Source organism: Pristis pectinata, chromosome 2, assembly GCF_009764475.1.
Source record: "Pristis pectinata isolate sPriPec2 chromosome 2, sPriPec2.1.pri, whole genome shotgun sequence".
Lineage (NCBI taxonomy): Eukaryota > Metazoa > Chordata > Chondrichthyes > Rhinopristiformes > Pristidae > Pristis > Pristis pectinata.
In genome coordinates, this window is record NC_067406.1 from 83,092,496 (window position 1) to 83,164,584 (window position 72,089).

General features: G+C 39.7%; 2 protein-coding genes and 1 long non-coding RNA gene across 3 annotated transcripts; 2 read left to right on the forward strand and 1 right to left on the reverse strand.

Annotated features, from left to right (window-relative positions):
• Positions 1-1,965: 1,965 nt before the first annotated feature.
• LOC127567539 (uncharacterized) lies at positions 1,966-7,522 on the forward strand. The gene is made up of 5 exons (XR_007955901.1): positions 1,966-2,102; positions 2,228-2,252; positions 2,445-2,463; positions 6,294-6,390; positions 7,493-7,522. It is a non-coding gene; the product is annotated as an uncharacterized LOC127567539 (long non-coding RNA).
• A 201-nt stretch (positions 7,523-7,723) lies between these two features.
• On the forward strand, positions 7,724-14,603 carry LOC127584013 (cytokine-dependent hematopoietic cell linker). Its single transcript, XM_052040523.1, has 4 exons — positions 7,724-7,805; positions 9,288-9,365; positions 9,663-9,818; positions 14,475-14,603. Exons 2-4 carry the CDS (start codon positions 9,354-9,356, stop codon positions 14,601-14,603), a joined length of 297 nt encoding a protein of 98 aa, XP_051896483.1. The 5' UTR covers positions 7,724-7,805; positions 9,288-9,353.
• Positions 14,604-21,148: 6,545 nt separating this feature from the next.
• Positions 21,149-33,912, reverse strand: LOC127585857 (uncharacterized). The gene is made up of 3 exons (XM_052043562.1): positions 33,829-33,912; positions 29,778-29,849; positions 21,149-27,903 (listed from the first exon to the last, which is right to left on the reverse strand). The coding sequence occupies exon 3, from the start codon at positions 27,587-27,589 to the stop codon at positions 22,064-22,066; it is 5,526 nt and encodes a 1,841-aa protein (XP_051899522.1). The 5' UTR covers positions 27,590-27,903; positions 29,778-29,849; positions 33,829-33,912; the 3' UTR covers positions 21,149-22,063.
• Positions 33,913-72,089: the final 38,177 nt, after the last annotated feature.

Consider the following 72,089-nt stretch of genomic DNA (forward strand, 5'->3'; position numbering starts at 1 on the left):
AAAGCTTCATGGCTTGTGACACAGACATAACCTCTCAACCCTCTCAAGACATTAGAGACCTCATAGCTAAGTAAGACGAACAAGTATTGAAAGTAGAACACTTGGTGAAATACTTATACCCACATATTAATTTGACAAGATAATTAGATAAGTAAATTATTTCAGCCGGAAGGTTGCAAATTGGTGACAAAGCTGCCCACTGGATCAACATGCAATTCACCACCCTAAACATTCATTCCTTCTATCACTGGAACACATGCACCATGTATAAAATCCATTGCAGTTACTAACTCCTACACTCACCACCTATACTACCAATCAGGAAAAAAGAAGTAGGCACTTCCAAACACCACCACCTTCAAGTTCGCCTTTGAGTTGCACACCCTCCTGACTTAGAAGCAAATCATGATTCCTGCATCGTTACTGGGTCCAAATCCTGGACTCTCCTGCACTGGGGAAGTGGCTTCATCACACAGACTGCAATGGTCCAAGAAGGTGGCATATCACTACTTTCTCAAGCGCGATTAGGGACGAACAATAAATACAGTCCTTATGGCAACGTCCTCATCTTGAAAAATGAATAAATAAAGAAAAATACTGACCTGGGTTCTTTCCTGTGGGGCATCCAGAAATAGGGTAGAAATTCCAAAGTATCTTGCCTGTTAGTCGGGCAAAGCATGTCAGTTCAGCCACAAAACACTCTGCAAGCATATGTCTTGGTTTTCAGGGCTCACTAAATTACCTTCACGGCAAGGCTGTCCAGTGTGGAGAGCTAGGTCATCAGAAAGTTGGAAGGAGAGGCTGAATGATAAAGGATCACAACTGATTTGTGGAGTCGAGAGAATCACTCCAATTCATTCCAATTTCATAAATACCGCATTTCTGGAAGCTTTAAAACATTAAATGGGGTTTGTCAGGGCACATAGGACAACTGGTGTACTCTAGTCTTGAGTGGCTTCCAATAGTTTAGAGTCTCAATGACTTTAAACTGTTGGAACCAACTCGGAACTAGAGTACACTAGTTGTACTTTGTTCCCTGACTAAGCCAAGCAAAGGAAATAATGCCTGGTGAAATGGAAATGTTCAGGCAGTTGTCAGAGTCACCTTAAATAACAGTGGTCAAATTTACCTTGCAATTTGGGCATATTCTCTGCCCTACTGAATAGGTAATAATTGTGTCCAGCCCAACAATGTTGAACTTAATGATATTGGGATGTTCAAAGGTAGGGTTATTCCAATGAGAACAAAGTGCCAGATTAGCAGAAATTTCTTTACATAGTCAGTTGTTGGAGAGCAGAATGCTTTGCCACTTCGCATGATTGATGCTATTATAATTTTGAAGATAAAAATGCTATTTTATTGATAATATGAAAATAAATAAGGCTAGAGAGTGAAAGTGCAGGCAGAGGGATTAGGTATGTTACGCTAGCAAAAGGCACAGGCTCGATAATTTTGATGACATGCTTCTTTCTAAATGTTTTAATGGACTGTGCAATTAGACTAATTTTCATATTTTACTTATAGGAAAGGCTTTTGAGCAGAATCACTGAAGTTACTTTAGAAATGACTCTTTGAAGAACAATGAAATTTTGCAACTTGAACAGATAGCTATGTTAAATGAGGCAATCCACTTGCCATAAGGACTATATGTGAAGGGATGACTGGATAACCACTGTCATACTGAACAAAACTGGATATTTACAAACAACATTGGGGAGAAGGAAGGGATGTGGGAGGAGTGATGGAGATAACTGATGCAGGTTGAGAATTCCACCTTATGCGATCTTTCTTTTCAACTCTTTTTAAATGTCTCCATTAATGTCTTCATTTTTGTCGGTGTGTTCTAGAGGGTGTGAAATAAAAAAAGGAAACAGTTAAAGTGCTGTTCAGTTTACACATCACCAGGGGCTAGATATTATTATGATCCATCCATCACGGTTAGTGATTTGTTTTCTTCTCTCTCTAAGGCCTCCTAGGACTGCACCCAAAGAATTCAAACAACATCCTCCTGTAGCAAGCAACTCATATGTTTCCTCAGGATCTGACAACGCCCTGCACTCCATAAACATGCCATCAGTAACACAGTCTGAAAATGACAGGGGGTAGGTTTACTCAAATATCCTGCCAAAACCTGGTTTAATGATGTGAAATCAAATGCTCTGGTGGCAACACAGGAAAATCAATTGTTGGTCATTTCAGGTAATTTTTGTTTTTTCGTCCCTTTCAGGTTATGGAAGAATAATCAAAATAAGGTCTGTATATTTTGCACTGAGATATTACACTTCCTCAAACTTTTGCAAAGCAATTTTACCACTGAAACTTATCTGTGCTTTCTTTGCTTTCATGCAAGAATTGCATTAGCAGCATTTTTTTATGTTTGCACTTAAATAAATACAATAATTTTAAGATACATATAGATAAACAATTTTCCTTTTTCCCAACAGGCTATCATTCCAAGGAATGGTAGGTACATTAGGAAGAAAAATAACAGAATGGTACTTTGGAAGATGAATGGGATATACAAAGAGAATATTGTAAATATGTGTACATCTTTCTATAATGACAAATAAATGTAAACAATATACAAATGGAGACCAATCATCTCAGCTCAGGATACTGCTGTAGGAGTTCCTCACGGTATTGTTCTAAACACAACCACTTTCACCTGCTTCCTTCCATCATAAGGTCAGAAGTGGAATGTTCACCAAAGATTGCACAGTTAATTTCCATTTGCAACTCCTCAGCAAATAAAGCAGTCTATACTTGAATGCAGCAAGACCTTAACAACATTCTACTTAGGCTGATAAGGGGCAAGTAACATTTATGTTGTTCATGTGCCAGAAAGTGACCACTCTCCAACAAGAAGGTGTCTCAGTTTGACATCTGATGGGATTACCGGGTCCCCACCATCAACATTCTGGAGGTCACCATTGACTAGAAACTCAGTGAGACTCTGGGTTTCCTGTGATAAGGACTCACCTTCTGACATCTTAATGCCTTTCCACTGTCTGCAGGACACAATTCAGGATTGTGATGAATGAGTACATTTCCAACAACCCTCTAGAAGCTTGACACCATCCTAGATAAAACAATCCAATTAATTGCCACACCATCCACCATTCCAAACTTTTATTTTCTCTTCCACCATGCTGCAGTGTAAACCATCTACTCCCTAAGTTACTCTGACAGCACTTCCCAAACCTACAACCTCTACCGCTTCGCAGGACAAGGGCAACAGATGCATGGGAACTCGACTGCCTACATGTTTTCTTTCAAGTCACGCATCACCCTGGTTTGGAAATATATTGATATTCCATCACTATCTCCGGATTCAAATCCTGAATTTCCCACCAGGAACACTGTGGGATTATCTTTATCAGAGAAATTACAACTCTTCATGAAGGCAGCTCACCAACAACATTGTGAAGGAAAATTAGGGATAAGCAATTAATGCTGGCCTTGTCAGCCACACATTGTGAATTAATAATAAATATGTGGTTATTGAGAGTAGAATTTTTAAGGTTTTTTTAGCTTATGACCCAAGTTAAATTATAACAATTACACTGATACCAAAGAATACTTGATGAAAAGTTCAGTTAAGATGTACATTTCCTTCAAACCACAGCTGATATTTGTCTACTCCTGTAACCAGAGGGGTTGTGAGAGAGAGCTGGGGAGCAGTGATTATATGATTCAGTCTCACAGGAATATACTAGAATCTCAGTCCATGGTTTTCTGAGGATTTATTTTAAACAAATGGACATGCAAGATTGCAGAACGAACAACTCCAAAGCACAGTGATTTGTTTTACAATGTGAATATATCAACAGATATTAACTTGCATCTTATTTATAGGCCTCCAGCAGATGGCATTTTGACAGAATCAGTGCATGATTCATAAAAGAAAATTATATGATGATTTTGTCTGTGGTCGTCAAATGATTGGCAGTTCAGCAGCAACAAAGTTTTTCCCATAACTTAAGTAGAATTGCTGGAAACATTCAACAGATCAGGCAGCATCTATGGAGAGGGAAACAGAGTTAACGTTTCAAGTCAAAAACCCTTCAACAGACTGGAAGGAGAGAAAATGAGTTACAGTATCAAGCTGTCAGGAGGCTTGGGGAGGGATGGATAGGACAAAGGGGATATCGCTTATAGGGTGAGGCCAGGGTTGCTCTGAGGATAAGCTGTAATCAAGATCATCTGGTCATTGAGTTAATGAGGGCAGTTAGGGAGGCAGAACATGGTTCTTTGTTGATAATGGCTATGAGATGAGGGCAGTTGGAGAGTGGGAACACCAACAAAGGTATGAAAGTGTTATGAAGTGCAGGGCTGCAGGACATACCTGGCAGGTCAGGCAGTGCTAATGGAGAGAGAAAACTGAGCAAACATCACACCTGGCTGATTCTGATACAGACAGAGAAAACAAGTTACATGAAGTTGGAGACTTTAGTATTGAGTATAGAAGACTGCAATGTGCCCAGATGGAAATTGAGGTGTTCATCAAATTTACATTTGTCCATTGGTGTACATGTACATTTGTTCATCAAATTTACATTTGACCTCAGTTCAGGATCCCATACACAGATTAATCACAGTGGGAGTGGGATGAAGAATTAAAGTGGTGTACAACTGGAGATTCAGAGTCATCCTTGCAAACTGAATACAAGTACATAGTTTCTCCTCTTAGTTCAACAGACTAGAACAAACCAATGTCTCTTCCTTCCCCCCCCCTCCCCCTCTGCCATGTCCATCCACCAAAGGCAAGGATCCCTCCATTGGTTGGCACAATAGCCCTGGGTTCCTCCATGAGAGATAATAGCAAGATCAATACACAGAATGATTCCAGGGTCAGTAATATGCTTGTTCCTGCTGTGGCCCCAGCAAGTGTATGGAGTGAGCCTGAATGCACCCAGGTGCTGCACAGAGATGGGTTGCAGTGTTGATGGGTTGCATGTTGCAGTAAGAGTTTTATTCACCCATGTATGGGAGAATACAAAAGTTAGGAAGTACTCCCTCAATCAATTACAAAACTTGTTTTTTTTTGTATTTTTTTAGTTTTTAAGTAAGGAGAATGTGAATTGCTCCAATAGTGGCCGTCTGCAAAACTGGAAAACCTTTAACAACTTTGCAAACAAATTAAATATGTTGGAAATTCCAAACAGGCCAGGCAGCATCTGTGAAAGGAAAACAAAACTTACGTTTCATGTCAATGACTTTTCATCACGAGGCACTGTGCTCAGCATGGACTGGTTGGGCCAAAGGGCCTGTATCCTTGCTGTATTGCTCTAGGACTCTATCAAAACTGGGAAAAGTTAGAAATGGAACAGATTTTGAGTAGCAGAGAGGGGAAGAGATGAAGGGAACAAAAAGGGAGGCCTGTGATAGGGTGGAGATCCAGAGAGATGAAATGTCACAGGTAGTGGTGATGGTTCCAACTGAGCAAGGGCAGGAAAGGTGTGCTGGAGGGGCGGTATAAAGAGAAAAAGATGAACAAAATCTGAAATACATGGAAAGAGAATAAAAGCGCTGGAAATGTGAGATAGCAGACTGGAAAGGCCATTGAACTGTAACTTTTGAATTTGTTATTAAATCCTGAGGGCTGTTGGAGCAGCATAGGACATCAATGACAGAGAGATCAGAGTGGGAGTGAGATGGAGAACTCCGGTGACAGGTAACTGGAAGCTCAGGGTCACTGATGAAGACTTAACAGAGGTGCTGTGTAATGCAGTCACCCAATCTACATTTGGTTTCTCTAACATAACAGAAACCATAAGACGAGTTGCAAATGCAATATAAAGCAGGCTCCAATATGTAGACTACAAAAGCAGTACCTGAGAGATACAAGCACGAGACTGAATCACAGCTATTGGAATGTGAGTCTACAGATGTGATTCAAGAAATGGTGATTATCAGGTACCAAAAGTTAATGGTGAATAAGGAGCCAAGATCCTTCAATGGAAGAGAAAGCAAGATCATATACTGTGTCCCAATCAGTTTAATGCCATTGGCTGGTTATAGAATAGGACAAGAAAAGACCAGAGAGCAGTTTGTCATCCACCCACATTTTCATGAAGAATAATGCATTGATCTGGAGAAAAACAAATGAATTTAAAAGGTAAAATCTGAACAAATGCAGAGTGCATTTTTCACCTTGACTACGTGATATGCATTCCATGTAAACCAGTCTAGGCAAGTTAATATGACATTAAATACAGACATTCACGAGCAAGCAGTGGACATAATGGTCACAATTCTTAATAGATGTATTAATTTATAAGTTCCTTCTCTAGGTGCCGGATTCCGAAGTCTACCTGAGGTTATTCCACCGATGAGAAAGCAGCCTTCTGTTCCACAGGGACCGATTTTCAGATCCTCATCACCAGCCAGGTATGATTTAAAAACTTACAGCTAGTCTGAATGTTGTCAATTTAGCATAGAAATTGGAATGCTTGTTTTACTGATGCGAAGAAGGTGCAAAGTAATGAAATAGCTTGCAATCTACACAGTCTGATTACTAAAGTTGTGAAATCTTTCTCTTACATACTACCGGCAGATGAAGTCTGCCTGCTGCATAAAATAAGTTTAAAAATAAATCTGAAAAAAACTGATCCTGTGAAGCCCAGAAGAACAGGAGTGCTGAAAGTACAAGCTGTGAAGGGTAGAGAAAAGGAAACAGGACATCTGAGACCTGTGTGAACAGGGTAGCGACCAGGACATCTCCTTAACCAAACAGGTTAATAGATTGCGAAACGAGAAGTATAATGGCTGAGCAAGAAACAGTGAATGAATTCAATGTCAAATCAGGTGCAGAAAGAGTGGGAACGAAAGTCTGGATTAAGAAAGAGAACAAAATACAAAGGAAAAATAAGAAATGAAATTTTAATAGAGTTAAATGTTATATTTAAAGTTCTTTAACATCATTTAAAACTTGAAGGAACAAGAGCACACGCTTGTAGATGTTTAGTGCCAGAAATGTTGACATCACATTATTACAAGGGTGCTTAAACTGAAACAGACAAGGTTTAACACTCTGTGGTTAAGGAGTTAAAGTTCCAACTTAACAAGCAATTATCCAAGGTGAGCCAGAAAGTGAGACTGTGCTGTCATAAAGGAATGATGGAGTGGTACAGCCTGGGCAGTGATTTTATGAGATTTGAGTTTATACAGCCAAGTGCCTTTCTCCTGAATTTTCTGTAAATTTGTGTTTAACTAAAGGCAAGTGCCTTTATCCTCACCATTGCTTTGATTGTGGCTGATGATGTTAACTGCTCCAGTTAATTTCTGTTTGTCATTTCAGTGCTATATGCCACACATATCAGCACAGACATGGTGGCTTGAAGGGCTTGTTTCTATACTATAAGATTCTATCATTCTATACTTAAACATGGAGTTGAGTATGTTTATTACTGCGCAATTGATCAGTGATAAAATGATGCAAGTGGTCTCTCAATTTTTCTCAGTCTTACTACAATATTTTTCTCTTTGCTAGCTCTTCAAATCAAACATCACATATATCAGGTATTTATCTGCCCTTGCCAATGGATCACCATTTGTAGATTTTTGAATGATATCCAGACTTATATTCACTGTAGTGGAAACTAATTTTAGACATAAATCTACTGCAAAGGTCTGACAATTACTTTCATTTAAATTATCTTAACTTACTTAGCTTTTATCAGTGACAACATCTTTAATTTTTCTTTTTAATAGGGGACAGATTGCAAGATACTTCCACACAATCAAAACAAAAATATAGTTCTGATCTGCTGAATGACAAACATTTTCCCAATCCTGGTCCAAGGGTATTGTAAAATATTTAAAACCATTTTATTAGTCAAAAATGACAAGTGTCATTTTTATATCTGAATGGAATATGTACTCTCATGTATCATGCAACAGTTGATGCATTTTGTGTGTGAGGAGCTGATGCTGCAGTCTGAGTTTAGTAATTTAACCTATCTGCATATGGGATGAATTTATGGAAGAGCAGTGTGGAAACATGCCTGTAGATTGCCTGCATGTACTTTTGGTGAACAGGGCTCCTTCCCAAGAGCACCATTTGCTCTGCAGTGTGTACAGAACAGTATTTACTTCCCATAATAATGATGTAATGTTTCTTTCAATGACTGGATGGTAAGGGCATCAACTGTACCTTTACCCTCTTGAGTTTAGAAGAACGGGAGGTGATCCCATTGAAACATACAATGGTTTTGCAGGTTTGAATGGATATTTCCCATGGCTTGGGTATCTAGAACCAATCGTTATGGTATCACAATAAGTGGTCTGTCAATCGAGACAAAAATGAGAAGAAATTTCTTCACCCAGAGATTAGTGAACCTTTGGAATTCTCAGCCAAAATGGCTGTGGAGGTTCAGTTCAAGACAGGGTTTGATAAATCTTGAGATACAGTATTAAGTGAATCAACAGGTATGGGGTTAGCGTAGAAAAGAGGTAAGAGATCAAACACAATCTTACTGGATGGCAGGGCAGGCATGAGGGCCTGATAGGTCTAGTCCAACTTCTACATCTTACCTTCTTCTGGAAGGGTACCAATTTGTACTGAACAAGAAGATTCAATTCCTAGTCTATACTAACCTCAGCTAGAGCAGAAATAGAGTAGAACTGGAACTCAGTTCAAAAAATGAAGCAGAAAGTAGCTCAGTCCATGCGCCCTGCCTGGTGTCCCGCACTGCATCGCATGTGTGGAAATGAAGTGAGGTGTGCAAGGTCAAACAACGGCCTGGTGTTTAGTATCCAATCTCACAAATAAAGGATGGCAATGCAAGTCAAACTCTCAAAGGCTAGGGTGCTTATGCCACCAAACCCAGCACAAGACAAAGCCTTCAGAAGAGCTGGGAAGAACAACTAAATTCCAAATTCAGCAAAATGGCAGGTGATGCAGAACATTACTGCAGTTGGCAAGAGACTGAAATTAAGCTTTTAGGAAAGTGGGAATTTAAACCAGAAATCCATTTACAGCATTCCTCAAAATGTGTTCAAACTTGCTCTGTTATGCCATCTACTCTTGTGATGGGGCTGGTGTCAACTGCAGTTGATGAGCTGCTTGATGTAATAGCAAGCTCAGTGCTGGTGCGAATTTACAGTGAATCTAATTATGCACAATATATCCCCTGTAATCTTAGTAAGTAGGGTGATACTCAGTGTTGATCACTGTTCATATCATGCTATTGATTGGGAAAATGGGCGCACAAAATATTCTATTGAAATGTGGCATCTGATTCCTTACATAATTTCCCATTAATTGCATTCTCAAAATATTTCAGGATTTAGAAGGAAACATATGGTATATTGGTACCTATAATCGCCATGAAGCAGAGGAAGCTTTGAGGATGTACAACAAGGTAATCAATTCTGTTACATTTATAAAACAATAGGCATTTAGCTGCATGCATTCATATTCGGTACTGTTTCTAAGGATATAAAACATCTCTTCAAATAGTTTCAAAAGGTTTAATGAGTTCTCGTGTGTTATGATGTTATATTTATGATTTTTCTGGTGTGATATTTCATTGTGAAAATAACTTCTGGATATTGTATTTACAAAATGAATTATTTACAGCATAACTAATCAGAAGTATATATTATGTTTATGAATTCTCTCACTGGTTTAATTAACAGTTTATTTTCTCTTGATTTAGAATGGTGCATTCATGGTAAGGGATAGTTCCAAAGGAATCCCTGATAAGCCATACGTGCTGCTGGTGTACAACAACTATAAAGTTTACAGCATTCAAATACGCTACCTGGAGAGCAGCAGACAGTACACTTTAGGGAGTGGGCTCAGAGGATATGATGTAAGTTTTCTGCCATTTCTTTGCTTTTGTCTTCAGTAGTATGTAAACAAGCACCATCTCCTCTGCTGACAAAAAGCCAAATTAATGAAGATTTTTGAAGGACACGTCTGGAAATTAAGTCCACAGCAAAGTTAATTTCAAAGTACATATTTCCCACACGAAACATGACACAGAGTTCTGGATTTTATTAATTATGGGAACTGCCTTAAAACTCAAAAGATATTGTCACACTTCTGTAATTATGACTGTATCTTTCATGGCAACCTAGATGGCCAGGCAATCCAGCATATTTAGGAAAATCTTGTTCAATGAAGTAAAGCATGTAAACAAGCCTGTACACTGTTTCCTTTCCTAATAGAAGCCAGGATCACCTCAATACATTGGACCATTTCATTTTAAGATTTAACATAGTCAAAATGTGGCTGCCTCCCTCTCCTTTTCCATCCTCTCTCCCTCATTTTCTGCCTCCCTTTCTTTCCTTGCCTCTCTCTTTACATTCTCCACTCATCCTTCCCACTTCTCTCTTTTCCTGCTTTTCCATTTAGTTTCTCATTTGTTTCCTTCATGTTCAATTCTTCATCTTGTTGCTTCATCCTGCCCTCACTTGACTCGCCCTTCCCTTTCTGCTTTAAATTCTACATTTTCAACCCTTCTCTAATTTGCTTCTCTCTCCTTTCATAACCTCCCTTCCCTCCCACACTCACCCTCACCAGTCTTGCTCCGATCTTCGTCTGCACTTTCCTATTGATTTCTCACCTGTTAGCATTTCCTATTTCGCATTCCTCGCATTGTTGGCTACCATTTGCCAAGCCGGATCTGAAGGAAGATGAAATCATTTGATTACAGCTTTGCTGAGGAAAGCAAATCCATGCCTGATCCCTTCCTGTGTAGCTAATCAGAAAAAAGGAACAGAAAATGGTACCCATCTCTACCCCTCCCACCTTATTCACTTCCTTGTGAACTTTCTTCTCACTGACTCGCACACTGAGAGCCGCAGGCATTCACAGATAGTTGGGAAACGAATATGCCTCAGAACACAATCAGATAATGATCTTTTCTCAGAATTATATAATTGGAAATCAATTTTTTTCCTCGGAGTGAAACATGATAATGCTCAGTTGCAGGTGGTGTCTTATCAGCCTAGAAATTCAATCAGGCATTTTTGGGTGCAAGTCATTCTAGGGACCCTAGTGTAGTTTTGACAGGAGATTACTTAACTTACTCCAAAACTCAACTTTTGGTGTATTTTGTGGGAACTTGGACTACATGGTTCAATGAGTATCCACTATTGGGCCCTTCCTGTATAACCTAGCAATGCTGGTATGAGACACCTGCAAAGTCAGGCAACAACAACTTCATTCTTTGGCCCCATCCTAACATTTCACTGACTCCCCCTGCTCAATTTGTTGATGCCCTCCATCTCCCATTCCAAGTCCCTAATCTCCTGACCTACCACCCATTTCCTCTGTGCCACCCCCTCCCCCAAAAATCATCCAAAAATCTGGTGCTATCTCAATTATTCCCCTCCCCAATACCCAAAACTCTGCCAATATACCTTTAATGCTCAACCATCACCTTTGTTTTCCCTTCACCTCCCCCCACCCCACAACTGTTTGTGTTGGGCTCTGATGCACCCTTCTCTCAGCCACAGCTCAGGCCTAATGGCCCTAGGGCTCCCAGACATCCAAAACCTGGCATAGGAACGGAGCATCAGGCAGCACATTTTTTAATCAGAGCAAATGCAGACTTTAGGACCTTGGCAAATGAGTGCATGCTACTAGTGATGGAGAAATTCAAACAGACAAGAAGAGTGCTGGTATCTCATGCAAGAATGGGAGGAGATTGCAGTGTAGGGAATGTTGAGGATTTGAACACTATGGTAAGATGTTTTAAATACAAGTCATTCTGGGTCAGCACACACAGAGGTGATGGATGAAGGGGACCTGGCGTGAGTTAGGACACCAGAGTTTCTTAAGTAGAACATGGAAGAGTGAACTATTGCAATGAACCTTGACCAATGTAAAGGAACAGCGATGTGAATGTGGGGCAAGCTGGGGCAGACAATAAAGCAGCCTGAATACAAGCTAGAAGTAGTAATAATTCAGCAATAGCATTCTTGTACAGAATTGCTCAGTTTGTATTATATATGCGTACTTTACTTCTTGTTTATTTTTGGTTAATTTTTATTTAATGTGGGCAATGTTTTTTCATTGTTTATTAGTGTTCATCAAAATTAGGTATTTTTTGATTATTAAAAAGTCACTAGAAGCATCAGCTTTCAGTCTTGACAAAGCTTGATTTGGTCATAATAAGTGCTCATTCAGAGTCAGATTAACTTTAAACTTTACCACCTTGTCACCACATTCACACCATTGACCAGTACATCCCACAAACAAACAGGATTTGTCAATAAACGTATGTACATTTTTAAAACCAAGTACAACCTTTTTAAAGCAAAATAAAAGAAGGTTCAAATTCTGCAATGCTTGCCATTGTTGCGGTTTTTGTTTTGGCTTTGGGGTTTTTTTTTCCAAAAAAACAGTTATAGGCAGCAATTTTTAAAAAAAAAATCAAGAACTCCCTATGTGGCACAAATATCCTAAATAGGATCAAATACTGCTTCTTTCACCTTCTTTAAATAGAAGCACCTTTTCATCACATTATGTAGCTGGTGCACATATTCATAGCAACAGGGAGAGTTTAGTGCAAAATTCATTATTTTTATTTTTTTAAAAAATCCCCTGTTTCGCAGCAAACCATGTTACTATTTCTCTGCTTTCTTAAAGAGGAAGTCCAGCCCCAAAAGGAGCGGTTTTTTTAACCATTAAAACAATGTTTCGTTTTCTCTTGTTTCATTCTAAAGGTTCTGTTCTTTTTCACAGTATGTTGACAGCAAGAAAAAAAGTAATGGTTACATTTTTGTTCTCAAATCAATTTCTTTGAGCATTTAATTGCACGGGCGCCTATTTTCATGCTTCGTTGTATGGAGCCTGAATTCACCTTGAATCTCATCTTCCTTGAATTTGCATTAAACCACCATCCTTAACAGGCATCAAATGAGTGTGTCAGATCAGCAGATGAAATTCACTCCAATTGCTCTGAAGTCATTTTAAAGAACCAATGTCCAGCTGCCACACATTTACCACAAAACATTGAAATACAGCTAAGGGTGTTGCTAAGGCAACAAGCTATGTGCGACAATGCGCACAGTGTCTGCGAGGGCTCAGATTAATAAAAAGCTCCTGAAATCGAGATGCCAATGCAGCTGCTCCGTGTGTCAGCAATGATGTTCTGTTGGTTTGATATCCAAATTGAAAACAGCACAGGCAGGGGACGTGAAGAAACAAGGTCACCACATTCGAACTATTTACAATGTATGATTATTTTTTAAAAGTTTTGACTATAAAAATTGTTTTAAATCATTGGAAGTCTTAACTGATATTAGGTGTGCCAATAAAACAAAACAAAGTTGCTCTTTTGTAATTAACCTTGATAGGATAATGTTTCTGTTGTCGGCTGAGCTGATGACCTGGATACAAATTATACCCCAAAATATGCCCGATTTGATAAGTTTCTTTAAATACCACAAGTTTCCTGTGAAAATCATTAGCATGTGAGTCAATAAGCATAAGAATCCTGGCATGAATCAATGTAAACGGGCAGCATTTTGGAATACACGCCGAGAAATTCGCAGCTGGTCAGTTGTGGTAAATGGAAATATGTAGTCGCTTCAATCCGTTGTACTCTGCCTCCATAATTGATTCCATTGACTTTCAGGAGCATATACACTGCACTGATGCCACTATATAGTGCATTTAGCACTAACAACCAGGAATGATTTTTTTTTGGCAGTGTTTGTTTTAATATCACGTGACAATATACCTTGATATGTTTAAAAGCAGTAGTTTGACGCTGTTTGGCAGGTACAGCTAAAAATGAGTTTATCATTAAATGTAAACATTGCAGCAAACTCGTCGAGTCCACCACGCGAGTTACTTACTTTAACTAACTTAGAAGTGCTATGTCGAACCAATTAATAATTACATTGACTTTAAGTTGCATTTTAGATTAATTGCATCAAACTCTTCAGAAAATAAGCACTGGTACTCTTGTATTACTAAAACAAAATATTGATATTAAGATCCTTTTCCAATCGAGTTGCCAGAAAACTGCGAAAGAGATGAATCAATCAGCAGCTTGGTCATTTTGTGGATGGGCTTGGATTCTAGCACAGCTATTTTAAAGCCTGAACACACTCAATGTGCACTGTGACTTGCACTTGAAAATCCAGGACCTTTTGCGCCGTTTTTGCCAGTTTGAGGCAAACGTGCGAGTAGAAAGACCAATTGAAACCGAATTAAATTTCCAGGCCATTTTGATTTGATTTTAAACATTAGCTAGAAGTGTTTCAGACGTTACAATCACAAGCAACTTCCTTTAATTAGAAGAGTGCCGCACTGGCAAAATTAATAGGCAAAACATTCATAGATGTTTGTTTCAAATGACCAATTTAGTAGACACATCCCAGTTCTGGATCCCTTACTCTTTAAGAAAGGTTCAGTTAGAAAATTACCATTAAACAGTTTTGTATTATTCCTCGCTATTAGGATTCTTCCAGGACATTTTGAAACTAAAGTTTATTTTCTAACCCCCCAGGTGTTTGATTCAGTCCCTCATATAATAGAAATTCACAAAAGTATTCCGTTGCGATTAATCGATGGAAGGGATCAGTCAGGAAGTCAAATGGAACAATGCATCCTCACCGTTCCACTAATACTGCGTTGAGAAATCGGTAGCGTTACATGTTTACGTTCTTTCTTTACATCTTCACACGTCTATATTATATACCTAACTGAACTAAAATATTTTAATGTAAATAAATCCTAAAATCGTTTCTACGGTACTTGAGTTAATGTCTAAAATTAGCAACGTTCAGATGTGATGCTAGTTTATTGTCACTTGAGAAAGTTGCAATAATACAGGAATTATATTTGAAAGAGGAAATTAGCTGTTATTTTTATACAAAAGTTAAAAAAATACGTTCATTTATATCCATTAAAATCTAATTTTACTTGGTGTACGTTACCTGCTTATTTTTTGCCACTGCGCAAAACATTTATCACATTCATTAGCAACGGTCAAATAGAGAGACAGTTTATTCTGTCAGGAAACCTGTCTTAATTCCTCATATGAACGTGATCCCTGAAATGTAGGGCTTGGAAATGAGCATGCTTGATCTCACACTGCAAGTTTCAGGACGCGCTTACTTGCGACTTCCACACTAACCCCGCCAAGTTTAATTGGTATAATGGGACAGGTGCCTATATTACCTGGATTGCATCTTGGGAACCCATTGGGCGTACATGGAAGGAAATTCCACGGACAGGAGTGGTGGCCTTGTAGATGCGCGATTAATCCTTTGAAACAAGCAAACTTGTGTAGGAAATCCTTTAATGCAGGCCACCCTCCAGATCACCATGCACCAATAACCAGTTTGGGACAACTGGTAGCTTTGCACCCATGCGACTAAATAGAAACTCAAGAACCAAAATCAGGAACTCGTGTGGCCAAATGCCAGAGCAACTTCCAATCTTTTTCGCTCACACTAATTTTATCATAGGGATGTATCAGAGGTCATTTTAGATTTACTGTTCATCCTAGATGGTGCTTGCTTTCCTTTCTATTAAATACAAGGGAAAGCTCCGGGCGGGGAGCACAATGATTAACTTAGTGAACTAGAACAGGATTAATGATGCAGAGGAGAGAGTTGAAGCCCCTCCACCCACCACCGCAGCCGGGGGAATCGAAACAAATCCAAAATTGAAAGTTCAAAGCTTCGTTTAAAATATAAAAACGTGTTTGCTCTGTCCATTCCGTCCAATATGTGTCCTCCAATTTACAAATTCCCTTCAAACCGCCCCAGCCCATTGAGAGTTAAAACACACGTGCGGTTCCAAAGCATTAATTTAATGATATTAAATACACAGATACATAACGGTCAAGGTCTAAGACTTGCTCACTGTTTCTGTATTTTTCCCGCAAACAAAATGCAATAGCTTCGATCTATACTGAGTTAGTTCAGGTGAAACATTATCGGGAAGCAATAACTGGTCTCGGTACTTCTGGATTAGTTTACAGTTTAGAAATTTCCTGATCCACAACGACTCATTGCCAGAAGTGCATGCATGCTTGTGGAGACGAGAGCGGCCAAGAACTGGTTCTGCAGTGAAGTTCTGATAACTTGCTGTCGTTCGGCAATGAACAGAGGTCATCCGGCTGTGATTCCCAAATAGGATGGTGTTGCAGTGCATATATTATGGTTCAAAATAAAATCCAGGCACAGCATTGCTGGGTTAGAATCTGCTGAATTATCATTGTGATGTCGTGAATAATTGATTAATTCGTATTGATTCATTCAGATATACTAAATATTTCGCTCAGAAAAAGTGACGTATGTCTTCATAACCAAAGATGCCAAAACACCCAAGAAATAGCAACCAAGGAGTAAAAGAGAGCAAGGAAATTTACACAAATAAAATCACTGGGCAAAAAACACCAGGAAAGGTAAGGGAATTAAGAGTGGTCAAATCTCCTAGACCTAATCCCCTGTGTACTGAGATTCTAAAAGATATCTGCAGATATAATGGGTGCATTATGCCACCTTCTCAAATTCCCTAGATTTTGGAAAAGTTGCAAAAGGAAAACACAAGCTAATTACAGTTGGGAAAAATCTGGAAAACTCTTCTCTAATTCCCTTATACTGCAACAAATTCAGGTATTGATTAATGCAAGGTACGTACCTACCTCTTTCCACCCTAGCCAGAATCATAGCAACCATCAGCTTTTCTTACCTGCACCTTTTGAACTTCTATTTTGACTAACTTGACCTCACAGAAGCAAGCCTCCGTGGTTGAGTTTGGGTTACGTATGTATCAAGATAGCTAAACAAAGAGTTGAAGGGTGGGGTAGGACAATTTCCATACATTCCTGTTCACCCCCTCTGTTTGTCAGAAATTCCGTTAAGAACTTCAATTGTTGCCAATAACATACAGGACCTAGTTTTGGGAAATGAGCAAGGCCAGGTGACAGACCTGACAGTGGGTGAACATTTTGGGAATAGTGACCACAACTCATTATGTTTTAAGATAGTGAATACCAAGGATAAAAATTGGATCTGGCGGGAAGGTAGTAAATTGGGGGAGGGCAAACTAGGACAGGATAAGACCAGGGCTAAGGGGCATTGACTGGGAGCAGCTGCTGTCGGACAAGTTCACATCTGACGTGTGGGAGTTGTTTAACGACCAGCTGATCAGAGTTCAGGATCTGCATTTTCCAGTAAAGACAAGGATGGTAAAGTAAGGGAACCTTGGACGACCTGAAAAGTGCTCATTTTAGTCAGGAAGAAAAAGGAAGCATATGTAAAGGAATGCTAAAAGCAGACTGGGCCCTTGTGGAATATAAAGATAGCAGGAAAATGCTCAAGCAGGCAATTAGGAAGGCCTAAAGAGGCCATGAAATGTCCTTGGCGAGAAGGGTCAAGTCAAGTATAATACCAAAGCACTTGTATTAAGAAAAAAAAAGGACAACTAAGGGGAGGGGAGGTCCACTCAAGGATAAAGGGCAAAATTTGTGCTTGGAGTCAGAGCAAGTCAAATGAGTACTTTGCGTCGGTATTTACCAAGGAGAAGAAATTGGAGGATAGTAAAAACAGACTGGGGCAAGCTAATGTGCTGGGATATTTTGAGATTGAGGAGGAGGTAGTGCTGGGTTTTCTGAAAAGCAGTAAGGTGGTAAGTCTACAGGGCCTGATGGCATATATCTCAGAATTTTGAAAGAAGTAATGAGGAGATTGCTGGGGCTTTGACAAGGATCTTTGTGTCTCACTAGCAACAGGTGAGGTCATGGAGAGTGGCAAATGTTATCCCTTTGTTCAAGAAGGGAAATAGGGATGTCAGGTAATAATAGACCAGTGAGCCTCACATCAGTGGTAGAGAAGCTATTGGAGAGGGTACTGAGGGATAGGATTTATGCACATTTGGAAAGGCATAGCCTGCTTAAGGACAGTCAGCATGGCTTTGTGTGGGGCAGGTCATGTCTCACAAACTCGAATTTTTTTTGAGGTGACAAAGGTGCTTGATGAGAGTGAGGCAGTGGATGTTATCTACATGGACTTTAGTAAGGCACTTGACAAGGACCCTCATGGTAGGTTGATTCAGAAGGTAAAGATGCATGGGATCCAGGGTGAATTGCAAGTTTGGATTCAGAACTGGTTTGTCCATAGAAGACAGAGGGAGCAGTGAAAGGCTGTTATTCTGGCTGGAGGTTGGTGACCAGCGGCGTTCTGCAAGGATCGGTGCTGGGAACTCTGTTGTTTGTGACATATATCAATGATTTGGAGTTGTAGACAGTGTAAAGACCTATCAAAGAATACAGCAGAATATTGATCAGTTACAGATATGGGCCAAGAAGTGGCAGATGGAGTTTAACCCGGGCAAGTGTGAGGTGTTGCACTTTGGGAGATCAAATGAAAGGAGAATGTATACAGTTAATAGTAGGGCCCTTGATAGCATTGAGGTATAGAGGGATCTTGGGGTCCAGGTCTATAGTTCACTGGAAGTGGCTACACCAGTGGATAAGGTGGTAAAGGCGGCAAAGGCCGCGTATGGCATGCTTGCCTTCATTGCTAGGGGTGTTGAGTATAGAATAAGGAAGTCATGCTGCAGCTATATAAAATTTTAATCAGACCACACTTATCGAATATTGTGTGCAGTTCTGGTCGCCCTACTATAGGAAGGATGTGGAGATTGTGGAAAAGGTGCAGGAGAGGTTTACCAGGATGCTGCCTGGATTAGAGGGTATGAGCTATAAGGATAATTTGGACAAACTTGGGTAGTTCTCCTTAGAGCATTGAAGGCTGAGGGGAGACCTGAGAGGTTTTTAAAATTATGAGAGGCATAGATAGGTTCGACATCCAGAATCTGTTCCCCAGGGTAGAAATGTCAAACACCAGAGGATATGCTTTTAAGGTGGCGGGGGGGGGGGGGGGGGGGGGGGGGGGGGAGGGGAATGTTTAAAGGCAATGGGAGGGGCAAGTCCTTTTTTATATATGCAGAGAGTGGTAGGTGCCTGGAATGGGTTACCAGTAGTAGTGGAATCAGTTTGTTGGAGTTTGAGGCTTTTAGATAGACACACGAATATGAAAGGAATGGACGGATATGGATGATAAACAGGAGGACATTTATTGTAAATCAGCATCAAGATCGGCACAACATCATGGGCCGAATGGCCTGTCCAGTGCCGTATTGTTCTGTGCTAACTTGTATACTTACCTTCCAGCATCTGTGGCAGTGTCTAATTGCTCACGTTGATCCTCATTGCTCTTTGCACTTTCATTTCTTCACAACCTTCCAGGATCATAATCTCTTAATGGCAATTCACCGTTTGCTGGTAGACTGACCTCCGCATCTTCACTATTCTCTTGTATCAACCAGCAACTGCGTGGCTTTATTTTTAAATTGGACTTTTCACCTTTAGGAGTTCTTACTCCCTCATGGCTCGCTAACAAATGAAAGAATGTTGCAGGGCACTCTACTACGAATATACGCAAGCCGAATAGTTGAGCAAGGTTCCAGTTTGGACAACAGAGGGAAAGGCAGATTTTGAGAACTGAATTTTGAATTGGCACAAGGTCAATAGGCAGGGTGGTCTGGTCTACTATGTCTAATGAGCAGAGAAAAAGTAATGCCAATTTTGTAAAACCAGCTGAAGAGTTGAATGCACTTCACACTTTGCTCCTTAGCTTTACACTAACAGTGGCCGGCCACACGTGCACTTCATATTTCACTAATTTAATTGCTTTTGATATTCCAAGGTATTTAAGACTGTTGAAATTGATTAATTCTTAAAATACTTTTAAAAAATTAGCACTCTGCCATTAATTAAAAGATGTATAGTGAAATTAAAATTAAACAGTTATGCCTACCTTTATATGAAGGCTGGTAAATCTAATCAAATGTTGATCTGAGTTTTAATATTGTTTTATTTTCCATGGTATTGTCAAACTTCATAAGCTTAGTTGGTTATTTTTCTCATTTCAGTGTATACTAATCGAGGCATTGTTGGGGGCAGGGCTTGATTCCACCGAAGTCCAAAGTGGTGGCCTCCAGTTCACACCCCATCCTTCAGTACTGTAGCCGAGTAGCACAGCATGAGGGGGTGGGGGGGAGGAAGCGGAGGTGAAGCACCAACATGAGGTGTAGACAGCGAAGGCGAAGAGCTGGATCCAACTCATGAACTTGTATCAGCTGCTGGCCCTGCCACACCATAAGTACAGTGTATGTTTTAACAAGCTTCAGTCCAAACATATTGGCAAAAATATGTAGAAAACACTCATCACATAGTTCATATTGTTATTCTATAAACTTTGTTCTTAAATTTAAGGACAAATGTCAAAGTTAGTGGAATGCAAAATTCTTGTCTGCAGCTTAAAAGTACCACCCCTTCAAGATCAAAATGTTTCAATAACCAGAAATTCAATATTTATAATATGTAACTTAAAATGAAAATTTGTCATATTTATTCTTCTTCAATGTTATTTAACCATTTTCAGAGAGATAAATAAATTTGCATAAAAAACATATAAAATTGTTCTAATTAAGCATTAGGTTAGCAGCAGGGTTCATGAAGATTCCTTCAATAATTCTCAGTGTATTTAAATGGTCACTTTAAAAGCAGCTAATATTGAAAGGTGATTTGTTTTTGGAATGAGACCATACATTCCTGATTATACTCAAGTCTGTGTTATTCTATGCCGATGACTGTTTATTTAACTAAAACCAAAGTTAAGGAGACAGAATTATCATCTCAAACAGTACTCGGGTCATACCAACTTCTGTAATGCAGGCAGTCTCTCAGTTGTTACGCAATATCTTAATTTAGACTAAACAAGCAAATGTAATGTTCCCAACTAAAGGAAATGCATGATCAAACCAGAAACCTCAATAGCTCAAATATTTTACATGGTTAATAAATATTTCAGAGCAAAAACAATTCATCAAATAATATTCAAGTTCAGAGTTTATATTAGTAACAGACACAATTAATGGCATGAAAGTTAATTTAAATGAAAAAGCAAGAATTTTTTCCAGAGTTCAAAATGAATACAAAAATATTTCATACCAGTAGCACAGCAGTTTAAAAGTTTTCAACAAATTTCAGTGTTTGAGCTCCTATCTGTTAGAAGCCATAAACTTATGGAATTTAAACCCTGTCTATATTAAAAAGTAAACACTCAAGAAAGGCAATGTTTTAAAGCAAGGATATCTCCCAGTTTTATTATGTCAAATATCAAACAGACAAATGCAAGAAACATCAATTTTCTGAATACATTTAACTGTAGTGTTTAACCTACTTTACAAATTATTGCCTTGAAATTCATCCATTTGGGAACACTAAATTTGCTATATAGCTAATCTCAGCACACCGCCTCCAAACATCCATTCAATTGAAATCAAATATCATATTCAAATTTGTCAATTTTATTATAGTATAAAACTAAAACCCAATGTGTTGTACACCAAATCCCTAATTCATTCCAATGGAATGGAACTTCTGAGGCAGAGTACACCACCACTACCATTTAACACTGCTGATGGGGATGAATTTCTAGGCATATTCATCTAAATGGTGTACACAAGTTTCATATTGCAGACATCATCTGGCCCTATACATCAGAAATGAACATGCAACATTTCATTGAGTACACTAATGAACTAATAAAATGGCAATGTAAAATATTTCAAAATTGTGCAAAAAAAGCACTTGTTTCACAAGTTAGTTTACTCCAACTCTACAAAATGTTAAGTATTAAATAAGAGTAAAATTAATACAGAATTTAGCAGTCAAAATTAAAAACCTCTAAATACAAATCCCTCATTCTACATTCAGTATCATTTTCTTGTGATTGGCATTACATTAGAACATTCAGATCTTGCTTCCAATTGCAATTCTTCAATGATAAATTATAGAATAGCTTTCCTGACTTTTCTGCACTCCACTTTGCCCAAGGAACAGCAGACTGCAGTCAGCTTATCATTCATTGGCAAGGTATAATTTACTTTAGATCAACAGAGTAAAAAGCAGCATTTAAAGATTTCAAGCCAGTAAGTGAGCCAAGGTGAATGAATCCACATTGTGTGCATTCTAGGTCAAAACCAACTAGAGACTTTAAGTCTCTAGATCTGAAATTATATATTAGATTTCCTTTCTACATTCAGTACTTCAGCTCCACTTTCTGTAGTTTCTTGAATGGTGGTAACATCATTCCAATCCCGGGTGGCTTCCATTAAATGGCGTTGCCCATGAGCAATCCATTCTTCTTGATCACAAAACATACGTCCACAAAACCAACAGTGGAATTTAAACTGCAAATGTTCATTTTGAGTATGTTTCACAATCTGATAGTTATTTTTGTGAATCTTTTTGAGTTTCATTTTCAACATAAGCCTTTCCTTCGCTGGACTGACCACCTTGCAGTTATGCCATTTATCATGGGAAATACTTTGATTTCCAACCTCTTGTCTTTGTTGCTTTTTCTTTAAATTGAGAGAAATGACTGTTCTCTCAGATAAAACCACTTTCAGTACATGTCCTCTGTACTTGCCTATGGTTTGCATTACATTAGTTACCTCTTGAACATCTACATCTGGATGGTTTAACACAACTACAGGCTGATTGCGACGAGGGCACTTCACCAACTGACTGTCATTAAATGGCTTGAGTCTCAGTTTACGGGCAGTCTTTAATAGCTCACAGGTATCAGTTGCAACAGGAACAAGATTGTCTTTTTTCTCTATCTTTTTTATTAGAGCATTATGCTGTACTTGATCAGCTTTTCCTTTCCTGGTACACCTCCGTTTTGATGGTAATTCTTCATTGCACTTCAACTGCTGAGATTTCTGACGAGCAACTAATTTAATTGAAGTAGTATTAAATACGTTTGGTTGGTCAACCAAAACAGATGTATCACAGTTCCTGTTTGCCTGATATTTTGCCTTAGAAGAGCAATTATTTACAGACTCGGGTTCTTTTCGCTTCTTTGTCACTAATGGTGCCTGCATGTCTGATTTTCTTGCTGTGCTTTCCAAAACTGATGAAGAATAGAATACGCTCAAGTTTTGCGACTGGTTGACAGTCTGGCAACTTACCGTAGAAGTTTTTTGTTTGGAGTCATCAGCAGCATTTAATACTCTAAGCACAATACCACTTGAAACAACCTTGTAAGTGGCTTCATGTCGAGAGCAGTCAGGATCTTTTATTTGGTGGTGAGGTGATGATGTACTTTCATGATTAACTTGGGTTTTCATGGAACAGACTGGAAATGCAGAAGTACATAAAGAAGAAATTTCTGACGTAGATTGCAATTGAGAAAGTGGATTCAGAACATTCTGCCCCATGCTGACACTTCCAGATCCACTTTCCCAAAGACAGTTTGGTTTATTGTTCTTAATTTCATCAGTATTTTGCAAATTAACAAGATCATTAACACATTTAGTCTGATTAGATGCATCACCTGGTAGAGGAAAGCATCGACCTTGGTTGATACTGGGAGATAACATAGAATGAGTTCTACTGATGTTACCAGGTGGCTTTAATTGAACTTTTGTATGACTGCTTTGGTTGCCTGCAGAAAATGAGGATGATAGTAAAATATTCTGTAATTTTGTAGCAGGTGGCAGCGTTAATTCTTCTGCAAGCTTCTGTGTTTGGTCAAAGCTATGAGGTACTTGTTCAAGTTTCTCAGCAGCACTAGTAGAGTTAACATTTTTAGAATTTGTGCAAAAATTGCAGCTTGATGAAAACAAAGAATCTTTGTTTTCCAAACTAAACTGGTGGCAGAGTTTCACAGAGGACGTCACAGCACTAGTTATAGGCATATCTTTTTGTACCTCTTCTGAGAAATGACAAATATTCTGATGAAAGGAATCTCCCTCAGAACTGCTAGCATTAGGTTCACAAATCTTTGCAAGGTCAACCTGATTCTGAACATGTTCTTTAAAGGCATTTGTTGTTACCCCTGACGGAGAAGGTGAAAGTAGAAAGCTGCTACTGATATTATGTGAAATAGAAGGTTTCCCAAGTCCATCTGACAATGGAATGTTTGGCAGTGACTTGTTTTGAATAGATACATCATCTGGGGACAAATTTAGAACATTTAGTTTTGGGGGTGAGACAAGTTTAGTTTGGTGGTTCTGTGTCACATCAGTTGATGAATTTTCAGTAGAGCTAAGCATGCTACTTAATTGCTTTATCTGTACAAAACTATTGACATGGGTGGAATGCTCCACTGCTGTGTTATTACTGCTTGTGGGAGACTGTCCTAAACATACATTGGAACTATTTTGATTTAAAGAAAATTCACCAGAATACAAACTGTATGCATCCTGGATCATCTGGACATCATCATCAAATTGCTCAAATCTATGTGCAGAAGAACTATCTTGAATCTCAATAGGTGACACTGGTGGTAATAAGGAAAGACACTCAGCCAAGTTTCTGTCTCTGGATACTTTAAAAGGGCTACCACTTACCACTGACTGAACTTCTGTGGTACTGAGGCATACATCTCCAGATTTGGATATATGCTCTGGATTCTTACGGCTTAACGGTTCAGTTATATGGCATCCTTTAAGTGAACTTCTTTCTTCAAGGGCATTTGACAGACTTGTACTATCTGCCTGAATCAGAGAACATAGGTGAGGTTTAAGGATCTGTGCAGAAGCAAATGAAGGGCGAGTGTTGTCTTGGTCATTGTCCCATCGAATACTTTCTGGAACAACATTTGTACCGCAGCTAAGAGAAAAGACAGAGGAAATTATTGGCCACTGTGTATCAACCAAATGGTCTTCAGGGGACTCATTGCCTTCCAAATCACAGTGGTTACTGAAATCACTCAAGTCTGCATTAACTGTAGTGTCTTGCAATGTACCCTGTGCATACTGAGCATCAGGATTAAGATATAAAGATCCCTCTTTAACTAGTTCACTGTCATCGTGTATTTTGTTCATGACTGCCAGACTGCTAGTTGACTTAGTGGTAAACAGGTTGATAGGAGCTCCTGCTGAGTTAGGACAATTAGTATTTTTTTGTAAATCTTTCTGCGTTTTTGTAACCAATATTTGGTTATTGTGTCCTGATTTGATGCTATCATTTGCATCGATTTCTCGACGTTCCAATGCATTTAACTGCTGAAGAGGCAAGTCTGGCATCTTCCTGTTCTTTTCACACTTTCTCAATGCAGAAAATGAACTGCCAATGTGGTGTACTTCATTATAACCTTGAGGAAGCAAGCATGGTGCAGATGTATTTCTAAAATTCTGTACTGCAGCACAGCGCATGCTTTGATTTTGAGATCGGATTTTACAAGCTTCAAGATTAATGGGTTGTTTGTTAACAATTTCAGTTCGTTGACATTTCAAATACTCTGGGTGATTTGTAGCTTTGGATACAAGGCTGGGTTGTAGAGGTGAAAAATTAGGGGTCATTTGAAGACCACAGCTTTGCGAAGATGAAGATGTGTTATTCCGCGAAGAGGTAGAAGACATCTGCAACTGTGTAGTCGTACCAGTATCAGGTGATGTACAGACTGGTTTAATACAAAGCTGTGTATTAGTTTTAGTTCCATCAAATGGCAACGATTCCACCGATCTTATTGCAGTTTTGCAACCAGAACCTATTAATTGGCGATCACACAAACGTACACTTGTATTTGGGAGCACTTGCATAACCTTAGGCAACTGTGCAAACGGTTTCTCAAACGTTTTGTCAATAGAGGTAACTTCAAGGCATGTATTGTTGAATCTTGATAGGAAAGGTTGCTCTCCATTTGAAAGAGATTCTTGTCCTTTGCTGGTCACAACTTCATTAGTTAAATATGGGATTTTACTTTTCTGCATTTCCTTACATCCAGAGAAAGTTAAGGATTCATTATCAACTTGATTAATTATCTCTTGGGTATCTAAATTCAAATTAGGTACAGTAGCTTTGTCATCTAAAACACCTCGCTGAAGACAATGCACTGTTTTTCCCAAAACATCTGGTGATACAAAGCCATTCTGCCGTAAACCCCAAGCTGAGTCAGTTGTGATTGACTCTCTAACTTGCAGCTGGTCTGCAGTTACCTTTTGCTTCCATTTTAGACTACTGTTGTTTCTGAACTCTAATGTGGAAGAGCTTCTTGTCATAGCACCTAAAGATTGAGAATTTGAATAGATGGTTTTAGTATTAATTTCCATACCATTCTGGTCTGCATCAAAACCTTCATTCAAATGATCAAAATGGGGAAATAAATTATGGTCAACATTTTTTGTTAGAAACGTAGGTGAATTACTTGACATGCTATTCTTTTGTTGATTTGCAATTTCTATATTCACATTTTGTTGGATTTCTTGTGAAGAAAAGGTAGCTGATTCTGATGTATCAGAGCCTAGCACAGGGCAAGCAGCTGCTGAAGCTTGTGGTATTAGCTTGAACACCAACTGCTGCTTTCCATTAACAGATTTTATTTCTATTAGTTGAGCCAAACAATTTGAAGGAATAACCACTTGTGCTGGGGCAACCAATGTTAGTGGAGTACCAGGCTGAACAGTGTGCTTAGAATTTGCAAGTACCTGTAAGCGAATCTTTCTAGCATCAGTGGGAAAACAATTCAAATGTTTAGCATATTCTACAGTTTTATCCCAGCTCTTATTTTCACCAGAACCAGTGAGATCTGTCTGTGGAAGAACAGCAATATCCAAGTCCTGGACTTGGCAGGAAGTCCCATTAGGATTTGGAGCCAAATTCACCGAATCTGACATCTGGTCATTTAAAGTCATGTTGGCAGAATTCTCATTTTGTGTAGTTGTTGTCTGCTTACCTTTTAAGTCATTATTAGGTTTAGGGAAAGCCTTCTTATGGCCTTTCCGCATTGGTAGAACGAGGACAGATCCGCCATTTTTAACAATGTCTCTATGCACTCCCTTTGTATGCTTCACAACATAATCCTTTCGGACTGCTCCATAATCACAATACCTACATTTAAAGGGAAATGTTCCAGTATGTTGTACAGAGTGACGCTGGAATTCTCCCCTAGTGTAACAAACATGATTGCATCGTCCACATTTATACTGAATTTCATCATGCCTCAGTGTGTGTTTTTGAAACTGAAGTGGATCTTTTGTTGAAAACCTGCATTTATTACAGTACAAGGTATCTGGCTTTAAATGCCTTGTTTTATGTTGTTTTCCCTCTACATTTGAGGACCAATCTTCCTTGCCATCACCAGGTCCTGTGCTTAATGGACTGTCTACTTTGTGTGAAATTGCATGTACATTCATTCGTTCCACATCATACACAGTGAAACCACATCTGCTACAGACAAACATAGGTTTATCATCAGGATGTTTCTGTTGGCAGTGTTCCTTCAGTTCTGTAAAGCTGAACTTCTGAACATCTTTACACTTAACACAAAACATTAACACTTCTGTAATCTGTCTTCCACATCCTTTCCTATGATCAGAAATTTCTATTCTCCTTTTACTCATCCCAGGATTCTGCTTTGACTTTTGCTGTGCAGGATCAAGAAGGTTCTTCGTTACTACAGCCTTTCTTGCAGTCTGCTTTCTTCCAGTACCACACTTCATTGAAATATCTGAAGTAGTACAAGCAAAACTCTCCTTCTGTGGAAGTCTCTCCATTTTTGGCAGAAGGACTCTTAACCATTTAAACTGCATTTTTTGAGTTTGCTCAAAATTTCAGTGCGTTGGTGAAAAGAGATTTCTGAAAGTGCAGAGTGGTGCATTAGCTCTTTTACTTTACAGTGGCAGTTCCAAGCAATCATTTGCAATGCTCCAATTGTGTTCCAAAACATGCAATTTTTTTTTAAAACCAGTCCCATAAAAATTAGTCACTTGCTATGATGCAAATGGAGCTGAAATGGAATGTGTTTCCTTGCTGCAAATGTTCTTTGAACTCCTTTTTGCAGCACTACCTGAATTTCAAAGCAACCAGGATAGTTCATCTTGAACAGCATTGGAAAGGTTTCACTCTAGAGGGAAAAAAAACATCTGTAAACCAAGATAAAATCTTAGACTTTTGATTACTTTTCTTTGCACAATGGAAATAGCTATTCCTCTAAAATTAAGATAAAAAAGTGAAATGGAGATTTGTTAACTTTAGAATGACTTGTATTACATAAAAAAACACTTGAAATACCTAACCAGCAATGTCCCCCAAAGCAACACCTAGAGCAGCATCTTCATGAAAGAAAGAGGGTGGAGTTAGAGTGTTCAGGGTTGAAACCTGAACACTCCAACTGTACCCTCTTAAAATTTCAGAGTTAAGAATTTTGGCACTTTAAAATCAAGGTGATCAGAACTGGATATAGGCATCTCAGATATCTTGAAGTATTATGGAGAGGAGTAGATGAGAGAGATAAGAGAAGCAAAGTCAAGGGATTTGATAGCAAAGATGAAAATTTGACAAATCCTTAATCTGGAGCCAGTATGGATTAATGACCAGTGATGTGATGGATGAGTGGAATTTAGGATACAGATAGCAGTGTTCTTACTGGCCTAGTGTCTATTGAAAATGGATGGCGGAGTTGGCTAGGAGAACAGTCATTTCTAGAAATAGCAAAGGCATGGAAGAATGACTTAAAAGCAGATGAGTAGCAGTGAATGGTTTTCACATCCAGAATCAAGGCCTGATAATCCTTTGTGGTCCATCCAGCCCTAGCAGTAAATTACTGAACCAGTTATCCCTCTATCAATTTATTTCTATACTCCTTTGACTGAAGGGAGTATTGAAGGCATTGGCCAAAGTGTGAGAATTTTAATGAGGATTACAGCATTGGTAGTGAAGCAATGGCCATTTGCTGCACTAGAAATTGTAAAGTGTAGTGTGAATGGAAGATCAGAAGCTTGATAAATGAAATTTTGAAAGTGTAGTTTTACATGAACTGTAAGAAAGTTTTTATTTATGCCTGCAAGTAGAGTTGCAAAATGGACAATGGAAATAAGTATGAAGAGCAATATAATGATTGTATCTGTGATTGACGCAAGGTAGTAACTCCATTGATATAGCAAATTTAAATGGGTTGGGGCTTTAAATGGAGGGAAAGAGTAGAGAAGAGAATAAGCAATGACATAGTGGGGAGACCACAACAAAGTGAGATGGAGTTTGAATTTGCCAAGGAAAAGAAGTCATGCAGTGCAGCAGCTGAGACACTAAACCAAAGAAAATATTTCAGTGAGAAAATTGTGAACAACTTAAAACTTGAGCAGAATTTAAAAGACCCAAGAGAAACAGCTGGTGAGAATTAACAGACCATGAAAGCAGAATTGTGTGAAACTCATGCACTCTTCTGAATGGGAGAACAAATGCATTCTAGCAATTCATTCACAAATACAAAATCATAGACATCAATTCCAGTGTTCATTACAGGAAAATGGCATCCAAGTTCAAAACTGCAGCTCTCAATTGGGAGGGGGAATGGTCAATGCTTAACCAAGCTGCAGACAACAATTTACATGACTGCAGCATAAAGCACTCAACAGCTTCCAATGGTGTCAATTTTCTACTATGTTCTGAAAATCTGGAACAAGTCAGTTCTTAAATTACAAAGTTAATTCATTCATAAAGAATGTGTGTTCAAAATAGAATAGGACTTTCCTTTAACAGCCTTTTCTTGAAATGACCAAATGACAGTGATTGACCCATAATTTCTTGCACAGATTAAAGATCCATTGTTTTGATCTAGAATTTAAAGCCTTTTAATTTGTAATCTTATAACAATGTGTAGCTATTTAAATTGTTTGGATGAATTTGATATGGTACAGGGAACTTTGACCAAACAGTGTTAAATACTATTACATTTCTGCATGTCATTTCTTTTGCTACAGTTGCATTTAAGAAGTTTACCTGGAGCCTTCTAGCCTTAGCCAGCAAGTTTATAGTTCTTCATTTCTGCTAAAATTACATCTCGAATGTATTCTGGAAATAACAAAATAAGTACTTGTATTAAAATATCTTTCAACCACTCTATTCAACAGATACTAAACAGTTCTTAATGCTTTCACGTCTTTATAGCTCAGTACTTTAAAATGGACTTCCACATCTACTATTATTCAAGTGAGCTGAGCTTTACTTGTAGGGATTATGGCATAATACTTTCTTGAAAAGTAATACAACAAAGGTTTTCCTGTGCATTCAATCTTTACTCTACTTCTACCTCATTCACATTTCCAAATCATTTGAAATGATTTTCTTCAGTCCTTTTAATCTAGTAGAGTCAGAAATTCTATTTAAGCCAGATGCTAAAATAACTATATTGCTCAAATATATGGATAGTAAGATGGAAATAGATTTCAGATATGTATGAAATTCATTTTTTTTTAAAGAAACTTCTACTTTTTTCTACTTTCCCTCAATCTTAAAACACAGGTTCTTTTTTGCCATTAAAATTGTTGATTACCCATGGCATTACATTCAAGTTATCAAAATCAGTTGTGGCCTTTTGGTGAAGTAGGCTTCTGGGGCAAGGGTTAATTGGACCAAGATGCTGACAAAGTCAACCACCATTTTGAAAATGTCCTTTTATTTTAATGTAAACTTTAACCTTCTTACCAGTATTAACATAGGAAATAAAATATGCAGGTGAGAGCTGCTACACTAGTCGCTTAATAACACAGTAGTCACATTAGTGCACTAATGATGCAGAAAATAAGCATTCAAATTTCACCAGCTCAGTCTGATAATTTGAATTGTTGAAATAAAAGTTGAGGCTACTGGATCATAACAACAATTCAAGGGATTCATGACTGTTCTTCAAGAAAGGAAACTTACCAATCTTATCCAGTTTTGCCTATATATAACCACAACCTTGCACAAACATGTTTTTTCTATGACTGTCCTTTCTGGAGAGGTAGCAAGCCACTTAGCTACATCAAAGCATCACTAATGCTTCAACAGGTACATAATAGATCCTATCCTGGTAGAATACCTACATTCCAAACATAGCATTAGCAGGAAAATATAATTACAAGCATAAGAATGTACAACACAAGAAGCTGAATCAATTAAAAATATGACCTAGCTAAAATTAAGGGTTGGGGGGGAGGTGCTATGAACTAGTGTATAGAAAGACTGAAAGCAAGATCCATGTTATTCATTAGTGACATGTGGGCATTATTGACATTTACTGTACATTTCAAATAATCCTTTCTGAATTGCTGCCATTCATATAGGGAAGAAGATCCCAGTGTTATTGGGAAGGGAATCCCAGGATTTTGCTTCACCGATTTAAAAAACAGGAATGCAAGTCTAAATGGTGTAACTTGGGGTGGAGGGGCAGGGGGTTAGCAAAGGTGGTGACCTTCCTAGGAATCTATTGCACTTATCCTCCTTGGTGGTGGAGGTGCTGTCAAAGCAACTTTGCAGAGTTCCTACAGTGCCTCTTGGAGGTGCTTCACACTATTATGTTGCTCCAGTAGTAGTGGTGAAAGTTTGTGCTTATGTTGGAGGGACTGCCAGTTAAACGATCTGCTTTGTACTGGTAGTAGCCAGCTCAAGCATTTCACCCCTCCAGGCAACTGCAAAATGTTACTTCACATTCCTGATACTATTTGTAAATGGCAGAAAGACGCAAGGAATCAGGGATGAGTCACTTGCTGTAGAATACCCAATTCTGCTCTGCTGTTTACAGTCACAGTATCTGGCTATGTTCCAATTGAGTTTCTTGTCAGGAATGACCATCCAGGACATTGACAGTGGGAGAATTTTTTTTTACAGTGGGAGAATTAGACAATGATAATAACCACTCTTAAGTTGTAATGGATTCCTCTTGTTCACACTTATTTTTCCTTCTATAGCATGAATATCACATCATTGTTCAGATCTTCCAGAATAAAACATTATTTATGATGAATTTCAATAGGATAGAACCGTAATCAATTACTTCTGTCCCTTGTTTTCACTGGGGTCCCCTACAAATGATTTTCGTGGGCAAGTATTAGCCTGTAACTATCACAACAATCTTCTGTTCATGCATGATATTGAATCCAACCAATGGATAATTGCCTCTTGATCCCCATCAACTAAGGCTTCTTGCAGTCAAAGATACCCAGTCAAATGATGTTTTGATCATGCACCTGACTACTGAAATACAGATATTTTGTCAATCTTTGAACCACAGCTGTAACAAAGTCAGACTTTGGTAGAACCCACCTCAGCCTTACTGGCAAATTCCACTTGACAGCACTGTCAATAACACATTCCAATACTTGCTGATGATTGAAATTCAATCAATAATTGATCAGATTGAATTTGTCCTGTGTTTGTGGACAAGACATACTTGGGAAACTTTCTACACAGAAGGGTACATGGCAATGTAGCAGATCAGCCAGAAGCATAATTACTCCTACAATACATCTTTAGCACTACAGCTAGAAGCTTGTTGAGTAAACCAAGTCATCCTTACTATATCAATGCATTCAGGCCACAAATGGCACATGAATGGCACCACACTAATTTAAGACTGGCTTCTGTGTGGGCACCCCAGAAGAAGGCAGCCAAGATGAACTGTCTATTTGGTATATCTGGCTCAAGATGATTTAAAATGCATCAGCTGATGTCTGCCATTGTTCGGGCCAAGAAGGTTCATGCAGAAGCTTCATTTCTCAAATACACAAGCCTCCAACACAATTTGTGAATGATATTTCTGAAAACCAGTCTGAACACAGGTTGTAGGAAAATTTAGCTCTCTATTGCAGGCTTCCTCAGGCATTTTGCCTGCATACAATCCTATAGCTTAACCCTGTGGGCACCTAATTTTCAGGCACATCTGGTGCTGCTCTTGGTATGGTTTTCTGCATATTCCTCAATGAACCAGGATCAGTCCCCTTACTGCATAGTAACTGTAGACTGTGGTTGTGTACAATTTTCCACCAGCCACAGCAAACTGTTCTAAATCTATTGCATTTGGCACAGTGATGGTATTTTACAAATATAGATGTCCAGTTCAATTGGATTTTCCTCTCCATAAAGACAGCAAGATGGGTTATTGCTACAAAGATTCCTGTACACAAATGCTTCACTGACAAATCCACCAACAAGCACGCAGTGATATAGATTTTTCCTTTTATCGCTTTCTGGAGACCCTCCAGTGGTGTTCCCTTTGGAGGGTAACATGATGGAATTGTGCCCCAGTTAGAAGAAAATGAAGTCTTCTGGAAATGTGGAAGAAGTGTCAATGATAAGAATGGGAAGTGGTTAAGCATATTCATATGGGTAGAAAGGAGGCAAGAGGAGAGAGTGGAGAGTGCAAAGTGGAAGCTCAGATCCATGAAAAGGGTGGGAGGGAAATCCTTTCCAGGATGAGATCATCATGGGGGACCAGGAGAAGAGAGTTGACAGGGCACAAATGAGAGTTGAAGATTCTGAGTCTGGGTAAGAGTGGCAAGTGTGCAGGGTTGGTGTTGTGTAGCAGAGAGATAGTTGGGGGGGGGGGGTTGAGTGACGTGTACGAGGATGCGCAACAGTATTACTGTTTGACGGACGGGAGGGGATCTGAAGAGGTCAGACAGCAAGGTGTGATTTGGAGTTAAGAGGATGAGGACAGCGAGGTGTTTGGGGAGGTAGGTGGGGTTGGAGGGGTGAGTGATAAACATCTCAGGGGATAGAGAGATATTCTCCCCCCCCCCCCCCCCAAGTTTGGTTGGGGTGGGGACCAGAAGTGTCAGGGAGTAACGGGGCGGGGCGGGGCGGGGCGGCGCCTCTCCCTCCCCTCCCCTCCCCTCGCCTCGCCTCGCCAACAGCCATCGGTCCGCTCGCGTTCCCTCACCCGGTAATCCCGCGCTTTCCCCGTCCCTATAGAAACCGCCCAAATAAACTCCACGTCCCCCCTCCCCGCTCCCTCTCCCCCTCCCCAAAATTAAAACAAAAATCCGTCTGCCCCACCGACACCCAGACTCACGACTGCCGGCTCCGCACTTGCAATCAGAAAAAGACAGAAGCAGCTTCCTCACGGTTCCTGCCGTGCATCAGCGCCGACGACGACAACGATGGACAAATAGTTCCCGGGGACTACTTAGCAACCGCTTCGCCGCACTCGGCGGCCACAGAACCCGCTCCGCCGCCGGCGACTCGCCTTTCCAAGCTGCCATTGTGCACAACCGCCACCGGCGGCTCCCATTGGCTGGGCGCGCGACTATAGAAATCTACTGGCGAGCTGTGAGGCGCGAGCGCCTGCCGGCAATAAATAGCAGCCGACCTCCGCCCCGCCCCCACTGCACAGCGCTGGGCACCAAACTCCCTCATCTCCAAGCCAGCGACCTGTTTACCCGCCGCCGCCGCCAATGCTAAAAGAATCTGCAATAGAGATAAGAAGATTCTACAACTCGTCCCGTTGTACGAGGGGAAAAAAGGGACGCGTCATTATTTGCAGATCTGAACCCGTTCTGCAAATGTCAAAGTACCATACAAAGAAGAATAAGCAAACATTTCAAAACCCATTAAAAAATAAGTGGGTAGAACCTGATCTGAACACTTCCCCGCTACATCCTTGCATTTGAAAAGCATTAAAAAAATGCCGCTTTGTTAGCTGAATTATGAAAACTTGCAAGTACTTCCCCTTGCTTAGAAGCAAATCTGGCTGCATAGACAACGAAGATACACCCTGCCATTTGTCGGCAACATTGAGCTAATCCTGACAAGTAGAGGCTTTCGTTTTGCACTGAATAGCCGCATATTTGGTTTTCCGCTACTGACATTCTGAATTTAAAATCACATTCCTTCCATAGCTGCTGCGAGATTCGCTCCAAGCAGATTTGGTGGCAATCCACTTGGCCAGGAATGTTCAGAAAATACCTTCAACGTTATTGTAAATACCAAGGATTAGAGACAAAATTCACATCGTGCAACATGACGGACGATGACTTATCCGCGTTTATTTCGACATGCATGACTCCATGCCTCGATCATCTTGTCCCAGAAGCAGTTGTAATCATTCTTACCATTCCATATAGTGATTCACCGGTAAGCAAGTTTTCCTTCGGCTAGTACAAATGAATTGGTTTTAAAAGTCCTCTGATGAACAATCAGAACAGAAATAAAAACTTCCCACGATTAAAGGTTTCCGCACAAGTTTGAAGAAAAATGTTCTATGCTGTAATAAAAAAACGCACACCAACCATGCTGGTTAGAAATTCTGAGCACGCTTCTGTTTCAAAAGTATACCCGTCGGTCAAGCGAAATGGCTGGTTATTTATTTAGGGTGAGTGTTCATCGAGTGTAATTGGATGATCAGCCAAGGAGAAACGGTAGTTGGAATCTCTGCTCGCCTGAGTTCAAACCCATATCCTGTTTTGATCATCTGCGCTCCGGTCGACTGAGAGTGGGAATCAAACCAACTCACACCACGGCACTTCCCCCGCGCTCTTGTCGTCATTTTCACGGGTTGGAGGTGTATAGGGAGTGGTGGGAAATAAAACTTTCTTCCGACGTTTCTGTCGACCTTCTAAATCATCTGGGCATCGATTAGTATCTTTTGGAATAAACTGTGACTATCTAGCGGAGGACCGAGCTTAAAGCTCATGACACACAGGGCATTAAAATCAAAATAAAAGCAGATGATGCTGGAACGACTCAGCTGATCAGGAAGAGAAACAGAGTTAACGTTTCAGGTCAAAGACCCTTGTTCAAAACTGAAAATGAGAGGAAAAAAGTTCGTTAAGCTGCAGGGAGAGGGATGTCTCCGATGGGGCAGACAAGGTTAATTGGTCAATGAGCAAATGAGAGCATTTCGAGAGGGAGAACATAGACAAAAGAATGTAGCAGTTGTGAAATGTTGAGCAGGAAGGCATGCCCAGCAAGATAGGCTGGGAACATCCTCCACTTCCAGAAAAATAAGCGAAGAAGCCAATATCACAGACGGATGACACAGACAGAAAAATCAATTTATCCAAAGTTGTAGAATTCATTAGCGTCCAGAAGGCTGCTTCTTCTTGCCTTGACAGAAAATGAGGTGTTGTTCCTCAAGTTTTCATTGGGCCTCATTGTAACAGTGCGGGAGACTGAAAACTGATGGGAGTGGAATGGCAGGCAGCAGGAAACTCAGAATCACCCGTGGACTGAACGCAGTGTTGTGCAAAGTGGTTTCCCAATCTGTGTTTGGTTTCTTCAGTGTACAGGAGACCACATTGTGAACACTGAATGCAGTACACTTGATTGAAAGAAGTGCAAGCGAATCTACTTCATTAGAAAGATGGTTTGGGTCCTTGAATGGCAGGAAAGGAAAAGGTGAAAGGACGACCATTGCATTACTTGCGGATGCAAAGGGAAGTGTTGTAAGAAAGGGGGGAAGTTGGTCGGAATGGAAGAGTGGACCAGGAGTTGTGAGGAAGTCCCTGCAAAATGCTGAAAGGGGGGGAAGAAAGAAAGACGTGTCTGAAGGTGGCAGAAATTGCAAAGAAGGATGAATGTGGAGCCTGCTGAGGTGAAAGGCGAGGACCAGGGAAATTCCATCATTGTTCTTTCCCGGAGCAGAGGGGCGAGAATTGAAAGAGACGTGGACAAGTTGTGATCAATGGTAGAGGGAAGACATGGTCCAAGAAGAGGAAAGATATTCCAGAGGCATCTGTGTGGAAAGTTTCATCATCAGAGCAAATATGACAGAGCTAGAGAAACCAGGAGAATGGAATGGCATCCCTCCAGGAAACAGGGTGGGATGCAGAATAGTTGAGATAGCTGTGGTAGTTGGTAGACTTGTAATGTATGTTAGTGGTCTATCCCCTGAGATAGGGACAGAGACATCCAGAAAAGGAAGAGTCAGAGATTGGTCATGTGAAGGTGAGCGCAGAGCGGAAATTGGCAGCAAAAGTAATGAAATTGTTGAGTTCTGCATGAGTGCAGGAAGCAGCACTGATGCAATCATCTATGTACCAGAAAAAGAGATAAGGGAGTGGGCCTGAATAGGATTGAAACAAGGACTGCTCGATGTACCCCACAACAAAAACAGGCCTTGCTTGGGCACATGTGAGTTTCCACAGCTACTCCTTTGATCTGGAGAAAGTGAGTGGAATTGACAGAGAAGTTGTACATGTGAAAACAAGTTCAGCCAGCTGAAGGAGTGTGTTGACAGAGGGAATTGGTTGTGCCTCTGCTCAAGGAAGAAATGGAGGGCCCTCAGGCCATCCTATAATTCCTTTACACTGTAAAGAAATTGTAGGTCCATGGTGAAGTTGAGCCTGTTGGGACCACGGTATTGGTACGTCAAAGTGGTGGAGAGCATCAGATATGTCATAAGTATAAGTGGGAAGGGACTGTACCAGAGGAGAAAGGATAGAGTCAAGGTAGGATGAAATAAGGTCGGTGGCATTCTCTTGGTATCATAAAATATATTCTGACAAGAGTGACCTCTTCTGGACTTATGAACCACAGTACTGTGTGGACATATTCAACCTCTCCCTGCTTCAATCTCAGGTTCCCTCCTGTTTTAAGAAGACCACTATCATCCCGGTACCAAAGAAAAGCAAGGTAACATGCTTCAATAACTACCGACCAGTGGCTCTGACATCCACCATCATAAAGTGCTTTGAGAGGTTGGTCATGGCACACATCAACTCCAGCCTACCAGACAACCTGGACCCACTGCAATTCGCCTATCGCCGAAACAGGTCTACAGCGGATGCCATCTCCCTGGCCCTTTACTCAGCTCTGGAGCATCTAGACAGTAAAGACACTTACGTTAGTCTATTGTTTATTGACTACAGCTCTGCCTTCAATACCATAATACCAAGCAAGTTTATCACCAAACTCCGAGACCTAGGACTCAACATCTCCCTCTGTAACTGGATCCTTGACTTTCTAACAAACAGACCGCAATCAGTGAGGATAGGCAGCAATTCCTCTGGCACGATTATTCTCAACACTGGTGCCCCACAAGGCTGCGTCCTCAGCCCTCTACTCTACTCCCTATACACTCATGACTGTGTGGCCAGATTCTGCTCTAACTCCATCTACAAGTTTGCAGATGATACCACCATTGTAGGCCATATCTCAAACAGTGATGAGTCAGAGTACAGGAAGGAGATAGAGAGCTTAGTGGAATGGTGTCATGACAACAACCTTTCCCTCAATGTCAACAAAACTAAAGAGCTGGTCATTGACTTCAGGAAAGGGGGAGGTGTACATGTACCTGTCTACATCAATGGTGCTGAGGTCGCGAGGGTTGACAGCTTCAAGTTCCTGGGAGTGAACATCACCAACAACCTGTCCTGGACAAACCATGTGGATACCATGGCCAAGAAAGCTCACCAGCGCCTCTACTTCCTCGGGAGGCTAAAGAAATTTGGTTTGTCCCCTTTGACTCTCACCAACTTTTACCGATGCACCATAGAAAGCATCCTATCAGGATGTATCACAGCTTGGTATGGCAACTGCTCAAGACCGCAAGAAGCTGCAGAGAGTTGTGGACACAGCCCAGTGCATCACAGACACCAGCCTCCCCTCCTTGGACTCTGTCTTTACCTCTCATTATCTTAGTGTAGCAGCCAGCATAATCAAAGACCCCATCCACCCGGGACATTCTCTCTTCTCTCCTCTTCCATCGGGTAGAAGATACAGGAGCCTGAGGGCACGTACCACCAGACTTAAGGACAGCTTCTACCCCACAGTGATAAGACTATTGAACAGTTCCCTTATACAATGAGATGGACTATGACCTATGACCTCATGACCTCACGATCTACCTTGTTGTGACCTTGCACCTTATTGCACTGCACTTTCTCTGTAGCTGTGACACTTTACTCTGTACTGTTATTGTTTTTTTTACCTGTACTACATCAATGCACTCTGTACTAACTTAATGTAATTGCACTGTGTAATGAATTGACCTGTAAGATCAGTTTGTAAGACAAGTTTCTCAGTGTACCTTGGTACAAGTGACAATAATAAACCAATAGCAAAATACTGGTACGTTTTATGTGTAGAATGAAAGCAGAAACAAGTCTTGGCTGGGTACGACTAATACTGAAATTATGTTACTCACCGTTACTTGGATAAAAGAGTTAGCGACTACAGCGTGTACTTGTGGGGAAAGAAGGATAGCAAGGTTTTAAAGGAGTTGGACCGTTGGTTGTATTCATTATCCTCATTACCTGCAGTATTTAAACTATCCATGATCTGCATGTTAACAACATGGGCTTCAGTCTTGAATTAACTTATTATACCAATGAATCATGTGAAGATTAATACACAACATTAGGGTTCCAATAGAGGAAACGTTGACGCTGAGTCTTTGACAGGATTTGCTCAAATGGAATGAATCTAATTATATGCCAAAATAATTATTGGAGGAAGAAAGACAGTAATGTGGTGTTTGGATAAAGCTTTAAGACTTTGTTATCTTTCTAGTTAATAATACACTTATTCCATTTGAGTGGAGGTGAATCTTTGCTATGGGTTGGATCCCACTATACATATCACTTATTCACTCATAAGATATCTGCTTATTACCTGACTTTCTCAATGGCATCTTTCTTGTCCATCCTATATATAAATTTTCCAGCATCTGTTTGTACCAGAAACCCTACTTAAAACATGGCAAACTTAAATAAGATTTGGATATTTCTTGTCCTACAGCAATGGTCCAATCAATAAAATGGATGCAATATGCCTTTTCTTTTGATTTAAATTCATGTTGTATGATGCTGGACAGACTCAGCCTATAAAAGGACAAAAACTCCTACAAAATCTTAAGATGAAATTAATTGTATTCTCTATTGTTATGATTTAATATGAATTAAATGCCACTAAAGGTGGGGCAATTTTGCAAGGAGATTGGGAGTCATTCAAGAGAAGAACAAGAACTCTAATTTTGGAAAAGGTTGTAGAATGTACTATAGTGCTGGTGACTGCAGAAATGAATATGTCAACATTTAAGAAAGAGTAGACTGATGGTTAGTGGAAAGCTGAATGAAGGCACTTGGGGAAAGGACTAGTTCTCAGATAGAGGATGAATAACAGCATTGAATGCTTGAGCTGAACAGCTCAATTCTGTGTCCTAATTTTGAAATTAGGTGTTTTAGTTTTTTTTTCAGTCCTCAAGAGTACAAATGTTCAGTAAAAATAAAATCTTCCACTGAAAAATAAGCTTATAATGGCATTAAAGCAACCTCAAACTATTCAGGAATTGTTCAGTTTTTAGCCTTGCAGCAAACATTGCATAAATGCCATTATAATTTTGAAGCTTCTACTGTTGTAACTTAGTTACAGGTATCCCTAGCAAGACAAAAATCACATTTTTTTTAAAGAAAAAGTACTAACATACAACTAAAATAAAGTTAAAATATTTCTAAACCAAAATAGCTAGATTGCTCAATAGGGCCCTTGTTTTAGATTCCACTTAAGAATCTTTAAATGGAAAATAACTGGTATTTGGATTATTGTTAAATAACAAAGTGCACAAAATTGTAATCAAGCAATTTTTAACATAAATCTACTGTTTTAAACTTTACTTTTTTCATTTTGTTGAGCATTTTTACCTTCATTTTGGTTAAAACTAAACTGTTCAATAGGTCTTTTGAAGCGTGAAGATCTCTTCAGTGATTTAAAAACAAAAGTTCCAACCAAGCATTTATAAAGTCAAGTATTTATTATGGATATGACAACTATTTAACCATTTAAAATCAAAACTGAGGAAATCAAGGATGTACATTTCAGAAAAAAACAAAGCATTGCCAAATCTCAGGAAAACAAAATTAATGCCAAATTCTATGAACAGAAATGGTACACTTCAGAGTTCAGAAGAATGAGGGGTGACCTTATTCAAACATACAAGATCCCAAGTGGGCTTGACAGGGTTGACGCTGAAATATTTTCGGGAGTCAGAGAGTCACGAACAAGGGTACGTAGCTGCAACATAACAGGCCACTCATTTAAAACTGAGATTCATAATTTCTTCCCTCACAGGGTGGTGAATCTCTGGAATTATCTGCCCTGCCCCCCCCCCACCGCCCCCCACCCAATGGGTGGAGACCACATCATTAGATATATTTATGATGGAGAGAGTTAAATATTTGAAAGAACAAAAATTGTGGGTTACAGAGAATTGGCACAGAAGAGGAGTTAAGGCCAGCACAGATCAGCCATGATCATATTGAATGGAGGGGCAGGCATGAGGGGTCTGAAGGCCTATTCCTGCTTCTACTTTCTTGCGTTCTTGTATTATTGTGTTCCAGTGTTCTATAGTTATACCCCTTTCCATTCTTTGGTAGATTATCTGTGCCCATTTGTCTTTGGCTGTTACAAACTGCATTTGTTTCCTTTACTTCTTTGCAATTTGTTTTTTCTCGTTCAAAAGACTCTATTTCCTTGACAATCCACATCTACTTTGTTACTTAAATTAGCTTTTTTGGCATTCTATACTTTAATGAATGCAGCTCTATAGACATGACTGTGGACAAAATGGTGTAAAAAAATACCTTGCCAAATCTCATTGGAACCTTGGTGCACTGTCAGGCTCAGACTGGAGGAAAGGATATAGCTCAAACTGGAAGACAACCTGTCAGGCAAGGACAATGCATGCAGTCACACTACAACAAGAATGGAAATTTTGGTCAGCATGGTCAAAGGAGAGTAACTTAATATCGAGCTGTGAGATGTTTTAAAAATACTAAATTCAGCCATGATGTATATAAACATGTTGCAACTTAAAGAAACACAGACCAAAATGTAACCCTGTTGAAATTTTACAAAGCTGAATCTAATTACTGTTCAGTCCAGACAACCAATGCAAAGTTGAGGTATGCTGAGTTACATGCTATAAGTACGTTTCCAATTTAATTCAAGAATGATAAATGCATCCTGACTTCTTGCTCTGTGTCATCATGTCTATGAAGTATTTTAACATTGGAATTCTGCATGCTTATGGTCTATTCATGACGGAGTTGAGGGTGCTATACTGTTTAACAGAGAAGTTAACTATATGCCTGCATTCTCTTACCCAGATCGAGACTTCAGCATGGAAACAACTTAATTGCTTAAAGTGTTCTTCCCATTGCTTTTTGGATGTCTTACAGTAACTAAAGTTCAAGTAGTTCAAACTTCTTTGTTAATCAATGCACTCAAAAACATCATCAAATGTGTGTCAAGTTTATGTATTCAACAAACTGTGATGAAGTACTTTGAGAGGTTGGTCATGGCTAGAATTAACTCCAGCCTGAGCGAGGACTTGGACCCGCTGCAATTTGCCTACCGCCGCAATAGGTCTATAGCGGACACAATCTCACTGGCTCTCCATTCAGCTCTGGAGCACCTAGACAACAGCAAAACATACGTCAGGCTGCTGTTTACCACGGGGGTGCTAGGCGACAGCAAGCAGGAGAACCTGGATCCCCCATCGTCCCTAGAGGAGCTGACTGGCTCCATCCATTCCTTGGCATTCCCAGAAGCAACAGCTTACCAGCAGAGTTGTACTCAGCTCTGTGGGACTGGATGGGCGCAGACCTGCTAGAAGTGTATAATGCTATGCTTCTGGCTGGCAGAATGTCAGACTCCATGAGGAAGGGCATCATTACCCTCATCAATAAGCAGAAGGGAGAGAAGGAGGACATCAGGAATTGGAGACCCATCTCGCTATTTAATGTGGAATATAGGATCCTGTCCAAGGTTATCACCAACTGGGTCAGGTCTACTCTGGGACGGGTGATCCACCCAGACCAAATCTGTGCTGTACCTGGCAGCAAAATCTCTGACAGCCTTGCGCTGCTCAGTGATACCATTGCCTACGTGCAGGACAGAGGGGTGGATGCCTGCCTGGTCAGCTTGGACCAAGAGAAGGCCTTCGACAGGATATCACACACATACATGCTGAACATGCTCTCCAAAATGGGTTTTGGGGAGTGAATCAGAAATTGGATCCAACTGCTTCACACAGCTATCTGTAGTGCAGTCCAAATCAATGGGTGGGAGACAGATAGTTTCCCCATCAGGTCTGGAGTCAGGCAGGGTTGTCCACTCTCCCCTGTCTTGTTTGTGTGCTGCATAGAACCCTTTAACGAATCCATCAGGAAGGACAAGAGCATACGAGTTGTGACATTGCCAGGCAGTGGAGACATATAAGTCAAAACCTCCCTGTACATGGACGACGTCGCCGTCTTCTGCTCAGATCCACAGTCAGTTCGCAGATTGATCAGCAAATGTGACCCAGTTCAAGTTGGCATCGGGGGCCAGAGCCAACCACAGGAAGAGCGAGGCCATGCTCTTCGGTAACTGGCCCAACTGATACAATGTCCCCTTCACCATCAGGTCCAACTACCTGGAGGTGCTGGGTATCTGGTTTGGAGGGGCTGAGGTGTGCAAAAGAATTGGCTGGAGCGGATTGGGAAGGTAAAACAAGACTTGGGTTTGTGGTGTTACGGACTAGGTTACTATTGGTGAATGTCCCTTAAGATAGAGCATAGTGTGTGTGTGTGTGTGTGTGTGTGTGCGTGCGTGCGTGCATTGGCGTGGTTATGAAAGCAGAAGATAAAGGATGTAATGACGTTTTTGAAGCAGTCAGTCGGAATCGGTCGGAGGAGGGAGAGAGAGAGAGAGAGGGAGAGGGAGAGGGAGAGGGAGACCAGCCTGCTAGTCTCTATCAATGGATGAAAAACAGTAACTGTGTCTGTCACTACAATCCACGTATGGATTTTTGGAGTAATACGGTGGAGTCCACTTTGTCGTTGACCTGTAGAGGGAAACAGGTATTTGTGTGGATGGCCATGTCTTGGATGCCTTTCGGGGTGGCAGATGCTTCGGAACAAAGCAGTGGAGTTCACTTTGTTGTTGACCTGTAGAAGGAAACAGGTACTTACGTGGACGGCCACGATTCAAGAGCCTTTCGGGGTGAGGCAGAAGCGGTGGAGTAGACACTGAGGTGTCATATGGGTTCCATCATGGAACATTTGGATTTCGTAATTACTCTCTATTTTCTCTCTACATCTACATTTTGTCTTCAGTCAATGATGGTTGTTGAAGAAGCCTTTGATTACGTTTCACCTTACGGCTTGCTGAACTGAACTTTGAGAACTATTCCTGGACTTGGAGTTTGGGAATTTGCCACACACACACTACGAGTTTAGTTTTGGGGTTAATGTTTAAGATCTAACATTTTTACTTCTAACATTCTAACATTTTTACTTTTAATTTTCTTATTATCATAAGTAGTTATTAATAAAGTAGTTTTTAACACTGATAGATGACTCGGTATGTTTCTTTTGTTGCTGGTTCGTAACAATGGAGATGGTGTTCTCTGTCAATAACTGGGAAGAACTTGGTCATCAGGTGCCATGTGATGTCAGGGCTCCTGTACTTGGCACAGGTGTGGCCTGTTCCTCGCTCCTCTACCTCGGTAATCACTCGGGACATCTTCCAGTTTCTCTGGGGGTCCAAGATGGAGTGAGTCCAATGGGTCACACTGCACAAGTCCTCTGAGAATGGGGGTAAAAGTGTACCACCTTCGTATGTAACTTTATCAGTTGGTGTGTGGACCCAAAGTACATGGGCACCAAGTGTCACTACATACTGAGGTTCTACCTGTCCCTGGTGCTGCAGAAGATCAGCCTGGCCCCGCAGAAGATCAGCCTGGCCCCTCTACCATGCAATGTTCCAGTCAGCTGGATGTTGCCGCACAACCTGTCCTTTCTGGAAGAGTTCTTCTGAGTAAACACCTTTGACTACAAGTCCATCAGGCAGTGGTCAGCGCGGAATGTACTGCAGACACTGCGGGACAGGGACACTATAGATTCCGTGGGTTTGTTCCCTGAGCAAATGGTCCAAACCATATGGCAGAACGCCTCATTGCCAGATCTGTCCCAGATCTGTCCAACAAGCACCAAGACCTCACTTGGCTGGTAGTGAGAGGTGCCCTCCCAGTCAGAACTTTCCTCTGCAGACGACACATCACCCCCAATGCATGCTGCCCTTGGGAAGGCTGCAGGGGCGGGAGGGAGGAAACAGTCATGCACCTCTTTGCAGACTGTAGATTTGCAAAGACAGTGTGGAGACAGATGCAAGGGTCCATGTCCTGGTTCATCCCCAGCTGCTGCATGACAGAGGACTCTCTGATCTAAGGGTTGTTCCCAGGGACACACACCAAGACAGATATCAAGTGTTGCTGGAAGGTCATCCTATGCCCTTCGGTCTGCCTGAAACTTGTTGGTCTTCCAGCACAGCGAGATGTCTGTAAAGGAATGCTGCAGACTGGCACAGTCCAGGCTGTAGGAGTACGTGCTGAGGGACGCACTGAAGCTTGGTGCAGCCAATACTAAGGCTCTGTGGGGAAGGACCACAGTCTAGGGTCCTTCTGCCACTGCATATGAAAGGGCTGAGTTGGGTGGGGAAGCCCCTTGAACAATGAAAGGGGTATCACTTCAGGGAGCCACATGAGTGGCAATGGTGCTATGTTTGTTTGTGTGTTTTACTTTTCTCTGTAAGTTTTTACACTACTGAAAGTAACAGCCATGAATGTTAAGCTTTTGTATTTTGCACTGTTTTCTTCCTTTATATATATTTTTTATTATGAATAAAGTTTATTTTTGAAGTAAAATAAAAGATTACAGCTCGGCGTTCAACACCATCATCCCCTCAATACTAATTAACACATTTCAAAACCTGGGCATCTGTACCTCTCTCTACAACTGGATCCTTGACTTCCACAGTCAGTGCGGCGGATGGGTAGTAACATCTCCTCCTCGCTTACAATCAACACAGGTGCACTTCACGGATACCTGCTTAGCCCACTGCTCTACTCTCTCTACACTCTTGACTATGTGGCTAGGCAGAGCTCAAACGCCATCTATAAATTTGCTGATTACATCACTGTTGTTGGCAGAATCTCAGATGGCGATGAGGAGGCGTACAGGAGTGAGATAGATCAGCTGGTTGAGTGGTGTCATAACAACAACCTCGCACTCAACGTCAGCAAGACCAAGGAATTAATTGGGGACTTCAGGAAGGGGAAGTCGGGAGAAGTCACCACTAGTAACCGGTAGCCAACCAGAACAGGATCCCTCTATTCCCACCCTTTGCTTTCTGCCTACCAGCCAATGCTCCACCCATTCCAATATCCCACCTGTAATCCCATGAGCTCTCATCTTATTAATCAGCCACAGGACTGGTCCCAATCATCCTTCCAAAATTCTACAGATTCTGTAATTATTCCTGCAGATTGGAAGGTTGCAAATATGACACTGTTATTTAAAACAAAAAGTGGGACAGATAAAGTAGGGTACTCCTGACCTGTTAGAGTATCAGTGGCAGGAACACTGCTGAAGGATGTAATATCAGAGCACCTAGAAAAGAATATAGTAGCACTGAGCAGAGTCAGCGTGGATTTATGATGGGGGAATCATGTTTGCTAATATACTGCTGGAGTTCTGAAGTATGTGACTAACAGAATAAGTAATAGGTAACCAGAGGCCGTCGTGTATTTTGATTTTCAGCAGGTTTTCAATAAGGTCACGTACAGGTTAGGGCATATGAAATTAGGAGTAATGCACAGGCATGGACTGAGAATAGGTTAACAGGCAGGAAAGAAAGAATGGGAATAAATGGTCTTTCTCAGCTTGGTGGGTTCTCACTAATGGGGTACTACAGGTATTTATACATGGGTTCTATATTAACAATTTAGCCAATGGTACCACATATCGTTATTTCCAAATTTGCTGGCAATACAAAACTAGGAGGGATTCTGAGTGGGGAGGAGGATGTAAATGTGCTATTATCCATGCCAATATTCTATCCTCAATTCCATGAACCTTTTTCATGTGCAGTAACCTTTTATGTGGCACTTATAGTACCAAATACCTACTTTCAATCCAACTAAGTCCACAAGTTCTCTCCATCCTTCCTGCTAGTACTTTCTCAAACCCTAATCATTAAACCATGTTCATTCTGCCTAATAGTATAATGATTTTTCAAGTGCTCTATTACTATTTCCTTAGAAATGGACCCCAGTATTTTCAGATGACAGACAATAAGCTAATGATGCATAATTTCCTGTTGTCTTCTTGCTCCTTTCTTGATGAGTGGTGTTACATTTGTGGTTCCTCAAATCCACTGGGACTAGAGCTTACAGTATTTTGGAAGATCATAACCAATGTAGTCACTTTAAAATCTTAGGATGCAAGCCATCATATTCTGGACACTTGTATTTTTTTCTTCAGTGGAAATTGTTTTCATTTCCTTTCTTCTTATTGTCATCTAAAAGCATACCAAGCATAGTGAAAACAAATCAAAAACCACTTGTTCAACATCTCTACTATTTCCCTTTTCCCCGTTTATTAATTCTGTCAAAGGGACCAACATTTCCTTTCATGGCTCTCTTTTCACCAGCGTGTAGATAGTCTCACAAACTGTTATATTTTGTGCAAACTTACACTTGTACTTACTTCCCCCCCCCCTTTATTTTAATCATACTTTGCTGGTTTCTAAAATTCTCCCAATCCTCAGACTTACCACTATTCTTTGGAACTTACTGATCTTTTTATTTCCCCAACAGCTGTCATTTTTAATTTTCATAATTAGCCACATCAATATCTTTTTCCCCAGTGTTTTTATTTCTGATTGGAAAATTTATTGGGCATTATTTAAATAGTTACTTCAATGCCTGTCTGTTTGCCCACTGTCATACCTTTTTAATATAATTTCTCATTCAACTTTCACTCCTCCTCCTACTTATGTAATTACCTTTCATTAAATTTAATCTTCTGATTTCATAATTCAGTTTGTTGCTATCAAACTAAATATGAAATTCTAACATATTATGACCATTCATCTCTGGAATATCCTTTTCCATGAGATTAACAATAATCCTGTTTCATTACACATGACCTGATGTAAAATAATCTCCAAAATGGTTGGGCCCACATTGGATGTTCATCAAGAAGTAAAATAAAGTTGGCAATGGTGATCAAAAGTTTAACTGAAGTGATTTATAGCAGGTTTTTGTTAAAAGTTGGTGTTGGAAGGGGAAAAGTGGTATTTGGAATTGAGGATTCTAGGGGTGATGACTTGGGTTGCAGTTGTGTGGCAGGGAAAGTTAATGCATTCAAACCAAACAGCTGTCAAAGTACTAAAAAGGTAATGGGTACTTGTGGCTGAACACTGCTCTGAAAGGATAGAGTCATAGAGTAGGACAGTATGGAAACAGGCCCTTCAGCCCAACTCATCCATGCCGACCAGAATGCCCATCTAAGCCAGTTCCATTTGCCTGTGTTTGGCCCATATCCTTCTAAACCCATTCTATCCATGTACCTGTCTCAACCACTTCCTCTGGCAGTTCATTGCATATACACACCACCCTCTACGTGAAGAAGTTGCCCCTGCTCTGATCTGTGGTGATATAATCATTAAGAAACTGTGTCAAGGATCTTAAAATTAGTTTGTTAATATTGGTAAAGCCAGTAGAATGTTATAAAGATATAAATTAGAATACGTGGATGAGTCATAAATTATTATCTTTGTTGGAGAGCTTGGGTGATCAGCAGTTTCAACATAGTGTTAAGATTTTTACTGGAAAGATGTGAAGAAGTTCGTCTTGATATAAATTAGTATTCCAAAGCTCTGTACCATATTGCAGAGGTTTAAAAGATTGGGAAAACATTTAGGGAAAGAAAAATCAATGTTAACAATAGAAATGGGAAAGAAAGTTTTGCATCTTTGAGGGAAAAATTGATACCTGTATAACCATTTATAATCTTTGTAGCAGCCACACTGTGAAGAGTTCAAATGTAATTTCTTGTTTGTTTTACTCAACCCAACACTCCACAACTGAATGAGACAAGACTTTTCTGCTCTTTCTTCTCCCTTCTCCCCTAAAATGAGATAACATCTAAAAATTGATTGCAAGAATCATAAATCCACGAATACCTTTATATGGAAATTGACCTTTTTTTGAATCCATTGTTACTATACTAATGATTGTCAGACTTTGATACTTCAGTTATATCTGCTTAGTACTGTAGAGCCTAATATAATTCTTTTTAAAGCACTACTGAATAATGATATACTTCCCTTCACTTTGATTTTAAAAAGTCAGCTAAAGATTTGTTGATTTGAGCTGATCTGTTGTGATAGTTTGAAAAGAAACCATCAAAATAAGAATCTACATCCAACTGAAGGTACCTTCAGAAACAGGCTGTACTCTTACATGTACTCAGCTAATTGTAGCTCCAACTTTGTTACTGAAATTAGTGGTGCAGAATGATGCCGATGTTCTCATGGCACAGGCATGCAATATTGAGCCATGTTGTTATGGGCTTGGTTTGAGAATAGATTTTATGCCTGTCAATAATTTGAGTCTAATATACATGATCTATAGTACACAGCAAATTCTATCAATCTGACATCATAGTATATTGCATCATCCTATTTGTCCAAGCATGCCATATTTTCTGATTTGAATTTCTGGAGTTCATAATGTGCAATGCGCTGAGCTTGGTGTATCTACCTCTGGTGGACAATTCTTACATTTCCATCCTCTGATTTATATTAAAAGGCAACGTGAACTTGCAGATAAGTGGACATAAAATTTATGTTGCCACCAAGAGATCCACGGTAAGCTGGACACCCTTTGAAAACATAGCTGTTTTTATATGACTAATGAAGGACAGTTAATATTGACATTATGCTGCCAAGTTAAGATATCTTTATTAGTCACATATACATTGAAACACACAGTGAAATGCATCTTTTGCGTAGAGTGTTCTGGGGGCAGCCCGCAAGTGTCACCACACTTCCGATGCCAACATAGCATGCCCACAACTTCCTAACACGTACGTCTTTGGAATGTGGGAGGAAACCGGAGCATCCAGAGGAAATACATGCAGACATGGGGAGAACGTACAAACTCCTTACAGACAGCGGCCGGAATTGAACACAGGTCGCTAGCACTGTAATAGCGTTACGCTAACAGCTACACTACCATGCCTGCCCCAGGTATCATTATAATCAAGATGTTGTGGCTTGATGTAAGAAAACCACACAATGTAACCAGCAGTACAAAAGATTTCCATATAGTGAAGGAGTACTGTCAAATTTTGTTTTAATGTGGTTTGCATAAACCCTTTTAAATAAACAAAATAAATCCAGCCACTTCTGTGCAGAATTAACCATTGATATATCACCAAGCTGCATCACAAGCAGCAAGTACAAAAAGTACAAAAAAAAGCTCCATCATACACAGCATGCTTCAATAAAATGGCTTGTTATCCAAGGCATCTTCTAACCATTTTTTGTTAATAAAGGTTCAACTGTATTATTTGGCTAAACAACAAAATACAAAGCAAAATTCTGTGGATGCTGGAAATTAGAAATAATAAAAAAAAAGAATGCTGGAAACACTTAGCAGTTTAGGCCACAATCCATGACAAGAGAAACAAAGTGTTTCTCACTCTACAGATGTTGCTTGATCTGCTGTGTACTTTCTGTTCATGTTTTCGTGCACAGTTATTTGCATCGTATCAATGAGTACAAAGGAGAATTCCTGTGCTTAAGTCTTCATGTAACTTGTGTCAGTGTTACATAATTTTGTACTCAGAAAATAGTTAAAAGCTCTTATAAGGTGGCACATTGCAATATTATGTTCAGTGTCAGTGGCGTGTGAATATCAGCTACCAAATTTGAGTCTTGCACCACAAGGGGTTTTAGCAATAAAACCAACCATCAGTATAAGAATCCCATTAACCCTCAAATGGGCAGCATCATACTGGCTATACTATGGGACTAGTAATCAGAGGTCTGGACTACTAATCTGAAAATACAAGTATGAATCCCACTACAGCAGATGAAAAATTTATATCTGAAACCAAAGTACTGTTGTGAAAACCCACCTCTGATCCATGTAACTCCAAATATATCAAAAAAACTAGCTCTTAATCTTCCTGTGAATTGGCCTAGCAAGCCATTTAGGTCAGGGACAATTAGGAAATAGACGAATATCAGCCTCACCAGTGATGTACAAATCAGTTGAGTGAAAGAAGTCAAAGAATTTGTTAAAAATTGTTAACTTTAGCACTATTTCCAACTGTGAATCAACGGTGATGTTTTAGTGCAAATGGCATCACAACATGAAAAAAATTACACAGATCAGGTCCATTTTTAATCTGGAAATATCAGAAGTTACTCTATATGTAAAATTCAACTGTTCTTTACAATAACTGAATTTGATATTAGTCAGCTTGCAGACTGACAACAGTCTTAAATCCAGATGTTCAAATTACTTTATTCAGGATCTGCCAAGCTACTTCTGATGGTTTTTTTTGCTGTGTTAGTTAATGATTGTGAAGCTGGCCTTCAATTTCATATACATAACAATAAAATGCCCATGATTAAAACTTTTCATAACATATATGCAATGTATTTAATGCAGATGATAAATTCCATATATTGCACGTATAGCAGCTAAGGGGTGGGAAGGAGGTATATAAGACATCTGTTTGCCATCAAGTGCAGCAGAGTGATCATACCGATGTAACCAACAGCTATAGAAGTTTTGGTCCATTATTATATTGGCTGGGAAAACAACAGAAAAATGTATAGAATCAGAAAGCATGGAAACAGGCCCTTCAGCCTACTGAGTCCACGCCAACTGTTATGCCTTAAATTTTTTTTTAATGCAGAACATTCTAAAACTACCCCTTTTTAACATCTGCACATTTATAAGATATTATAAGGAAATGTGACTGATGTTGAGATTCATCCACTCCACATAATATCTCTGCACCTCTGCAGAGAATTCTATAATTTACCAAGACATTTTAAATTGTAATCACATTTATAAGCACAAGTAAAGTGAAAGAGAGTAAAATCACACAGCGATGAAGGAGGGGATCTAATAGTTGTGGATGAAGAAACTCAGAAAAGCTATAATGTTGCATACATATTAATTATTTTGCATTTTTAAACAACTAGATGCAGCACAGTTATGAAATAATTAGAAATAACAATAGAAAATGAATTGATTTTGAACATTTTACCATAAGTCAATGTGGAAAAGTCACTGGACTTTCATAATCTGCATCCTTCACTGTTGAAGGAAATCAGGAAGCAAATAACAGACTCCGGCCACAATTTTTCTCAATTGTCTTCAGTTATGAAAATGACGGTGGGGACTGGAGGGAAGCCAATTCAAGGGAGTGAGGAATAAACAAACAGCCAATTCATATAATGCACAATTTGCCAACTTCTTATTTGACAGTAATGGCCACAATACACACCTCAGTAAATCAACAAACCTGCTGAACTTCCAACAGTCTCTCCCATGCCACACTGATCTCTTTGGCATGCACCAGTGGTCATGTAACCAACCATCACTGTTGCCAGTGTTAAAAGTACATCTCCATCAACTTGTTTCTCCAGTTCAATAGGCATCTCAATCAAGTTTCTTGACTGTTAAGAATGCAGATGGAAAAGTTTCCTCACTGGGAGTTCTACCACTGCATGTTTTTTGTTTCAGAGCTATAAGCTTTGTTCTGCAAGCTAAATCATGAATCATAATGCACAGAATGCTACCCTGCAGTATTAAACCCAGTGACTTATTTTAGTCATATCCTGATGCTTCAAGTGTAATCAAACCAGGTCTGAGTACTGTATTGTTTCAGCAACATTTTCTATAGCACCTGCTGTTTTGTTAATGACATTCATCTGTTCAATCTTTCATGGGAGCTGATGATCCTGTTTTATATTCAGATTGTGTCAAATATAAACATGTGCACAGTGTTAACAGATCTGCAGAATTTAAAATCCATGCAGGGGGCTATTGCAAAGATAATCCTACAAACAAATACATCCTTTCAACAAGTGAAACCATGTTTGATATTTTTATCAAGGTTCTACCTCTACTTTCTGTGACAGATGAGAGTTACTAAGGGTTGTGTTGGTGGTGGCAATGGAAATGTCTGGAACAAGGATTAGCATCCACCCCATCATGACTTCATTTAGACAGTCACTACCCTGTTAACTGCACATTACAGATTGGTAAATAGACTGAAAATAAGTCCTTGAAGCCCCCTTTTGGTTGAATATGTAAGCAGATATTGCTGTTAACTGTAGCTGCTTCTACACTCCCGCTCCTCACCACTCAAGTTTCAGACTGAGCCAGAGACCCTGCACATTTCTATTATTGCATGCAGCAGCAAACAATCTTGACAGAGCCAGCAGAGTTCACCCACCAATGTGAACGCAGGGAAGTTTCGTGCACCCTGTGGTGAAACGAGAGACCTGCTTCACAGGCAGTCAGAAGCTTGCCCAATCAAAAAGTGACTCTGTCAGTCCAGCCTCCAGTTCTGAAAAGAGATTATGGCAGTAATTGCCAATCAGTGATTGGACATTTGGGCAAAATATAACTTTAGACAAAATAATTGTGGCAATTGAATAGGAATTTGATGAATTGATGCAAGATAAAATGGTCAGGCCAACAGAAAAGGAATTACCCTGAAGTTTACTTTTAGGTTCATTTTCATTTTTCACATAACCATATCCATAGTGCAAGTGATTTCAATGAGCATTAGTAGCATAACAGAAAAATGTATTCATATAATACCATGTGGTCTTAATATATCAAAATCTTTCACAACAACATTTACATATCAGAAATTTGGAGTTTAATACAGTGAGATCCACTTTAAAGAAATTCAGAAGAGCACTGATAGATAAACAAAATCAAGAGATGGCACAACAGAGATACAATTTACAGAGAATTTGCAAGATCATGTGCATTAGGGAAAGAACAAGGAATGAGTGCATTGAATGAACTCTGTTAGAAGGAGCTAGATGCTCAAATAACTAACATCTGAAGAAAAGTGTAACTGAAGATGGGTAAAACATTAATAAAGCCAATGCATTTGATAATGAACAGCGATAACTGATAGGGAAGTCTAGAGATTCAAATACATAGAATCTGTGATAAACAAATGCACACTTCAGAAAAGCCAGTAGTATTTGGGGTTTTACAAGGGTATTGACCTAAGGGAGACAGAGTGGATAGAGAAATCATGTGACCGGAGTGCTGATTACAATAACCGCAGCAAGTTAAAATTGCTGCAATCGAGTGAAACAAATTAGATTTGAAATTTATCTGATGATTGACTCACCTTTTCCTATATTTTATTAACGTCTAATTAGTAATGATTTAGTATACTTGGTATTAAACCTACAATACAGTAATTTGAGAATAAGGTCAACAGAGAAGCTGAATGGACTGTAGAACGCAAAGCAGTAAAATGAATTGTTTTCAAAGTAGCGACATTCTTCAGTGACAAATGAAAGGTAAAATTACAGGTTTTTAAATAGACAAAAATGTTTCTATACAATGCTAAAAAAAAGGTAAAGTTGATCACTCCTACTCATTTATGTTGTTGTCAAATACAGCCTCAGCAGAAATGCCAACATTCACATGACACGTTTGCAGTATTGGAGCGGTACCAATGAAAATAAACTGCACAAGTCAGGTAAAATGGGAACTGAACGAGCTTATGCATGGCGGAAGCTGATTTAAAAGGTCATTTGTATTCGTACACAAGCTTTAAACATAAGCTACCATTCCAGGTAAAATTCACAACGGATGTCCAATCATAGAAAATGAATACAGATATGAATTAATAAAAAGTAAATGTTAATCCTCCAATCTGAAAATAATCGTTCAGTAAATGAACTGCAGTTGTCTCTTAAATGATACCTATCGTTAAAACTGATGTAATTTAGCATAAAAATGTCCCACATTCAATACATGAACTTAAATCCATTCAATGTGTCCTCTGTTAATAGATTTTAGAAGACGCGTATGCTTGATGTCATTACAGCTTAATAATTTCCAGGTATCATATTTGAATTTTCTATGACCAGAAATAATTCGTTTCCAAATCGTTTATGAAAATCCAACACCGGAGACAGACCACAATCAGAAGTATCTGTTATATGCTCCAGGTTTCCTGATGTTTCAGATTTTAGCACACACAAAATAAAATAAAGTCCTCAACAGAGGAAAAAAATAGCAGAGAGAAACTTGAGATGTCAGGGACAGCCACGATAGGAGACCATGGGCTGGAAATGAAGCGCGGCAGCACGGAAAGATCGGACTTGGCGTTAAACAGGGAGACTATTTGCAAAGCATCGGGAGCACGTTGTACTTCGTGACTCTACAGCTTTCTGCCCTCACTGAAAGTCACGCAATGTGCGCCCATCGCTTGAGAGCGACGTGCGGAGCGCAAGCCTCACCACTCGTCTCCGATGGTCGCCTTGTGCTCGGCGTCGCGCTGTAGCACGAGGATCCCATTGGCTGCCTCGTAACCGGCTGCAACAACAGTAGATTTCTACTGAAGCCGAGCTCCCGCACTGAGCGGGAGGCAGCTGTTGGCGCCAACCCAACTTCACACACTAGACATACCCATCCCCCCGCTCCCAAAATAAAGGGTGTTTCGAACAGCAGCCTCTCTGCCAGGCAACCCGGCTGGATAAACAAGAGCACGTCTCGTCTCCCGTCCAATCTCCATCAAGTTTCTGCAGTTTATCACTCGTCAGTACTCTGTCCAACACACGAGCGATTGGTCAGCACCCCCTCACTCCCACTCTTCCCCCCCCCCACAATAAAAAACCTCCTTCCATTTAAAGCCAAGCGGGTCGTGCCATTTCAACTCGCCTGCTTTGCTGGAGGATCAGTCCCGCACTCTCTCTCGCTCTCTCCCCGTTACCAGACGCGGCGCACAACTCTGGGAATCTAACTGGCAGCAGCAGCGCAGCGTCACTCCAGCGCCAGCATCAAAGGAGCGCGCTGACTCCGCCACAGCCAAAAGAGCCCGACTGTGTCAGCGCACATGGGGCCCGCAGCACACCAGAATGGGATTTAAACCACACACACACTGATAGGGCAATACCAAAGCTCTACTGCAACGGGGATTTTCCATTGAAAGAAATCCACCAACTAGCTGCACTATTTGATGGGCGCAGGCATACCATTCTACAATCTGTGTTCTTTCCGTGCCACATAGCTGTAAAATTTGCCGAGGGTCAATGTGTCCGTGTGTGCGCTCTGCTCATTCATAAAGTGGCAGGATAGGATCTGCTGATAATGAACTGTATTAAGAGTGTGCTATGTAGCAAAATAAATCTGCACCCCGTGTCACAGTCAAATGAAAGAACTGTTATTTCTTCTTCAAGCAGGGGGTTGCACTTCGGCCTGGAAAGTAGCATTGGGCATGAAGCGCACAGGGGGAATGTGTCTGGCGTTAGAGTACATTGCTGTAGGTGCACCATTGGGTGTTTGCATGTCCAGCTCTTATGCCACATTTTGCATGTGAAACTTCCATGTGAAACTATGCAGAATTAATGAAAACAAACGACACATATATCAAAAAGCAATTGGAGTTACATTCTAACTGATAATATTAAAGTACGCTAAAGTGTCAACGTTAATTTATATTGACGTTAATATGGGAATGGAAGTTTGTTTTCAATGACCCGCTTCACATGGCTCCCTATCTTTCACGTTAATTGAATTTTGCCCAACAATTTCCATCAGCAAAACAATGCGACATGCACAGATAATGCTACTGTATTCCAGATGAAAACAGATTTTAAGTTTGCAGCAGTAGTTCTTTTTGATGCCAAATGTTGAAGTTAGAAAATTTAGGCTCGTGGGGAAAGAACTGAAAATGTAACCTTGAAGTTGATTCCAATCAATTCCTCTTCCCTCGATAATCCAAACTATATTATGCAGATGATTTCGCTTACCGTAGTTAAATTGGACACACAGAGACTGCAGATACTGGAATATGGAGCAAAAAAAAACAAACTGCTGGAGGAACTCGGCGGGTCGAGCAGCATCTGTGGGCGGGGGTGGGGGGAGGTGGTGGAAATGAATTCTCGAGTTTTCGGGTCCAGATCCTGCATCGGGACTGTAATTAAGATGTTGCGTTGAATTATATTACAATAGTGATTGGACTTCAAGGTTGCTTCATTTGCGTTTTGCAAAAAGCTGAGGTAGCGAAACAGCTAAATAAACCCACTATAACAGTTATAACAGGTAAACAGACTAATGGATCTTGTCAGAAGGCGTTGAGGAATATCCACCACTCTAGTATTTATGCTTCTCCAATTTTCCTTTCCTCTACACAGATACAAAGTACTGATGTTAATTATCTCTGAAGATATTAACAATTATTAGTAATAAATCAAACTGAATCAAAGATATGAAAACCCAGCATTATAAATGGAACGGTTGTTACTACTCTAGGGGAAGAAATTATGACATTTAACCAAGATTATTGAAAACAATGGCATAATTTATAGTTAGTGCCCACATGCGAATCCTGGAAACGTATTTTGGGCTGCAACTTTTGCTTGTTTCATGACTCAGAAGAGAGCCGTTTGTCTTTCGCCAAAACAACCATGTAAAATGACCTTTCTTGGGATGTTCTCTTTCCACCGTTTGGGTTCCTGATATGATGAACTAATATAATTGCAACGTCCAAAATTTAACGTCAATTGAAAGAAAGAGGAGCATCAAGAATAACGTTGGCAATCAACGGCTTTCACAGCGACGAAACAAAGGGGTTCTTATGTTTTATTGTTCTTTGTAAGGAAAGACCCAAACTTCATGGTTTTGGCCACACTGCTCTGAATCTATTTCAATTACAGTCCTCTATTTCACTATCGGTTATGGTAAATAATATCAACTTCCATTTGCAAGAGAAAAATATTCTTAACATTCCTTGAGCCTCGATGTACTTGCTCTTGCAAAACATTCATTCATTATTCGTAGAAAGCCTTTCATGTTGTATCTACCAGTGTCTCTGTTCTCTTACCGATTTCTGGAATGTAAGAATTTGTCGCATCTGGCAAACCTTTGGTACATTTATCTAGCAACTTAAATGAAAGTCACCATTACTTTAAAAAATGCCAATTTCTTCCATGGAGGTATTAATCCTTAATGGAAAGCCATTACTGTACTTTCAAACCAGGCACCCGTATTTTGTACCACAGCACTCTAACCGGGAAGAGACTGTTTTATTTTCACACAGATATCAAGATTAATGTAGGCAGTTCAATGATTTTGCTCTTTCAAAGTATGAAGGTTTAATTTTCCTATTCCTGTAAAATGGATTAAGTGGAAGGCGTGCTATGCCTTGTGAAAACTGCATATAATGACAAAGGTTTAATATCATTTTATTCAACAACGCTTGGTTCTAGACACAAATTATTAGTTAAGAATTCCCGCTTTATGCATTCATCCCTTTGTCTTGGGTAACGTGCAGCGTTTGTTTTACCTCCCTGGCTGTTGGCTGTTGAACCAAGATGAAATCAACTATTTATTGTTAGGGCAAAAACAAAACCCTTTTAAACCAGCTACATAGAGTATTTCCCAAAGTTAAACTTTGTTAAGTCGGTCAGTTCCTTATGTAACTTTGGACTCGGGTTAAACGTGATCTTAAACAACTGTAATAAGGTTGAAATGGTTGCGGAATGCTGTGGCAGGCAATGGCAACAAATACTGTACCACGGATTTAGTAGTCCAGGCATAAAAAGAAGGAAATGGTTCATGGGTTGACGTAATCTTTGATATTATATGTCCGGACCTTGCTTATCTATTATTTTGTCTATGATATATTATTTCGTGAAACTTTTAATGTTTTCTCTACCTTCTTTATAGATTTGAATGAGCTTTTTTTAAAAAAAACCTGTGTTCAGTTTGCATCTTGTAACCTGAATGTTGGACATGAGTGTTAAACATTGGGCTGGATTTCACATAATTTCAAAATGTATATATTTTTTCAACATGTAGCTGTATGCCTACAGGATCTCAGCCATTATCTTCCATTCTTGCTTCACGTATTGACTCTTTAGATTAGAATACTGCAAACATGACTAAATTATTTTCGAAACGTGCGAGACAGAGAAACAAATTGCAGGCTTGTCAATCTAATACCTGTTCTGGAGAAGTTATTAGTACGTATGATCAAGAGCGTGATTTACAGAAAACTGAACCGAGTAAAAAGATCCATCATTGACTTGAGAAATAAAGGACTGCAGATGCTGGAATCTTGATGAAAAACACTATAATGCTGGAGGAACTCAGCAGGCCAGACAGCATCCGTGGAGAAAAGTAGGCGGTCAAAGTTTCGGGTCAGGACCCTTCTTCAGGTCTGAAGATAGGAAAAGGGGAAGCCCAATATATAGGAGGGAAAAGCGGAGCAGTGAGAGGTGGACAAAAGAGGGGAGGTGGGGTGGTGGTGATAGGTAGATGCAGGTAAGAGATGGTGATAGGCAGGTGCCAGGGAGGAGGGGAGAGCAAATCCATTAGGGGATGGGTCAAAGGTAAGGAGGAAAAAAGGGGTAGAAAAAAGAGAGGTAGGCTGGGAAAGGGAAGAAGAGGTATAGTTGGGGGTGGGTGTATGGGGGGATTACTTAAAGTGACCCTCACACCCCCCACACCCATCCACTTTAAGTAAACCCCCCCACACACACACACACACACACACTTTTGCCCCCAAACATGCCTCTTCTTTTCCTCCCTTTCCTAGCCTATCTCTCTTTCTTCTAATTCTTCGGAGAAACTGAGAGAAGGGGATGGCATCCTTACAGGAGACAGGGTGAGAGAAGGTGTAGTTAAGGTAGCTGTGGGAGACTGTAGGTTTATAGTAGATATCAGTGGATAGCTTGTCTCCTGAGATGGAATCAAAGAGATCCAGAAAAGGAAGCGTAGTGTCAGTAATAGTCCAGGTGAATTTGAGGGTAGGCTGGAAGTTGATGGCAAAGTTGATAAAATTGATGAGTTCCACACGAGTGCAGGAAGCAGAACCAATGCAGTCATCGATATAGCAGAGAAAGAATTTGAGAGGGGTACCAGAGTAGGTTTGGAACAAGAACTGTTCCATGTAGCCAGCAAAATGACTGATGTATCTAAGGCCCTGCAAGTGCCCTGGCTACACCTTTGATTTGTACTTTCACCTTTGACCTTTGAAAGTGAGAGGAATCGAAAGAGAAGTTTAGGGTAAAAGCAAGTTTTGCCAGGCAGATGAAAGTGTTGGTGGAGGGGAGTTGGTTGGATCTTTGTTCCAGAAAGAAGTGGAGGGTCCCAAGACTTTCTCAATGGGGGATGGAGGTGTATAGAGAAAAATATTGGGACTATGTAGGGAAACACCACACATGAGGGAATATCAACCCCACATCTAACCTGTCAAGCCACATATGAATTTTGCATATTTCAATAAGATTACCTTTCATTCTTCTAAACCTGATGGAATATTGTTCCATCTACTTAATCTCTTCCAACAGAATAAGCCTCTCTATTCCAAAAATCTATCCAGAATGAAAGGAGGAAAGGGATGGAAAGAAGGGAGGAAATGAAAGACGGAAGCAAGAAAAGGAAATAAAAAGAAACAAAAGGGAGTGAGTCACAGAGGGGGGGAAGAGAAGGGAAAGGGAAAAAAAAGAAGAAAATAATAAAAAGGGAATGGAAAGATTGGCAAAGAAGGGATGAAAGAAGCAAAAAGAAGAGGAAACAGAAAACGATAGGAGAGAATTGATGAAAGCAAGGAAACTGGAATGAAAGCAATGAACAGAGGAAAGGGAAAAACAGAAGGAAAGGAATGATAGGAAAAGGAGGAAAGAAGGTAAATGTAGCAAGAAAAGTAAAAGAGGAAGAAACAAAAAGAAAGAAGGAAAAAAGGAACAAAATAGGGATAAAAAGGAAAAATAGGTGTGAAAAATATTTAATATATCGAAGAAAAAAGGAAAAGAGAGAACATACTACATTCAGAGGAAAGGGAAGAAGAAAATGAAAGGCAGGAACTGAAGAAGTGGAAAGAAAAGACATAGGTGGTGGATTGTGGGGAAGGAAAGTAAATAATGAATGAAAAGGAAATGAAAGCGTGAGGATGATGAAAGGAAACAAAGGAAAGGGAAACAGGGAAGAAATGATACAAACAAATTAAGGGAAAGGACAAGCAATGAGAAGGAAGGAAAAGAAGGTAAATGAACAGGGGAAAGGAATAGAAAAGGTAAAAGAAACGAATGAATGGAGAAAAGTGGAGAAAAGGAGAGGTTAAGAAAGTAAAAGAAAGGGAATAATTAAAGAAGATGGATTGAAGGAAAAGGGAATTAACAATGAAAAGAAAAACGAAAAGAAAAGAAATAACTGAATTAAAGAAATCAATGAAAAAACCTTCACTTCTATATTTTTTTAATAGTTAGGCATTTTACAGCCAACAAAGAATATTTGAAGTGTAGTTACAGTTATAAGAGCAGGTATGCTTAAGATGACCATAGTCTTCCCATATTTTAGTTATACTCATATGTTCCTTTTAAAATTAATAAAGCTGGCTTTTCAGAATGGAGCATTTCAGATGTTGACAAAAAAATCTGCTCATCTTTCATCAACAGTTTTAACTGTATGCTCATTGGCTCACCCACTTAACAGCGGAAATCATCTTTATTTTCTCAAAATTACCTGGCATTTGGAAAATCTCCATGAGATCTCTTTTGAGCTTTTGTTTTGAACAAGAACAGCCCAAAGTTTTCCCATTTTTCCTTATAACTGCTATTCCTAATCCTATGTATATTATCTGTACCCTTTCAAAGCCCTTTACACATATTCTGAAAAATTGTGTCTAGAATTCTCCACAACACTCTATCTAGGGCCAAATCAATTATTCATGAAGGTCTAGTGGGATCTCCTTTACATTCTCTGCCTCTTTTTCTAAACTCAAGTCACTCAAATGGCTTCCTAAACACCTAATCAACTTCCCCTGCCTCTTTTAAGGATTATTGTATATAGGCTCCTAGTTCTATCTATCCATCTGCCCTTTTCAAAATCATGCCATATGGTTTGAATTATATAACATATTTACATAAGGTAACAAACTAATTGTTTTTGTTTATCATCGCAAAATCTTTATTGTTTTCATTGTGTTACAATCAGAATGACTATGCCAGTATTCCAAGTAACAAAAGAAGATAATACAATGGGAAGCTTTGATACATAATAGTTTATTTAATTGTTTGATCAATAGAACTACCAGATGAACTGCTGCTGTTAGTTAATTGTCAATGTGCCATCACAAATATTACACCACAATTTTGCAGCTGTGCTTTTCTCCATGATGTCACACAATCCAATTCCATTCTTATGTTAGCTGTACACACCCTTCAGATTTCCACTTTGTTAAACAGCAATTTTATTCCCATTCAAATGAATGTATAAATTCTGATTATGAAGACAGTTTAGTAATATGAACCATTAATATGAATTTTCCAAAGTTCTTTTAAGACAAGCTCAGTATCGATTATTATGACAAATCTGATGTAACTTTGTTTGTAATAGCCCTTCAACATGGATGAATGCATTATTTTGAAATACTTCTTCTTACATTGAAGTTGTGAGATTGCTATTTTGCATGTTTTTTTTAGATTTAGGCATTATAGCAAAATCATATTTTGCAACTTAATTTCTCAAATATATAATGTACATTTCTCAAAATAAATAAATTACATTCAAAATCTTTCAAATCGTCACATGAAAAAGACTATGACCATCCACCTTACCTATGCCCCTCGTGATTTTATGTACCTCTGTAAAGTTACTCCTCAGCCTCCTAGGCTCTAGTGAAGAAAATCCCAGCCTATCCTGCCAGTTCTTATAACTCAAGTCCTCCAGTCCCAGTAACATCCTTGTGAATCTTTTCTGCACCCTTCCCAGCTTAACGACATCCTTCCTGTAGCTGAGTGACCAGAACTGCACACAATACTCAAGTGATGACTCAACAATTATTTGCACAGTTGCAAAATGATGACCTAACTCCTATACTCATTCACCTGGCTGATGAAGGCAAGCATACCAAACACCTTCTTCATCATCCTGTCTACTTGGATGTCTTTTAGTCCAGGTGGAAGATCTCGACTCCAAACGTCGACTGTGTATTTCTCTCCGTAGATGCAGCCTGACCCACTGAGTTCCTCCAGGTTTTTGTGTGTTGCTCCAGATTCTAGCATCTTCAGTCTCTTGTGTCTCCATGTAATTAGCCAGCCCTGGTTTATACATCTTTAGCCTGTTATTTCATTAGGTCTTCGCTTAACAAGGTTGCCAGACTTAGTAGCCAAGAAAGTGTACAAAGTGCTAAATATTCAATCAGGAAACAGTTATAAGTCCCTTGCTGCATTCTGAAATCATCAAATCAGAACAGGCAAGAGTATTGAAAAAAATAAATCTTAGTTTTATTATTTCCAACATGCTAACTTAACTGGAGGCCTTAAACACCACATCACAAGACTTAGGCATTTAACAAGTTATAGAAAGAACATAGTTTTTAGCAACTTTCATGACTCTGTACATTTCAGCCATTATACAATCCATCATTATTGTGATGTAGGAAGGTACATTAATCAATCAACATACAGCAATCTCTCACAAACAGAATTGTGAATTAGCCAGGTAATAAGGTCCAATTGTTTTAGTTGAGTTGGCATCAGAACTTGCACGCAAGTCTTCAAATAGAGCAATTGTACCTCAGTACTGCATCATTCTAGATCAAGTCTCTGCAACGTGACTTGAATCCACATGGTTCTGATTAAACAGTATTTGGAGGCACAAATAATGAGCAGAACCTATGTTACAGCACAAAGTCAGGTCAAAATATTGCAGGTCGGCAGCCAGGTGGAAGCTGGGCATGCTTACAAGGCCTGAATTGGAAGAATGCAAAGTTCTCACAAGGGAGAGGATTCAGGGAAATTGTACAGACAGAGGCAGAGGTTGCAGCAGAGGGATTTTTAATGTAGAATTGAGAATGTTAACCTTGAAAATCGCTGGATCAATAAGTAGGCATGCATAAAGCAGAAAATACTGTGATCGTAAAGATAAAACTTTGTTTTCATTATAATTTTTTCAAAAGGTGTCCTCTTTTATGTAAATTGAAAGGCGATTCATGAGAAACTTGTCTAATTTAAGTCATACTTCAAAAGTAAAATCTCTATGCAAAGTATATGCAAAATGCTATTGCCAATAGTTATATAGACCTTATTAAAATAGAGTTCTGGCCAGATTACAAAGCATGTTTTTGAATAAGTATCATAAGATTAAAGTGATGCATATATTCTATTAAAGGTGTAATCTTTTTGTCAGAGACTCTAACAACTTTCATTCCATGTAATTGCCAGACAATGACAAAAGAGTCAAACCACTTACCCTTAACACTCAATGGCATTGCCATTTCTAAGTCCTCCACCACCAACCTTCTGGGAATCGGCATTGACTGGAAACTCAGCTTGACCAGCCACAAAAGTACCATGGCTATAAGTTCAGTTTGGAAAGCTTGCATTGAATTACTCACTTTGTAATACCCCAAAGCCTTTCCACCACCTACAAGGCTTGTCAGGGGCATGTCGGAATTATGTCCGTCTGCCTGGATGACTGGAAGTCCAACAACTGTTAAGAAGCTTGACACTGTCCAGGAAAAGCAGCTCACTTGAATGGTCCATCAACCATCCTAAGCATTATTCTCTCCACCACTGGCTCATATTATTCCCTTAGGCTACTTTGATTGCACCTCCCAAATCAGTGACATCTACCACCAAGAAGGACAAGGCCAAAGGGTGTATGTTGGTTCCAATTGCAGGTTCCCATCCAAGTCACACACTATCCTGATATGGAAATTCATTACTGCTGGGTTCAAATCCTGGAACTCCCTACCCAACAGCAATCAGAAAAAGGATTGTAATGTTTCAAGAAGCTAAATCACCACCGTCTTCTCAAAGGCAATAAATTCTGGTTATGCCAGTGAAGCCCAGACACCAAAAAAATTAATAAATAGAAGACTGTATGTACATGTGCCTACTTATCAATGTATACATAAAACTATTTATTCTCCAAGTTTGGATGAAATAGACTTCTCTTTGGACATGCACTGTTCTTGGTCTTCCAAGGGAAAATGCACACGCTATGAGCAACCCTGCTAATTAATCCAAAACATAATTTAAAAGTTTGCATGTGATGTTTACACACTTGCATATGATGGTTTTCTTCTGCTTTTTAGATATTGGCATTTTTTCTACAGCAAGAATCAGCTCTGTCTTGGGTGAGTTTCATTTTTATCTGTCTCCAATTTGACAGCTGTCATCAATGCTTTATAAGTTAAAAACACTGTGTTCAGAATAAAATATCCATAAGTAACATGTCCTTTGATAACAAATGGGTTGAAGAAACAGTGTCATTCTCAAATTAAAGGTACCTCAGTTCTGAAAGGAGTTTGGAAAGGGAATCTATTTCTGCTGTTAGATGACTCTGTTGACTGCCAAAGCTTTTGTATTTAGTGTATAATTCAGATTTTAGAATGGTATATTTATGAAAGACATATCAGCAAGAACCATGTAAGGGGGATAAAAATGGCGGTCAGATCTGTTCACCAATGCTCAAACTTGGGTTTCACCAGGACCACTCAGTTCCGAGCTGTATTACAGCCCCGGTACAAATATGGACAGAAGACTTCCAGAAGTGAGGGGAGACAGACTACCCTTGGCATCAAGGCAGCATTTGATTGAGTGAGGAATCAAGGAGCCTTAGTAAAAATGAAGTCAGTAGGAATAAAGAGCAAAATGTTCATTTGGCTGGAGTTATAATTGGCACAACAGAAGATGCTTATGGTGCTGGTAAGACAATGTTCACTTTCATTTGTTACGGACTCAGTGAAAGTCCCTTTAAGATAGAGAGTGTGTGTGTATGTGTGTGTGGGGCGTGCTTACGTCAATAGAAGATAAAGGACGTAATGACGTTGTTGAAGAAGAAGAAGAAGAGAGAGAGAGAAGGGAGAGAGACACCAGCCTGCTTGTTTTCTCTATCGATGGATGAGAAACAATAACTGTGTTTGCCACTGAAATCCATGTATGGAAGTTGGAAGTAATCCGGTGGAGTTCACTTTGTTGCTGACCTGTAGAAGGAAACAGGTATTTGTATGTGGACGACCACGGTTCGGATGCTTTTCGGGGTGAGGAAGTCACTACCGAGTAAACACTGAAGTGTCGTTTGGGTTCCATCATGGAACATTTGGATTTCGTATGTACTCTCTCTATGTTTTTCTACATCTACATCTTATCTTCAGACAACGGTGGTTGTTGAAGAAGCCCTTGCTCATGTTTCACCTTATGGCTTGCGGAACTGAACTTTAAGAACCATTCAGGAACTGGGAGTTTTGGACTTTGTCACACACACACACGAAGAGTTTAGTTTTGGGGTTAACGTTCGAGGTTTAACATTCTTGAATTCTAACATACTAACATTTTTTTTTTACTTTTATTTTACGTATTATCAATAGTAGTGATTAATAAAATAGTTTTTAACACTGAATCATGCTCAGTGTGTTTCTTTTGTTGCTGGTTTGTGACAAAATTGGGGGCTCGTCCGGGATAGTTCCCAAGGTTAACGAGATTCGTCCGGGATCCAATCCAAGGATTTTTGAGTGTCGTCTGGGATCGTTCCCCAGATTGACGAGATTTGTTCGGGATTCAATCCAAAGATTTTTGAGGGAGGTCTGATAAATTCTTTTTAATTGGCTTGTGTGTGTGGAAACCAGCAACAATGGATATTAAGGCATTTTTGGAGTCACCAACCCTAAAGGGATTGGAGGTGGCGAAAAAGGATGATCTGATAAAGATTGCTAGTAGGCTAAACCTTACAGAAGTAAAGCAGTCTATGAGAAAGGCAGATATTCAAAGACTGATAGCTGGCCATTATGTGGAAAAGAAGGTGTTTGAGAAGGAAGTGTTAAAACAGTTTCCTGGCAGTGAAATAGCAATTTCTGAGGCACAGGTGCAGCTGGCAAAGATAGAGGCTGAACGAGAACAAACCCAGTTAAAGATAGAAGCTGAACGCGAGCAAACCCAGTTAAAGATAGAAGCTGAACGAAAGGAAAAGAGATTAGAGGCCGAACAAAAGCTAACTCAGATGAAGATAGAGGCTGATCTAGCAATGAAGCAGATGGAATTGAAGAGGATGGAGCTGGATAGTGAGGAGAAGGAGAAACAGAGGCAGCATGAGTTACAAATGAAGCGTAGGAGTTCGGAATCTGATTCTGATGATGGTTTTTCAGCCAGCAGGGAGGTTCGATTAGTCCCTCCGTTTGAAGAAGATCAGGTTGATCAGTATTTCCAACATTTTGAAAAGGTTGCTGTGAGTTCAAACTGGCCAAGGAAAGGATGGGCTCTTATGGTACAGAGTGTGATTAAAGGTAAAGCTCAAAAAGCTTATTCTGCTTTGTCTGCTGAGGATGCAGCTGATTATACCAAGGTAAAACAAGCTATATTGAAGGCCTATGAATTGGTCCCTGAGGCTTATAGACAAAAATTCAGAGACTTGAGGAAATCTGCAGATCAGACTTATATGGAATTTGCCAATGGAAAGAGAATATGTTTTGAACGATGGTGCCTGGCTAAAAATGTAGATGGGGATTACGATAAATTGACAGAATTGATACTGGTGGAAGACTTTAAAAGATGTGTTCCAGCTGAATTAACAACATATTTAAATGAAAAGGCAGTGGAAACTTTACAAGAAACTGCTAGGTTGGCAGATGATTATGCTTTAACCCATAAATCCAAATGGGGACAACCTAAAACCTTTCAAAAGAGTTACAAAGACAATCCAGGTAAACCGGAGATTAAATTGGGAGGTAAAAAAAGGAAAGGATGAAAAGAAGCCAGGGCTGGAGAAACCTGTTGAGCGTACTTGTTATTACTGTAGGAAACCTGGCCACGTGATATCTAATTGTGCCCTTTTGAAGAAAAAGAAGGAAGCTGTGCCCAATGCTTGTTTTCAGGCAATTAAAAATCAAAAAGGTTTAGGAGATGCTGTTAAAGATCAGTCCTTGCAAGAGGGAAAAGCGGAAAAGTTGGAGGAGGTGAGAAAAGAATTCCGTTCGTATGTATCAGAGGGTTTTGTTTCACTGAATGATGAGTCACCCCAGGTGCCAGTGAAAATTCTTAGAGATACTGGGGCTAGTCAATCTCTCTTGCTGGACAGTGTTTTAAATTTTGGTGAAGAAAGTGACACTGGTGAAGTAAATCTAGTACGAGGCGTTACAGGTGAGACCATGTCTGTCTCTTTTCACAGGGTGATTTTAAAGTCAAAGTTCGTAGAAGGACCAGTCGAGATAGGGATAAGACCTAGTTTGCCAGTGGAAGGAGTTTCTTTGTTATTGGGAAATGACCTTGCAGATGGAGAAATTGTTCCTGTGGTACGGTTAACAACCAAACCAAGGATTGATGAGTCTGAGAATGATCCAGATGTTTACCCATCATGTGCGGTGACTCGAGCTAGAGCTAAAGAATTAGCCAAGACAGACAGTCCGGTGCAGTCTGATGTAGTTCCTTGTGACAGTCCTAAACAGGAAGAAAATTTTGATGCCTTATCTGAGACTTTTCTGTCTTCACTGGAGGATCAACATCCTTACAGTGAGCCTGAATTTAAAGATTTGTCTTTGTCGAGGAAGGATTTTATGGTGGAACAGACAAAGGACACTGAGTTGACAGAATTGAAAGAAAAAGCACTCTCATGTGAGGAGATTGAAAAGGTGCCAACTGGATACTATGTCAAAAATGGAGTGTTAATGAGGAAATGGAGACCTCCTCATGTTCCTGTTACTGAGGAATGGGAAGTTATTCATCAGGTTGTTGTTCCAAAAGTTTATAGGGATGAGATTTTAAACCTGGCCCACAGTATGCCTTTGGGTGGTCATTTTGGTGTGAATAAAACTGTAGGGAAGATCTTGAAACAATTCTATTGGCCTGGTTTGAGAAAAGATGTGGTGATGTTTTGTCGAACCTGCCACACATGTCAGATGGTAGGTAAACCAAATCAAAAACCCCCTGTGGCTCCATTGAAACCAATTCCTGCTTTTGGTGAGCCCTTTTCGAAGGTGATTGTGGACTGTGTTGGCCCCTTACCAAAGTCTAAGACTGGAAATCAGTATTTGTTAACCATCATGTGTGCCACTTCTAGATTTCCAGAGGCAATACCCCTTAGAAATATTAAGGCCAAGACGGTGTCAAAGGCTCTTAAAATTTTTTACCTTGTTTGGTTTGCCAAAAGAAATCCAATCTGATCAAGGTAGTAATTTTATGTCAAATTTTTTTCAACAAATAGTCTATGAGCTGGGAGCAAAGCAGATTGTATCATCTGCATATCACCCAGAATCTCAAGGAGCCCTGGAGAGATTTCATTCTACTCTCAAAAATATGCTGAAGACTTATTGCTTTGAAAACACCAAGGATTGGGACGAAGGTATCCATTTACTTTTGTTTGCCGTTAGAGAATCGATCCAGGAGTCAATAGGATTTAGTCCGTTTGAGCTTGTATTTGGACATAGGGTGAGAGGACCTTTGGAGTTGTTAAGAGAGCAATGGGTTAATGAGGAAGTTCACTTGAGTCTGTTGGACTATGTCCAAAAATTTAAAACTCGGTTGGAGAGAGTCTGCCAGCTAGCGAGAGAGAATCTGAAAACAAGCCAGATAAGAATGAAGACATATTTTGATAGACGTGCTCGGCCTAGGACATTCGCAGTGGGGCAAAAGGTATTGGTATTTTTCCCTAGCCAAAATAATCCCTTGCAATCTCGTTTTTCTGGACCCTATGTTATTGAATCTCGAGTGACTGATCTAACATATATAATCAAAACACCAGATAGACACAAGAAAACACAACTCTGTCATGTAAACATGCTAAAACCTTATTATGAGAGGGATTCAGTTGTGGCCTTGGTGGATGGTGTAAAGGTTGTTTCTAGAATGCCTGATGTTGATGTTGAGGAAGGCCAATTTAGACCAAATATTGTTCCATCAAAACTGAAAAACCAAAATATCATGGAGAACCTTGAAACGAAGTTGGACCATTTACAAGTTTCACAAAAACAACAGATGAGAGAATTAATTTTAAAATTTAAAAATCTGTTCCCAGATGTTCCAAACAGAACATCGATAATTACCCATGATGTTGATGTTGGGGATGCAAAACCAATCAAACAACACCCATATCGAATGAATGTGGAAAAAAGTAAACTTGTTGATCAGGAAATAAAATACATGTTGGAAAATGATATTATTAGACATTCTACTTCAAATTGGAGTTCGCCCTGTGTTATTGTACCTAAACCTGATGGAACTGTTAGATTTTGCACAGATTACAGGAAAGTGAATGCTGTAACAAAGTCAGATGCTTACCCTATTCCTAGAGTGGATGATTGCATAGACAGAGTGGGAAAGGCAAAATTTCTTACAAAGATTGACCTATTAAAAGGGTACTGGTGTGTTCCATTAACAGATAGAGGAAGGGAGATTTCAGCCTTTGTAACCCCTTCTGGATTGTATGAATACAATGTTTTGCCATTTGGAATGAAAAATGCTCCGGCAACATTTCAAAGAATGATTAATTCAGTGATTCATGGGTTAAAACATACAGATGCCTACATTGACGACTTAGTGACTGGGAATGATACTTGGGAAGATCACATCTCTGCGTTAGAAAGGTTGTTTGAAAGACTTTCCAAGGCTAACCTTACAGTTAACTTGGCTAAAAGTGAATTTGGCCATGCCACTGTGACGTATCTTGGTTATGTTGTAGGTCAAGGCAAGCAAGCTCCTGTTCAGGCAAAAGTTCAAGCAATATCTGAGTTCCCTATTCCCACAGGTACGAGGACTGTTAGAAGATTTTTGGGAATGGTTGGATATAATCGAAAATTTTGTAAAAATTTTGCTGATATTGCTCTTCCCCTAACTAATCTTCAGAAGAAGGGAGTAAAGTTTGTTTGGACAGATTCTTGTCAAGAAGCATTTGAGAAACTGAAAGCCATTTTATGCTACCATCCTGTGCTCAAAACACCTGACTTTGAAAAGCCATTTTCATTAGCAGTAGATGCCAGTGATGAAGCTGCAGGAGCTGTGTTGTTGCAGAAGGGTGACCTTGATGATATTGACCATCCTGTAGCTTACTTTTCAAAGAAATTTAATGAGCATCAAAAGAATTATTCCACCATAGAGAAAGAATTACTGTCGCTTGTTTTAGCCTTGCAACATTTCAGTGTATATGTTTGCACCGCTCAGAAACCATTGACTGTGTATACAGATCATAACCCATTGGTGTTTCTGAGCCGAGTCAAAAACAAGAACAGAAGGCTGTTAAACTGGAGTTTAATTTTGCAAGAGTTTGATCTCATGATAACTCACATTAAAGGCAAAGATAATGTGATTGCTGATTGTCTTTCCCGATGTTAAATGGGAAACATGTATCTGTACTAATCTGATAGTCTGTAGTTGTGTAGCATGATAATTATTAACATTACTAACTGTATGCGCGGTTAAAATTTTCTTGGAAAAATTTTTTTTTAGGTGGGAGGTGTTACGGACTCAGTGAAAGTCCCTTTAAGATAGAGAGTGTGTGTGTATGTGTGTGTGGGGCGTGCTTACGTCAATAGAAGATAAAGGACGTAATGACGTTGTTGAAGAAGAAGAAGAGAGAGAGAGAAGGGAGAGAGACACCAGCCTGCTTGTTTTCTCTATCGATGGATGAGAAACAATAACTGTGTTTGCCACTGAAATCCATGTATGGAAGTTGGAAGTAATCCGGTGGAGTTCACTTTGTTGCTGACCTGTAGAAGGAAACAGGTATTTGTATGTGGACGACCACGGTTCGGATGCTTTTCGGGGTGAGGAAGTCACTACCGAGTAAACACTGAAGTGTCGTTTGGGTTCCATCGTGGAACATTTGGATTTCGTATGTACTCTCTCTATGTTTTTCTACATCTACATCTTATCTTCAGACAACGGTGGTTGTTGAAGAAGCCCTTGCTCATGTTTCACCTTATGGCTTGCGGAACTGAACTTTAAGAACCATTCAGGAACTGGGAGTTTTGGACTTTGTCACACACACACACGAAGAGTTTAGTTTTGGGGTTAACGTTCGAGGTTTAACATTCTTGAATTCTAACATACTAACATTTTTACTTTTATTTTACGTATTATCAATAGTAGTGATTAATAAAATAGTTTTTAACACTGAATCATGCTCAGTGTGTTTCTTTTGTTGCTGGTTTGTGACACATTTAGAATTCCGAAAATAATATACACAGAATTCAGGGGCAATTGGTAAGTGGCAAAAAACATTCCTGTAAACCATGTGCTATGCATTGAATATTCCCAACAAGAGAGAGTCTAACCATCACCCTT

Bases quoted from the DNA above. Each gene is read 5' to 3' on its own strand.
- LOC127584013 (XM_052040523.1), top strand. The intron at 9,819-14,474 runs GTAAGTTTTCTG...CTAACCCCCCAG, and splicing joins GTGGGCTCAGAGGATATGAT to GTGTTTGATTCAGTCCCTCA.
- LOC127585857 (XM_052043562.1), bottom strand. From the start codon at position 27,589: ATGCAGTTTAAATGGTTAAGAGTCCTTCTGCCAAAAATGGAGAGACTT.